At 38.2% G+C, this 68,986-nt stretch overlaps 5 protein-coding genes and 1 pseudogene across 6 annotated transcripts; 4 read left to right on the top strand and 2 right to left on the bottom strand.

Annotated features, from left to right (window-relative positions):
- The first annotated feature begins 1,642 nt into the window (after positions 1 to 1,642).
- LOC148566782 (uncharacterized) lies at positions 1,643 to 2,404 on the top strand. Its single transcript, XM_088484429.1, has one exon. The coding sequence runs from the start codon at positions 1,643 to 1,645 to the stop codon at positions 2,402 to 2,404; it is 762 nt and encodes a 253-aa protein (XP_088340555.1).
- A 5,893-nt stretch (positions 2,405 to 8,297) lies between these two features.
- LOC148566781 (uncharacterized) lies at positions 8,298 to 9,539 on the top strand. Of its 2 annotated transcripts, none has more exons than XM_088483533.1 (2): positions 8,298 to 8,672; positions 8,764 to 9,539. In XM_088483533.1, the coding sequence occupies exons 1-2, from the start codon at positions 8,354 to 8,356 to the stop codon at positions 9,252 to 9,254; spliced, it is 810 nt and encodes a 269-aa protein (XP_088339659.1). In that variant the 5' UTR covers positions 8,298 to 8,353; the 3' UTR covers positions 9,255 to 9,539. The 2 variants fall into 2 exon arrangements, with proteins under 2 accessions (XP_088339659.1, XP_088339658.1); XM_088483532.1 differs by having other exon boundaries at positions 8,301 to 8,672; positions 8,761 to 9,539.
- Positions 9,540 to 16,717: 7,178 nt separating this feature from the next.
- On the top strand, positions 16,718 to 17,576 carry LOC148566780 (uncharacterized). Its single transcript, XM_088484428.1, has 2 exons — positions 16,718 to 17,350; positions 17,508 to 17,576. Exons 1-2 carry the CDS (start codon positions 16,718 to 16,720, stop codon positions 17,574 to 17,576), a joined length of 702 nt encoding a protein of 233 aa, XP_088340554.1.
- A 923-nt stretch (positions 17,577 to 18,499) lies between these two features.
- LOC107639019 (pathogenesis-related protein STH-2-like) lies at positions 18,500 to 20,018 on the bottom strand. The gene is made up of 2 exons (XM_016342428.3): positions 19,723 to 20,018; positions 18,500 to 18,955 (listed from the first exon to the last, which is right to left on the bottom strand). Exons 1-2 carry the CDS (start codon positions 19,904 to 19,906, stop codon positions 18,657 to 18,659), a joined length of 483 nt encoding a protein of 160 aa, XP_016197914.1. The 5' UTR covers positions 19,907 to 20,018; the 3' UTR covers positions 18,500 to 18,656.
- A 9,010-nt stretch (positions 20,019 to 29,028) lies between these two features.
- Positions 29,029 to 31,158, top strand: LOC107636146 (uncharacterized; annotated as a pseudogene).
- A 10,756-nt stretch (positions 31,159 to 41,914) lies between these two features.
- Positions 41,915 to 43,186, bottom strand: LOC107637624 (major allergen Pru ar 1-like). Its single transcript, XM_016341020.3, has 2 exons — positions 42,930 to 43,186; positions 41,915 to 42,333 (listed from the first exon to the last, which is right to left on the bottom strand). The coding sequence occupies exons 1-2, from the start codon at positions 43,111 to 43,113 to the stop codon at positions 42,035 to 42,037; spliced, it is 483 nt and encodes a 160-aa protein (XP_016196506.1). The 5' UTR covers positions 43,114 to 43,186; the 3' UTR covers positions 41,915 to 42,034.
- Between the last annotated feature and the right edge of the window lie 25,800 nt (positions 43,187 to 68,986).

Genomic DNA, 68,986 nt, shown 5'->3' with positions numbered 1-68,986 from the left:
TCAACGATTTCTCTGCAGTCATCTTCACCAAATACCTCCTCATGAAATTTAGAACCGACGACGGCTCAGTCGCTACCATCCACGGGGACCGAGAGGTCGCAGCCGAATGCGACAACACCAGCCTAGCCCTAAGGAAAAAATCCCGAGACGCAGTCGGAGTATTCCTAGCCGACCTAGATGCGCGACAAGACGGCCAACCCAGGCCAGAACCAGAAGGAGACATGGAAAAGCTACAAATAGGGCCAACCAAGGAAGAATACACCTTCATTAATAGGAACCTCCCATACGATCTTAAAGAAGAACTCACCCAACTCCTGAAACAGAACAGAGACTTGTTCGCATTTACACCAGCCGATATGCCGGGAATAAACCCCGACCTAATGTCCCACCGTCTAGCCGTGGACCCCAAAGCTAAACCAGTAGCATAAAGGAGAAGAAAAATGTAATCAGACCGAGCCACCGAAGTCAAAAAACAAGTTAAAGCCCTACTTGAGGCCAACTTCATCCGGGAACTCCCCTACACGACCTGGCTAGCCAACGTCGTACTAGTGAAAAAATCTAACGGGAAATGGCGAATGTGCGTCGACTACACGGACCTCAACAAAGCTTGTCCGAAGGACGCCTTTCCCCTACCAAATCGACGGATTGGTAGACGCTGCATCCGGTCACCGATACCTCAGCTTCATGGACGCATATTCCGGATACAACCAGATTCTGATACACCGACCAAACGAAGAGAAAACATCGTTCATCACCCCGGACGGGACGTACTGCTACACAGTAATGCCCTTCGGCTTGAAAAATACTGGAGCAACCTATCAAAGACTTGTTAACAAGATATTTCGAGACCTGTCCGAAAACAAATTAGAAGTCTACATAGACGACATGCTCACCAAGACCGAATCCGGCGAACAACTAACCAACAACCTCAAGGTCATAATGAACACCCTACGAAAGCACCAAATGCGACTCAACCCGGCAAAATGTGCCTTCGGAATGGAGGCAGGGAAGTTCCTCGGCTTCATGATTACGCAACGCGGAGTTGAAGCAAACCCAGAGAAATGTCGCGCCGTCCTCGAGATGACAAGCCCCAAAAACCTTAAAGACATCCAAAAGCTTACCGGCCGACTGACGGCATTATCGCGCTTTCTCGGGGCATCGGCTCAAAAGGCGACCCCTTTCTTCAAACTAATGAAAAAGGAGCCCCTTTCAAATGGGAGACGGAATGTGAAGAAGCATTCCAACACTTCAAGAGGGTCCTAGCGGAACCACGAATCCTCGCCAAACCCCAAACAGTGGAAACACTCTACCTATACCTCTCCATAACGGAAGGGGCACTCGCAGCAGCACTCATCCGTGAAAACGAGAAAAAGGAGCAAAAACCCGTATACTTCATAAGCAAAGTCCTACAAGATGTGGAAGCTCGCTACTCACGCTTAGAAAAGCTAGCTTTCACACTCCTTACAGCCTCCCGGCGCCTACGACAATACTTCCAAGCTCATCCCATGACGATTCGAACCGACCAGGCGGTCAAGCAGATTTTGCAGAAACCCGACCTAGCGGGAAGAATGCTAGCGTGGTCCATCGAACTATCTCAATTCCAGATCAAATTCGAACCCGAAATGCGATCAAAGCACAAGCTATGGCCGACTTCATCGCCGAGATGACTCCGGGAAAGCTCACCCCCGAATCATGGAAACTACATGTCGACGGCTCATCAAACTCCACCTACGGAGGCGCCGGAGTCATACTCGAAAACCAAGACGGGATCACGATCGAACAGTCGGTACGATACGAATTTCCAGTATCAAACAACCAAGCAGAATACGAGGCCCTCTTGGCAGGCCTATCCTTAGCCCGGGAAGTCGGAGCAAATGTTCTAGAAGTAAATATCGATTCACAGGTAGTCAGTTCCCAAATTAACGGAGACTACCAGACACGAGATCCTCTACTCCAACAATACCTCGCCAAAGTAAACGAACTAAAGGAAGGATTCGAACACGTTACCATGCAGCACGTCCCTAGGGAACGAAATGCCAGAGCAGACCTACTCTCCAAGCTAGTTAGTACCAAACCCGGACACGGTAACAAATCGCTAATCCAGGAAGTCATTAAGACACCCTCCGTGTCAACAACAACCAACGCTCACCTGACAATCTCAAACCAGGAATCTTGGACCTACCATATCCTGCAATACCTCCTCGATGGAACACTGCCACCAGACCCCAAAGAGGAAAAACGAATAAAAAGGGAAGCCGCCAACTATACCATTATCGCAGGACAGCTACACAAACGCGGATTCTCGCAACCCCTGCTCAAATGCATCGACCCGAGAACACGGAGTACATACTCCATGAAATCCACGAAGGCTGCTGCGGTCACCACGTCGGAGGCAAAACATTAGCCCAAAAAGTCATCAGAGCAGGCTACTTCTGGCCCACGGTTATCCGGGATTCCATACAAATAGTTAAAAACTGCGACAAATGCCAAAGGCACGCCAATATCCACCAAGCCGCACCACACCAGCTCAACACCATATCGGCAGAACGGCCGTTCGGCACCTGGGGCATCGACCTCGTCGGACCCTTCCCTACGGCACCCAGCCAGCTTAGATACCTCATCGTCGCCATAGACTACTGCACTAAATGGATCGAAGCCGAACCCCTGTCCTCCATAACGGCAACCCAATGCCGAAAATTCCTCTGGCGTCAGATCATCACCCGATTCGGGATCTCCGAGATCGTTATCTCGGACAACGGAACCCAATTTACCGACAAAAAATTCAGAGAATTTTTAGAGGGGCTACGTGTATCTCACCGTTTCAGCTCGGTAGAACACCCTCAGACAAACAGACAGGTGGAATCCGCGAACAAAATAATCGTCAAAGGACTTAAAAAGCGGCTCGACGAAGCCAAAGGACTTTGGGCCGACGAACTCAGATCGGTCCTATGGTCATACCGAACCACACCTCAGACGAAAACGGGAGAAACACCTTTCCGACTAACATACGGCGTTGAGGCGGTCATCCCGGTAGAGATCGAAGACCCAAGCCCCAGAAAAACGGTCGGAGGTAACGACGAGGAAGCAGAACGAGACCTCATCGACGAAACAAGAAGCATAACCCATCTCAGGGAGCTAGCCCTAAAGCAAAGAATCAGCCTAAGATACAATCACGGAGTCATCCGGCGAGAATTCGCGGCCGACGACCTCGTCTTACGACGAAACGATATCGGTCCCCCGACCCCAGGAGAAGGGAAGCTCACCCCCAACTGGGAAGGACCATACAGAATCAAGGCTGTAATTGGAAAAGGAGCGTACAAACTCGAACGGCTCAACGGCGACGAAGTCCCGAGAACATGGAACGCCGCCAACTTACGACGATACTACGCCTAGACCAACCTAAAAAGGTCGCACCTTTGTCCTCATTTCTGTTTTTGTACTTCTCCTACCAGTTTACAAATTCTAAGGTTTTTTTTTCATCTAAGTTTTAAACTCGGGTACTCTTTCCCGCCATCAACGGAGGGTTTTACGAGGCCCAACCATCAATAAAAATTCCATTAAAACAGCTATTTCTATTTTCCTAAGTGTCCCAAATACGGAACAAAAACACGGCCGCAACTGGGGGACTGATCACCCCCCAGGCCCAAAAACGCGGATATCCACAAAAGAACCCGACCAAACGACGGTCCGAGGAAACAAACGAAATATACACGGAATAGCCTAAAACGGAATGTATGATAGGCCCGGACGGCCCAAAAACAATGTAACAACGGAACATACAAAAGGCCCGAACGGCCAATAAGCACTATTAAAACGAAAATAAAGTGTTCCGAAATCAAAATACACGGCCCTTGGCCATCCGAAAATATCCAAAACACAGTTCAAAGAAAAACCCAAAGAGATAAAAGCTACTCGAGGTCAACGATCTGGCCATCACGAACAGTCTTGAAGGCCCCCATCACGGACATATCCACGCCAGGAGCTAGCACTGAAGCTTGAGCCCTCATCGTTTCCCCGGTAGCCGCAATTGCATCCTTCGCATCAGCTAGCAACTCCGTCTTCTCCCTCTTCAAGGCAGCGACCTCGGCCTTCAGAGCCTCCGACTCGGCGAGAAGCACGGCAGCCTGAGAACCCACATCTGAAGCCTGCTGCCGCTTCTCTGCCAACTGAGAGAGAAGCGAAGTTTCAACCTCGGCAAGTCGGAGAATCTCTACCCCGGCATCCTCAGAAGACTTCACAGCCCTCTCCCTCGCAGCTTCGGTAGCATCAAGTTCCCCCTTCAACTTGGCTACCTCAGCATGAGAATGACGAAGCTTCTTATCCAGCAAACCAACCTGAGCCATCACAGGCTCAGCCTTCCGAACAACAACGGCAGACCGGAGGAGAGCATGATACACCGACTTGGCCTGGAACGAAACATCGCAGCCATCAAAAAACGGCTCCGTTCCAGGCATCAAGTGTTGATCAATAAACCCCGGGGCATCGAAGCGTCGATCTATCACGCTGGGCACAAGACCCTCATCCTCAAAAGTCTCACTGCTCGGGTCCTCAGGCCTCTTTCTCTTCCGAGAAGCCTCAGCAGCCGTCACCACGACGACTTTAGGAGAGTTCGCAGGACCAGGGGAAACTTGAGCATCGGCCCGCGCACCCGAGTAAATCACCTCCTGAGAAACCGGCTGAGAATCCACGGCAGGATTAGAAACAGGAGTAGCCGGGGACGACGACCCCTCCTCCTGGGCCATCGCCGCCTTCAAGCGCGCCAAGGATGTCAAGCCACCAGCCATCTCAACTGCAAGGAAACAAGAAACAAAAATCCCAAGTTACGAAAACGGGAAACAAAACATAAAAACCGAGAAAAGAACAGACACACACGACACACACCAACATACGACCGGCAAGCAACCGGATCACCCATCACGTCCCGAGGATTAAGAGGACGCTCCCCAAATAACTGCCACAAAACAAGGGCGATATCCCGCTCCTCCGGGGACAGAAACTCCTTCGAAACCCGAGTAAACACGGATGGACCAGCCTTAAAGTTCCAATAAGTGGGGAACCGACGTTCACCCTCCAACGTCAACCAAAAAGGATGATGCCCCCTCGCAGGACGGACTTTAAAATAACCGCTCTTAAAACCATGGAAGGAATCTTCATGCAAACCGAAAACCCGACGGTGGGGCTGAGCTCGGAAAGATACATACCCCTTCTTATGCTTCCCCTCCTTAGTCGGAAGAGTACACAAGAAAAGGAAAAGAAAAACATTCACTGAAGCAGGTAGCTCTAAAAAATCACAAACAAGTTCAAAAGATCGTATCGCCGCCCAGCTGTTCGGATGTAGCTGGGACGGCGCCACGGAACACCGACTCAATAACTGCTGGACAAACGGAGAAAAGGGAAGCCGAACACCGAGCCGGGTAAACATCGCCTCATACACCCACATCCAATCCGGCACTGTCGGGGAGTCGAGATTGGTATAGCAAACCCTCTCGTCAACCCCAGGGAGGGAAAGCTCGTAGTGGCGTTCGGCATCGCCACCCCCACAAATAGCCCCTCCATCACGGAGCCATTGGAGGTCCGCCTCCGTCATCCGTGACGGCGTCCCCCAAACATCACTGGTGACCCAGGAAAAAAGATCAGGGACACCCCCCGCCGGGGCCACCGGAGCCCTCACACCCTCCATCCGTCAGCGAGCCATACCTAAAATATCGACGAGCACCACCGTCAGCCAAACCTCACGGCAGAAAACGACGGCGGGTAAAAACCAAAAACAAATACCGCCACCGCATACCACCAATTATACGGTGGCACTCGCCCCAACCCTTTTTTAGAATCCCAACAGAACTATTTAACCACCATACAAACACCACAAAACTACTCTAAAACTACACTTAGCAAAAACAAAAACAAAACACAGCAGAAAACAGAGCAGAAGAAGCAAAAAGAAACAAGAGAAATGCTAACCTGATAAATTGAAGGAAGAAAACCCGAAGGAAAAATGCCGCAGAAGAAGACCAACCGAAACCACAGAAAGCGAAAATGGAGAATGGGAAATGCTCTGATTGGAAAAAGAAGCAATAGAGAAGTAAAAGCAAAACGAGGGAACTGAAGAAGGAAAACCAAAACGGTTTTTGAAAAAGGTAAAACGACGAAAATACCTTTAGAAAGAAAAGCAAACGCGAGGGCAAAAAAGAAAAAACGCAGCTTGCAATAAATACCCCCTCGAAAAAAGGTAACGCCTCGAAGAACGCAACAGACGCGACTGATACTGAAGAGTCACGTCAGGCCTAAACGGTCAGACAAATCTTCCACGATACGAAACCGAGGCACCGACCTCATCTCGAAGAAATCAGACGGGCACCCGAGAAAAAATCGAAGCCCATAACAGACGTCTCCCAGCGACAGACCGATCTCGCTCGCTCTCCCGCTGCGGGGGCAACTGTTACGGATCCGGCCCACGGATCCCGCGCACCCGGTCACCCGGGAACAACCCGTTTCAACCCGAAGGCCCAGAACCGGCCCTTCAAAGCTCCTAACCAACTTTCGAATTCAAATATCTCTCTTATCTTAATCAAGCAAGATAAGATAAGATAACAACCATCACCTATAAAAAGAGGACCCAAGTCCCTCCAGGTATTATTCATTCCTCACACCTTCTACCTCTTAGATCCATTCTGACTTGAGCGTCGGAGTGTCTTTGCAGGTACCACCCCCCATCACTCCAAGTCAAGCGATCCGGCTCCAGCCTGGCCCGCAGGTTCTCGATCCACCCTTCAAACCCGTAACGGAGACATCTCGTACACTTAGCAATGTCATCCATCTTATGAGTCAATTGTAGATATTAATAGTAACTCTAATTTCATTGATTTTTAAATTTTAAATTCAAAAAAAGTGTATAAAATTTTTAAAACGCAATAAAAAAGCGACTCAACAGATAAAATAGAGATTGACATTAAATTTTATACGCATTACAAAAAAAATTTAACGAAATTTATAAAACTATAGTAATTTACAATATCTGTAAATGCGTTATAGCCAAAAAATATTTATATTTTTTAAAGAGAAATTTTTACTTTCCTCCTCTAAGAGATATTAAAATGACATTCCCCTTGTATTTGTAAAATGTACATTCTTTTCTCTTATAAATCTTAAAAAAAATTTTCTTTAATCTATTTTAAATTGTTTGTGTTAACTAATATTAACTTTCTGATCTCCATTTTTCGATAAAAAATAAATTATTCATTACAAAAATATCCTTTAACAAGAATTATAATTTTTTGTTATTAAGTTTTGATTACCAAAATATCGTTTAATAAATTATCTAATTATTGATTAAATTATTTTTTTACTAAAATATTTTTTAAAAATCTAATAATTAAACTATTTTTTTCTAAATTACTCTTAAATAATTTTTATATTACTAAATTGTAATTTATCTAAAATTATTGTTAACAAATATTTTTAAAATATATTAAAATAATAATACCATTCGAGAACGAAATTATTTAAAATAATGACTAATTTTTCTTACATAAAGACAAAAATAAACGTAATACTTTTAATACATCATAAAATTAGTTTTGAGTTATTCACCTAACGTAGATAACTTCTAATAAAAAATTAGAGTATAATATTTTTTAAGTTATCTTCCATGCCCCAATTTTAAACAGAATAGACATTCACATTATATAATTATGTGTATTTGTTGTGTATTCAACTCTAACTTATTTAAAATTTAAAAGGCACAATAGCTGCTACAGCTATATCATAATAATGTCAAGGATACATGAATCATGTAATCCTTGGTTAATATTTATTTAACGATTTGACCATCCTAATGCATGCATACAATATGTATAATAATATTCTATTTTATCACGTATAATATTTTATGGAATTGTGACAAATCACACAATGCATACTACAATATGGATACGTCAAATATGATTTTTTATATACATATTCTTGGTTCCATTTCCTCAGCAAAAAGTTCATGATATTCACATTGCCGGCCCCACCACAGGCGTATTTTGTGGAATTGTGACAAATCACACAATGCATACTACAATATGGATACGTCAAATATGATTTTTTATATACATATTCTTGGTTCCATTTCCTCAGCAAAAAGTTCATGATATTCACATTGCCGGCCCCACCACAGGCAAGGGAATCCGATTCCGATTCCCTTGCGTTCACATCGTCAACAAAGACTCTTAAACCCTTAAATTACTAATAAAGGTTTGCACGCCTACAACAAGAAACAACTTTGATATAAACTGCCTATATAAACATTTTTACTAACACCGGCTATACACACATTCACATCAGTAAAAACACACCATGGTCACAACTAATGATAACCAACAATTTTTTTTGTGTATTTGTTGGATGGATACCTGGGATTTATACTTCATCTGAGGAGGTGGCAGAGCAACTACATGACTATGGAGACGGTGGGTGGATGGAGTTCCCAACTTTGGACAACGCGGAGGAAGCATGGGCTCTCTTCCAAGGGAATGGCAACGTCAAGAAAGGAAGAAAAATGATAGCCAAAGGCAAAGCCCCGGCAGGACTCCAACCACCGCAACGCCGCCAAATGGAGAGGATAGCGTTGAAAGCTTTACACTTACGTTTTGAAGAAGACCGTCGTCGCACTACACCGCATCCCCGCCGTAAGTTTTCTCCTTACCCATCTTCTTCCCTACTCAGATCAACACTGTAATGATAAATCCTTTTCTTTCATCTTACACCAACTTACAGCAGACCAACTTGTGCCACACAAACCTACTCGGAACCCGCTTATCATCGTCAGCATGACCAGATTGCTGTCCAAAACATGCAACAAGCTGGACATCCCCCCACCGGTTTACCGCATCATACAAGAAAACACATCAACCGGTGGCCGAAATTTCCGTCATCTTGTGTCCGTTGTCCTTCCTGGTGAATCAGAAGCTTTGGTTGTTACTAGCCGCGTTGCGTCAGAGCCGCACATTAGCTTAGAGGATTCCGCTCGCCTCTGCCTCCGCAACATGTGCCAAAATTTGAATGGTTACGTGGATGACTACAACCTTGACTTGGTTCTTGGATGGAAAGAGAGATACGTTGACCTGGCACGGGATATGGGAAAGCTACAGACCAGGCTCCAGGAGGTTACGAGATACAATGACTCGCTGCAAAAAATGGTTAACAGGGCAAACAAGACTCGCCAGGACGCCGATGAATCTGCTCATACCCCAACTCCAGCCACCGTGTAGCTTGAATGGTTTGTCTCTATGTGGAGCATTAGGCTTACGTTAACGATCCGATTGCCTTTTGCTAAACCATTTTAATTTATCAATTCATTATTGTACTCATCGTCTAGTGCATTTTAGCAACGAAAATGTGGCTTTCAACGTCCGCCTTTAGACTTAGGACCACTTCATGTGATGGTTCTTAGCCAAATATTTTTAATTAACTTTAATCAACTTTCGTCATCCATTTCGCATATTTAGGATTTTCATTTTGTAATATAATCTACCATTTTACCAAAACAACGTCTTTACCGTATTTGCCCTAATAGGGTTATGAATAAAAGAAATTAATTTTCATAAAATTTCCTGCTCAAAACTATAAGGAAAAGTATAGGGTACCAACATACTATCTGCCAACTTCTGCCAACTCTTATTTATAATTGTGTTTCATGGAAGTATGTTCGTGAATGTGTCTAATAATTAATATATTTTAAATACATATATAAAGAGACACATCTAGAAAATATATCTATAAAGACATTTCTATTAAACACAGCTATAAAAAAAAACATTTTTATTAGACACATCCACGAACACACTTTCATAAAACACAATTATAAATATGAGTTGGCAGAAGTTGGCAGATATGCTGTTGGTAACGTAGCGAAACCGAAACTATAAACCACATCATAGTTCGTATAACACTCATAATGCTCATTGAGTAGAGAGACACAACATTCATGTAATAGTATGCACAAAATTATGTTCAGCTTGAAACATAAATTCACAGTATCACTAATAAGAATTCCAAAAAATAATAATGTACATGAAAAATCATAACACTACAAAAAATAATATAAAAAATTATCATGTAAATATAATAATTATATAATAAAAAATAAAAATATGAATTACAGTATTATAAATAAAATAATGTCAAATAAAAAACAATATTCTATAAATTTTTTAATATTGTCAGTACTCTTCAACTTAGTATTATTTTAGACTATAATTTTTTATTATTAATAACTTTATTGTTACTTATGATTAATTTTTTATTTATTATGTCCTTTTAGATCGGATCATCATTTTTATTGTACAAAAATTTTTATAACAAACATAATATACAATAGTTATAATTATAACTTTTACAAGGTCGAATAAAAAATAAAAAATTTTTCATATAAAAGGAAAATAAAATGTAGTACAGAATAAAAAAAACTCATACAAATACGAAACAATAAAAATTTTATAAATCCAATAATATATATTATATAAACACAAATTATAATAAAAGGTAAAAAAATTTCATATAAATAAAACAAAATAAAAAATTAAAATATTTTATAAACAACATAGATATAGTACAGTACATGATGAAAAAAAAATTATATGGACAAAAAATAATAAAAATAATATAAAATTTAATAAAAATAAAAATTCATATTAATAACATTTGTAGTAGGAATAAGAAAATACAATAAAAATAAATAAAAAAAATCAAGTGAAAAAAAAACTAAATAAAAAAAAGACTTCATAAAAAATATACATATAAAAAATAGTTTAGTAAATAATAAAAAAAAAAGCGCATATAAACTAGAAAGTAGTATAAATTCTAAAAATACAACATCAGAACAATAAATAATAATATAAAAATTAGTTATCATATAAATACAAAAATAACATAAAAAAATATAAAAATCTAAAATATGAAAGAGAGTACTAAAAAATTAAAATATTTATCTTGACAATGATTTAAACAAATATGAGAATTTCAATGAAAAAAAAATTTGAAACTAAAAACTACAAAGAAATAATGTGAAAGTATATGCTTACTTGTATCCTTTTTGTAGAAGATAATGAAGGATATGGTTGATAGAAAATCATATAAATACAAAAATAACATAAAAAAACATAAAAATCTAAAATATGAAAGAGAGTACTAAAAAAACTAAAATATTTATCTTGACAATGATTTAAACAAATATGAGAATCTTGATGAAAAAAAAAATTTTGAAACGAAAAACTATAAAGAACTAATGTGAAAGTATATGCTTACTTGTATCCTTTTTGTAGAAGATAACGAAGGAAAATAAGAATTGAAAATAAATAAATTTATCATCTAATTTTTTAATAATAATCAGTCATCATCAACGTGAATGCAAAAGTTACAATTTTTAGCTTCACGTAAACGTGAATTCAGAGATCAAACCACTTATGTGTTGAGAGGTTCCAAAAGTTGCCACACACAAAAATAAAGCGTCCAAGACAATTCAACTACACACTATTTTCTTCTCCTATGTAAATCCTAAACACACCCTTTAATAAATTTACTTCAAAGTACACAAGAATTCCACTTATACCTCATACTTTTTTAACATAAGTAAATTAAGACATCAAACATTAAAATTAATTCAATTAACTAATTTGATCACAACATTCAATTCTCAATATTAAACCCTAACGAAACTAACAACTTTACCTATGATGCAACTTCATCGTTCTTAAACATATAAATCTTTAAACAAGTTATAGAATAAAACAACTCTTCATGTTAAACTCCACCTCCAAAATAAATAATTAATCACACATAAAAAAAATTAACTGCACAATATATCACCATACATTTCATTCCATTTTTTTATAACCCGTTTCATTCCATTTATTGACAGCTTTTTAATTCACATCACCATTAGTACACCCATCATAACTAAAAAAAAATTTCATGTATTCAAATATAACAGCTCATGTTCTTATAATGGACTACTTTTCACTCATTAGCCCAAAATAAATAATGGCTCAGCTCGTTTTGTAGAACGGCTAACAAAAATCCTAATAAGGAGCCAGTTTATTCAGGACTAGAACAATAATAATAAACTATAAATTGAACACTAGACAAATGGATACACTGGTCACTTGCACTGCGTACACTTGTTTCATTAATAGTACACCACAAAACTATTCCATCAAATCAACACCATTAACATAATTTAGATTAAATCTGTACGCTGCAGAAGATTGGAACACAAAATTTTCATGTTCGTGCAGTGATACATGTGATAACCTTCCAAAATGTACCTCTATTACTATATGAGAACTGTTAGTACTATTGTTAGTTAATAATTGATATTTTTTTTTTTGGTGTATCTAATGTAGCTGTATATAGCAACCACAAATAGAGCATAGCATCAATGCACATACACATAAAATCTTCCTCATCTATGGGCCTGCGGCCAGCCAATTATTCATAGCATCCAACGTTTACAATTAGTCACATATTATGATATTAGGGTAAATTACCACTATACGACTGAATTATTTTTACATTGATAAAAATATTTTTAAATTTTGTTATCAATAAATTGTCTTCAAATAATTTTAAAATATGTCAAAAATATTCAAGCGTATCAAAGATCAATCTCATTAATAAAAAAGTGTAATATAATTTACTTGCTAATATCAAAATCTCACTCTTTATATAAGAAGTTCTATTTATTATATACTCACATTACTCTTTTCTGTTAACATAAAATGTTTCTGTTTACGTGTGTATATTTTTGTTACGTTTTTAAATAATTTAAAAATATTTTTATCGATAATAAAATTTAAAAATATTTTTATTAATAATAAAATAATTTAAGTGTATTTTTAGTAGTCTATAATATTATGATTAATGGATGTGCCCTTGCCATAAAGTAGCGCGAAAAGGTTAACTTATTTTAGTGATCAATTCATTTCTTCACGTGTCACAACTCATAATACAAACAATTAGCAGAATTAATATTCTATTAGTTGCCACTTCAAAACTTTCTGGTCCTTTTGTACAAAATTCTAGGTGGTTTCTTCAAAGTTTGGTAGGAATAGTTACCCTCTTTTATTATATATACTTGAAAAAAAAAAAAAAAAAAAAAAAGAGGTCCAATGAGACGGCGGGTCGGAGGCCTAGGCGTGCTCCAGGTTACGATCCAACAGCCAAGGAAGCTGCTGCACCTGCGGATCTCGGGAACCTAGGGGTTGCGGCATCTAGTGCAGTGGTTGCACGAACATACCTGGTTGAGAGGAGAAATGGGTCGGCGGACTCAGAACTCGCGCGGCATACAGATCCGGGAGATGACCGTTGCGAGAACCGGGCTGGAGATCATCGGGGAGAAGGAGGCCGAGTTGGTCAGGGAAGTGTCGCGAGTCCGATGGCCCTTGCGTGCCAGCCGGTTGACAAACCGAGCGCCAGTTGTGGTGGACAGAACACAGCCCGATTACGGTTAAGCACGGTAGGGGAAGGAGGAGGCCGAATAGGGTATCATGGAAGAGGAGATGTTGGGCTTCCGAAAGCCAATACCAAAACATGTAACGGAAAGGAAGACGACCACAATGGTGAACCTGATGTAGGGGTAGGAAAGCCTGGCCCGGATACGAAAGCTCTTGTGGATAGGGAATCACCAGTGCCTTACGAAGAAGAGGGATATGGCGAAGAGGAGCGGGATTTGGAGGAGGACGCTCAGGTCAACTATCTGGAAGGCAGTGACAATCAGGTCAACTATGTGGAAGCCAGTGACAATGAGGGTCTAACTTTGGAGGAGCAACTGGTAGAAAACAAAATAACTTAGGACTTAGCAACAGAATCAGGAGCAGCTCTGTATGACGAAGAAGATGACATTATGGCGATCCTTCAGCAACAGAACGAAGAAATTGCTCGGAAAAAAAGGTTGGCGAAACAAAAGGCTAAGGCGAGGAGGAGCAGACCCAAAATTTCTAAAAAGGTGTGTAATAACTTATTGAAATGATTTTTGGCTCTTGGAATATTAGGGGATTGAGGGGGGATGGGAAGTTGAGGATGATAAAGGACTTGAAAAGAAACTTTAGATTAAACATGTTAGGCCTAGTGGAGACAAAAAGACAGCTAGTGACTAAATTTGATGTACAAAAAATTTGGGGTATTAGTTGTGCGGGATGGGATTTTGTTGAATCTAATGGTGCATCTGGTGGGTTGCTGCTAATATGGGACGATGATTTTTTTAAAATAAGAAATAGCCACAAAGGGGAGAGATGGATGTGTGTTGAAGGGGAATTGTTGAAATATAATTTTTATTGTGCTTTTATTCTGGTGTATGGGGCACATACCAGGCATGAGAAGCTTGTTATATAGGAGGAGTTAAGCTACATAGCTGGTTTATGCCAGGTCCCCTGCTGTTTCATGGGGGACTTTAATGAGATTGTACAGGTGGAAGAAAGACGTGGCACAAATAGCTTACCCCTGTCAGCCGATGATTTTAAGACTTGGATACATGACATGGGTGTGGTGGACTTGCCGATTACAGACCGGAAGTTTACATGGTTCAGAGGTCGATCATGTAGCTGTATTGATAGAGTTTTGGTTAGCCTGGAATGGCTTGAGAAATTTCCAGAGATGCGGATACGAGGGGGCCCTAGGGGTTTGTCTGACCATTGCTCTATTATAGTGGAAGACAGGGGGCAGAGAGATGGGCCGCGACCTTTCCGAAGCCTTGATTCGTGGTTTACGCATGAGGGGTTCCTGAGGATGGTAAAGGAGGAATGGAGAGGCTTAGGTGAGGCACAGTTTACAGATAAATTGAAGGCTATGACAGCTCCTCTGGGAAGATGGCATAAAGAGAACTTCGGGGAGATGGACAAGAAAATCATGAAGTTTGAGGAAGAGATAAAGAAGATTGATGATATGGTGGGTGATGGTGCCTATGATGGAACAATGGAGGCAAGAAGAAAGGCCCTAGTGACTTGCTGTGAGAAATGGTACGTTAGAAAGGAGATGCATTGGAAACAGATGTCGCGTTCTAGACATGCGAAGGACATTGATAAGAATACAAGATACTTCCACAATCTAGCCTCCGCAAGAAGGAGAAACAACAGGATTGACACTTTGCTCATTAATGGAAGAGTAGTAAGGAATCAAGCTCGGATTAAGATTGCGATCAGAGACTTCTACAAGAATTTGTATCATCAGGAGGCGTATCCTTTGGTGGGATTTAGGGACGGCTTGGTGGAAATGATTGTCGAGGATGATGCTGTGGCCCTAGAGGTACAACCGACACCTGAGGAGATTAAAGAAGCAGTATGGGATTGTGAATCATGCAAGGCGCCAGGAAGTGATGGATACAATATGAACTTTATAAAGAGGTGTTGGGCTGAAATTGGCTCTGATTTTACTGCGGCGGTGATGAATTTCTTCTTGACGTCCAAGCTACCGGCGGATGCGAATCTCACTTGGGTGGTGTTGGCCCCTAAGTTCACTGGCGCGAAGGAAATTAAAGACCTGAGACCGATCAGTATGGTAGGTTGTGTGTATAAAGTCATCTCGAAAATGCTGGTTAGAAGGATGCGAACAATTATGCCACGGCTGGTAGGCGAGACGCAGAGTGCTTTTGTCAAAGGACGGAAGATTCATGATGGGGCTCTTGTCGCTTGCGAAACTGTTCATTGGATGAAAATGACGAAGAAGGAAGGGGTAATAATAAAGCTAGACTTTCAGAAAGCATATGATAGAGTCAGGTGGAGTTTTGTAGACCTGGTGTTGCAAAAGATGGGATTCGGACAAAAATGGAGGAGTTGGATTATGGAGTGTCTAAGTACGGCTTATATGTCAGTGTTGATAAACAGATCGCCATCTAAGCCATTTAAGATGGAAAGAGGCTTGCGACAGGGAGATCCCTTATCTCCATTCCTATTTGTTCTGGTTGCTGACGTTCTACATTGGATGTTCGGGGAGGCGGTAAGAAATGGGCGTATCTCGCTGTTATTGGTGGGTAGAGATCATGTCGAGCTGTCTCATCTTCAATTTGCAGATGATACTGTCCTGTTCTGTCCCCCGGAGGAAGAAACTATAAAGAACTATAAGAGGCTACTGCGTTGCTTTGAGATTATGTCAGGGCTGTCTATAAATTTTGATAAGTCTAGCTTGATCCCTATTAATTGTGATGGTCAGTGGGTACATCGTATGTCTAGAGTGCTGGGCTGCCAGATAGCCTCCCTCCTGGTGAAATACTTGGGGATTCAACTAGGAGCGAACCCGAGGTTGGTGAAGACTTGGAAGCCCATTGTAGACAAAGTGGAGCATAAGCTGAGTATGTGGAAGGCTAAGGTTCTCAATAAAGCTGGTAAGCTGGTGCTAATTAAATCCGTCTTGAACAGTTTGCCAGTCTATTATTTGAGTTTGTATAAAATGCCGAAGGCAGTTGCAGAGAAATTGATTTCCCTACAAAGAAGGTTCCTATAGAGTAAGGAGGATGGTAGGCTTGGTATGGCAATGGTTAGGTGGGAGGTGGTACAGGCTCCCAAAAAGTTAGGGGGTTTAGGTGTTGGGGATGCTGTGGTGCGTAACTCAGCCCTTCTCTTTAAGTGGTGGTGGCGCTTCTCCAAGGAGGATTGTCCCTTATGGAAGAAGGTGGTATGCTCGTATAATAACCTCAACCCCAATGTGATGTTATCTACTCAGGTGTTGCCTACTCGGGGGGGCCATGGAAGGATATTTCCAACTGCAGTTTAAGGATCAACAAGTAAGACAGAAGATGATTAATGGGCTGTCTATGGAGATTGGCGATGGGAGAGGAACTCGATTTTGGGAGGATGTATGGCTGCGTGGTGGGTCCCTCAAAGATCTTTTTCCGCGACTCTTCTCAGTTTCAAACCAAAGAGGATCCGTTATAGGGGATTGTGGGTTCTGGGACGGGATAGAGTGGAGATGGAACTTCCAATGGAGGCGACAGCTTTTCCAATGGGAGTTGGACTTACTGAACCAGTTGCATGAAACATTGAGATTGGTTAATCTTGTATATGACAAAGAGGATAAGGTTGTATGGAAATTTGATAAACATGGTGTATTTTCTACTAACTCCTTCGTGCAAGTGATGCAGGTGGAAACGCTTTCGGAGGATATAGCGAGCTACAGCTTTACTAGGACGGTGTGGAAGGGTCTAGTCCCACCTAGAGTTGAATTGTTCATCTGGTTCGCTTTGACTGGAAGGATCAATACGAAGGAGAGGCTAAGTCGGCTGAGAGTGGTTAACCAGGATGATGTTGCCTGTGTCTTGTGTAATGAAGGTGTTGAATCTGGGTACCACTTATTTCTTGGTTGTGGATTTTCATGGCAGGTCTGGTGCGCATGGTTGTCCTTTGTTGGAAGGCACTGGGCGTGCCCAGGAACTCTAAAGGAACATTTTTAAAGTTGGACAGAGTTATTAACCAGTAAGGAGGAACGTAAGAGGTGGATGGTATTCTTCTGTACAATTATCTGGAACATCTGGTTAGAAAGGAATCGGCGAATTTTTCAGAATAAGGGAACAGGGGTTGATGATATCATCTACTAGTCCTCCGTGAACTATAAGGAGTGGATAGGAGTGGATCCCTTCTGTTGTTGATGGCAATGCCAAAGATGACAGGGGGTTTCAAAATTTAATTTCGTATAGTTTCTTTGTCTAGTTCTGTTTGTACCTTTTGCTCCACTTGTTGTGTTGAACTTGTCATTTCAAAAAAAAATTATATATACTTGATTAGATTTTGTCTCTACATGCTATGGCATTTGGTGATTAGTTCAGGTGCTAATTTAACCTCTTTATTATGATTTATGCTCTCTAATAATTCTCACATAAATTCAAATATATCTTTGCCTTCACCATAATGAATTATATATAGCATATATAGAAAATTATGGTGAAGCATTCACAATGTCACACGGTTCTAAGGGTGGACCAAGAGACAACCTCGGACATTACAAAAATGTTTGGTAACCAAAGAAAATCAGCTAAAAATAGTCATAACTTACTTTATTTAGCATTCATTAATTGTTGCGATAATTAATGAATACTAAATAAGACAAGTTCTGACTGTTTTTTTTTTGTCTACCTAGCATTACCCTGAGATTATCATGCTTTTGTCTTATTATTCTTGCAAGGTGTTTAATGTCTAAAATTACTTCCCCACAAAAAAATGGATTTAATTCAATATTTATTATTAAATGTATGAGTAAAAAAACTTTATATATATATAAATATATTTTCTAGTAAAAAACATTTGACTCAACCATCCTCTAACAGTAAATGTTGTAGTAAAGGAAAACAAACGTCTTATATCCAAAACAATGTTGAATTACCTAATAGTCTGAATTATAGTAATTAACCATGATTGAACATTGTTCTAAACCTTGGTTCTTTGGTATACGTTTTGGATCATAGCATAAGCTTTATGAGTTGCACAAGAATTCGGCAGATTTAGCTAGAGAGTTATGTATGTGATGCTGTTGGTTTATAAAATATAATCTTCATCAACTCATTGTCACTAATAAAAAAATACAAATATTTTGCCAAACCCACATGAGAAGCGAGGACTTATTAAGAATTAAATTCTATAAAAGAAAAATGGAATACATCATCTCTTATATATAATAATTAAATAAAATAATTAAGCATAAATTTGTGGATTCTCCAATAGGTAGGCTTCCACAACCCTACAAATTCCAATGGAGCTTTCTCTCCCTTCCTTTACTTCTTCCTCCTTAATTTCAGCATCACCTATGGCATTGTATTTGCTAGTCATTTTACATATGCAACCTCCATCACTAGTGGCCTCAAAATTCACCTCATAAGCTATAGACTCAAGCTTTTCTCCCAATGGATCCCCTTCAATCATAGTGTATTTGCACACCAGGTTTTCCTTATCAACCACATCAATCCTGTGTTTTAGATATTTGAAGGGGATAGCTGCATAAGAGAAACATTAACCAGGAGTTATAATATAATCAAGCACATATGGAATAAATTAAATAAATAAAATATGAATACTATACATAATGTCTTTTTTTTTTATGATTATTAAGCGATATTATGTAAGATATTTTCTAATTAATTTGTAAATTTATACACTAATTTTTCCTAAATTTTAGCTAGATATGTCACACTCAACGCTGTTCTATTTTAAAAAATGTGATACTATAATTTGATTTATTTTTAGTATTTTGTGAAAGTGAAAAAAATTTAAAAAGCATGATTTTTTTATTTTAAAATTTTTGAAGGAAAAAAAAGTAATAAGGAAAAGCTAATCAAACCTAACCCTAAGCATAAGAAAGGCTAGTATTGGCATAACAAATTAAATAGTAATATAGTAGTGTTACATGTAATAATATTAACTAATCAAATTATTGTATATATAGTGATAGTTTGGATTGACTTTTTTGGTGAAAAAAGTTTTTTTTTTTTAAAATAAAATATTTTTATTCAGTTTAAAAACTATTTAGATACGTCTTTAAAAAATATATTTTTATTAAAAAAAAGTAAATTATTTGTTTTTTCTAAAAATTAGTAATATCTTTTTTTTTTTTAATATTTTTAATACTTAAATTTTTTTTTAAAAGTCCATTCAAGTATGAAATAATTTTTGTCTGTTAAAAAAAATTTTTAAAAAATAAAAATATAAGTATTTTTTTTAAAAAATAAATCCAAATTGATCCATATGATGTCTTTTTGCTAACCTTGTGCAAAGTTAACTTGTTCAATGGTTCCAGCTTCTCCATCTCCTTGGATAATGGTGACATCTTTAATCAACTGTGGTAATAGCTTTGGAAGCAAAGTACTTGAGTCTGTGATCAAGCCCTTGAAAAGGCGTGGCGGAGCAACAGAGGAACAATACTCATGTGTGAATGTTGTGACACCCATTATTATTGAAGAAATCACATATAAGATCAATATTCAAGGGTGTGATGAGTTTTGGATTCTGATGAGAACGAAGACTACTTTATTGTTTTAATTTATAGCCTAAGATTAAGGTCTAGTAGTAGTAGTAGTTCTACCGTTTGAAGCTAAGTAGGTATACAAACTGAAAAAAAAAATTATTGGTGATTAAAGTTGACCTTTCTGGATGAAGTAGTAGTAGGTTGATCAATTTTGTGGAAACTGAAAAAAGAAAAATAATTAGTGCTTAGCTATTATTTAGAAAACGGTGTTCAATATTAGTGGCTGATAAGTTTTTCTTCTTTTGAAAAAAAAAAAAAAAATATATATATATATATATATATATATATATATATATATATATAAATTACCCATATTTTCCTATAAGATGTATTAAACAAACTTATGCAACACATATGGGCTGCTATAATTGGCAGAACAAGTCATTTGCCAACAATTTAGACTTGGCTTTTGTTCAAGAATAGTGCATTACCTACCTTGATAATGTGAGGATAGTTTTTTCATCCAACTAAAGAATCAAGATTGGTTGGATTATCTTCATAGGTTATATTTCAATTTTCATTATTATTATTATTATTATTATTATTATTATTATTATTATTATTATTTTGCATTGATATCTAAACTCTATGATAGTGTTTGTTTTGAGATATTAGGACGAAAATTGAGAGATTGACACTCAATATTATGTTTGTTAGTCTAAAGATTGGTATTAAAATTTCAGTCTTTGTCTTAAAAATTTCAGTATTTTAATACTTCTAAAAAATGGAGACACATAGGACTAAAATTCTTAAAGACGGAAACTGAAATTTTAATAACATTTTTTACCTAAAATACTCTGATTTCAATTAATTAATTTCAACGTTACTGTTTGTGCAAATTAAATTAGAGCGTCATTCTTATTTCAATTTATATTTTTCACTTTACATCAAACACAATATTAAAAGGAAAAGCTTAGGGGCCAGCAACTTTGTTAAATTCTGACCAGCATGTAACCAACAAAGAAAAGTGAGTCATTGGATGAAATTTCACACCATTAAAACCATCATTAATGACTATTTGATGGCTATAAATCACAAAATTGTTGGTCCCTAACATTCCTCATATTAAAATTCAATCTTTATTTCTCGGTCTCTCTTTCAAACGTTACCTATGATAATTCAGTTTGAGAAATTAAAATATTCTTTTTCAGTTAACTTTTTTTTTCTTTACTATAGTTGAAATCATAAATTTATGAATCACTCATATCCAACCTAGTATAATTTGAATCACAATAAGATTTGAACCAATTTGAAACAAGGAATAATATAGTGAAAGAAAGGAATATAATGAAAAAGAGCCAAACATAACTTCATTCTTTATCCCTTAACACAGCATTATTATTTAGCCTAATCATGTTAACAGAAATAAAATACAGTAGAAATTAATTTGCATGAGATCAGAGTAATGATTGTGACAGTGACACAACCAATGGAATATGGAATCACACCAAAGACTTTGCCATATGCATGTTGTTGGATACATAAGACACATAAATCTTAATGTTACATATGCTTTTTAATAATTAGCACGTCTATGTGGAAACTTTGTCTCACTAGGGAAGAAGGAATTATTCAAAGGAAAGTTTTGCTGTCATTGTGTTTCATCCTTATCCACTTTGGGTACCTTTTATTTTCTTCTTCTTTTTTGTCCCAAGATAACATATGAATTCCATTGATGAAAATTCATTACAATAGATCTCATTGGCTTTATTTGCAGTATCTAAAGGTGTTTCGTCGATAAACGCTCTCTATTAATTAAAGAGGGTTATAGTTTTCGTTAATTAAATAAATTTTTATTTTTTATTTATTATATTTTATAATAATTCAACTTTAAAATTAGAATTTATTATAATTTAAAATTTATGATAGTTTTTATTTTTAATTATAATTTAATTTTAGAAAAACATTACCATTAACATAAAATAGTAATTTACTTGTTTCAGATTAGCATTGACTCTAGAAATCTAGGCCCTGTATAAACTTGTTACGTGGTAGCCATAAGCTCCAAATTACAATTACTATGTAATTAGAAAATTTAAGAATAGAGAAAAACGTTTATTGTATATTTGAATATAATAAATTGAAACGCAGCCGTTGAGAGTTCAGAGCAAATAGTTGTTGGTCATAAAGTTGGAATCTTAGAGATTTAAAACTCGGGCTAAAAATAGTCAAGAGAAGTGTAGCCATTGGAGGGATTAGTTCGGGTTAACTGTTTGAAAGTGACCCGCTTCCGTCTTGTTTCAGGTTGGATCGGGTCTATGGCCCTACACACGACCAAAAAACCATATCACAATGTTCCAACAAAAAATCAATCAGTAAGGACATAAGGTTGGGGCTTTATCGTCAAATAAAAAGAAAATAAAAACACAACAAAAAAAAAAGGTTTTTTTATTGAAATAAATAAGAAAAATTCATTATTTTTCTAAATACACACCAATGAAAATTATTATCTAAATGCGTAGTACCATTTCTCAGCCATCACCCATAAAATGGGTTTAGCCTCCAACTCAAGCAAGGCGCCCACGAATTGGACCAGGGTACCATTATGAGCCAGGCGCCCAAGAAATGGGCATTTAAGGCAGCGCACCTACGAATTGGGCCATTTTTTAGGAGGTACAAACGAAATGGCAATAAGTAGTATACTATTTACTCCACATTATTGTATCATATATCCTTTTGAAATTACAATAATGTGCACTACAAATAATTTATGTACACTACTTATCTATCATTGACACTAATTTTCCGTAGTAAAAAGAATAGAATAGCTATGCACATGCATAATCTTAGTTATACGGTGCATATGTTTGAGATGATGTCACAAAATCAAATTAATTGACTTTTCTACCTTGGTCCAATTCGTGCCCATTTCTTGGGCGCCTGACGCATAATGGCACCCTAGCCCAATTCGTGAGTGCCTTGCTTGAGTTGGAGGCTAAATCCATTTCGTGGGTGGTGACCAAGAAATGGTGCTGCGCATTTAGATAATAATTTCCATTAGTGCGTATTTAGGGAAATAATGAATTTTCTTTATTTATTTCAATAAAAAGGCCCAAAATAAAATATCGATATCTGAGATGAAAAGAAAGGTAGTTGTAATTTTGGTTTACTCCTCGGTTATTTGGTTATGATTAAATTATAATTCTTGAATTTTTTTTTTTTGGTTGCCCACGGTATCTTCCATCCTGACAGGTCAAGGACTAATTCGTCACGGATCTAAGCTCCATTTAAGGGTGTGCCGCTGGCCAATGGGTTGCTGCATGCATAAGGCGGGATTCGAACCCCCGGCCCCGACACTTACTTAAGCGGACGAGTGAGCTGACCACTTGACCAACCCAAGTTGATTTTTTTTTCTTGAATATTTTTTAAAAAAAAAGAAACAAAGCTATATTAAGTAGAGAGGCCCAAAATGTCATGTTGGACCTGGTTACAAATCTGAGATTGTGTTTCCTCCAACCACACAACATTTGGTCTGATAAGAATTATGTTAGCTAGTGTATATGCAACTAAGTTTTCATCTCTTTTCACATGTGAGATTTATAAGTTCTAAAGCTATACAAAAGGGCTTTACTATTAGAAACAATCGGCCTAAAAGGATTATCCTTTATATATGTATCTAGTAAAGTAGTATTTGTATGTTATCAGAATACTAAAAAAAAAACTTGTATGTTATCAGATTTTAAAGTAAGGTCCAAAAAATAGTCTTGTCTAACAAAATCTAGGCCCAAAAAGACAGCAGTAGCCTCTGCTTACCTATCAGAGAGAACGGTTGGGAGAAGAAACATGGCTGCAGCGACAACCTCTCCGTGGTGGTTGCAGACAATGACGCCTCCCCGTGAAAAAGGTTGGTGGTGGTGCAGTCCAAAACGCGAGGCTATGGCTTCCTGAAGGCGGAGATCTTAGCGTTGCCAGAGAAGAAATTGTGGAGGTTATAGCAGCGGTGAACTTGGAGAACTGTTGCTGCGTATCCAATGCTGCATGTTCAAGTAATTTGGTCTCATTCTTGAAAAGAAAATGATTCCTCTCAAACCAAATTTGATGAAGGCAATAAAAGAATAAACCTATGTGTTCCTTTCCAATTTTGTAGAACATATGGGTTACCCAATATTGTAAAGAAAATGTTATGTGAATTGGCTGATCGAAGCGTAAATGGGGAACTGAACCAGAAACACTTAGGGTGTGTGTGGTTGGAGGGAATATAAGTGCATTCTCAAGAATTTTGAGATGGGAATATCTTATTTTCATGTTTGGTTCAAAGTTTAAAAAATTATTTTTGGTATGTTTTATTGCAAGAAATTTAATTACCACCAATTTAATTCTTATCTTCTCCATGGTTATCTTCAATTCCAATGGAATGGAATGTGTATAACAATATAAAAAGACTAAAATGCCCTTTAACTCTAATCCTCTTTTTTTAGATTTTTCACTCATTTCACAAAAAATCAAATCCTAGCAGAGCAACTCCTCCATGGAAACAAAACCCTAGCCAATTTTTTTCCCGAATTTATAGAGGCTCCACTGACGTCGGTGCCGCCTCGTCGCTGATCTGGATTCGCACAACCACCGAGCTTCTTATTCTAGAAGGAAGATTCACTATCAACCGTTCGCGTTCGTGTTCATCATCACATCTCACCTCCGTTCGTGTTCGCGTTCGTGTTTGTGCTCGTGCTTGCATCTGGCCTCTCTCCTTCGTCTGAGCTCGGTTGCTCGCGCATCTCTCGCCTTCGTCTCTGTTCAAGTTGTGCTTCCTGTTCGTGTCGTCTCCCTCGCCCCTCTCCCTCCTCGCATCTTCCTGTTCCTGTTGATCTTTTTCAAGCACAGGTTTGTTCTAGGTTTAAAATATTGGAATTAGAATGTACTTGGAATTGGAATTGGAATGTGTTTTATTGTTTGAATGAAATTGGAATTGAAATAATTTTCTAGATCCATTTCAATTTGTCTAAACAATTGTTCTAGGTTTTTTCAACCTTATGTATGTACTTGGAATTGGAATGTGATTTCAGTTTTTAATTTGTTTGGAATTGGATTGTGATTTGAGTTTTAGTTCTGACCTCATTGATTATTGTATCCTTAATTCTTTTGTTACACATTTCATATAAAATACCAGTGATGAATTGGATTGAAACTTGATATATGCTTTATCTCCATTTTTAATTATAATTTCTTTCAATAAATTTTATGCAGGAAATTTATCCTGACATTGGAGATTACTCGCTAGAATTTTATTATTATTTGTGGTTTTATTATTATTATAAAGTTATGTGCTTGTTGTTTGGCTGCATTATCTAGGGAATATTTTGTATGATTGCATTATCTAATGAATATTTTTTAGGGGTATTTTAGTAAATTTAAAAAAAATTAAAATTAATAATAATTTAATTAAAGATATTTGTTATTAGGGGTATTTTAATAAATTTAAAAAAATATTCCTTAGATAATGCAGCCATACAAAATATTCCTTAGATAATGCAGCCAAACAACAGGCACAGAACTTTATAATAATAATAAAACCACAAATAATAATAAAATTCTAGCGAGTAATCTCCAATGCCAAGATAAATTTTCTGCATAAAATTTATTGCAAGAAATTATAATTAAAAATGGAGATAAAGCATATATCAAGTTTCAATCAAATTCATCACTGATATTTTATCTATCAACAATTCATCACTGGTATTTTATATGAAATGTGTAACAAAAGAATTAAGGATACTAGAATCAATGAGGTCAAAACTGAAATCACATTCCAATTCCAAGTACATACATAAGGTTGAAAAAACCTAGAACAATTGTTTAGATGAATTAAAATGGATCTAGAAAATTGTTTCAATTTCAATTTCGTTGAAACAATAAAACACATTCCAATTCCAAGTACATCCCAATTCCAATATTTCAAACTTAGAATATACCTGTGCTTGAAAAAGATCAACAGGAACAGGAAGATGCGAGGAGGGAGAAGGGCGAGGGAGACGACATGAACAAGAAGCACAACTCGAGCACAACCGAGCTCAGACGAAGGAGAGAGGCCAGACGCAAGCACGAACATGAACGGAGGTGAGATGTGATGATGAACACGAACACGAACGGTTGATAGTGAATCTTCCTTCTAGAGTAAGGAGCTCGGTGGTTGTGCGAATCCAGATCAGCGACGAGGCGGCGCTGACGTCGGTGGAACCTCCATGAATTTGGAGAAAAAATTGGCTAGGGTTTGGTTTTCATGGAGGAGGTGCTCTGCTAGGGTTTGGTTTTTTGTGAAAAATCTGAAGGAAGAGGGTTAGAGTAAAAGGGCACTTTAGTCCTTTTACTTTGTTATACACATTACAGTAAAAGGGCACTTTAGTCCTTTTACTTTGTTATACACATTCCATTTCCATTAGAATTAAAGATAACCATGGAGAAGATGGGAATTAAATTGGTGGTAATTGAATTTCTTGGAATAAAACATACCTAGGAATAATTTTTTAAATCTTGAACCAAATATGGGAATAAGATATTCCCACCTCAAAATTCCTGGGAATATACTTGTATTCCCTCCAACCACGCACACCCTTAGCCTAATCGCAATGTAAGAAAAGGTGAATGGTTGATTCTTCATATTCCCAGCACTGTTGGCATAAAGCTAAGCAATTAATCCTTCACCGCTGCAGGGTAAGCTTTGTGGGAAGAGAATTATGAAGGAGTTTCTACATAAAATTCAGCTTTCTTGGTGGGGTTTTAGTCTGCCAAAATTGTTTCCAGTTAATGATAGCTGCTAGGTTGTTTCCCCCACTATGTCTGAGCTTGCTATCGGACCAACTGGTATACACTTTTAACCTGAAACTCTCCATTGTTATATTTCCAATAAAATGTGTCTTGTTGCCCCTGTATGTCGATTGGAATGGCTAGAATTTTGTCTGTCTCAAAGGAAAGAAAACTATTCTGAGTAACGTTATGGTTCCATGATTTGTCTATTGAGTTAGTAAGATTATCCACTACAGCTTGTGAATCCATATCTGACAGATTACTCCATGCTTTAAAACCATTCTGATTAGGCAGCCATGGATCACCCCATATTCTAATCGTTTTCCCTGTGCCAACCCTCCAGAGACCTTCTAGCTTTACGACACCCACTTAGAGCCATATATACTCTGCCAGGTATAGCTAGGGTTGTGTCATATATCTGAATCAGTGAAGAGTTGACATGGATAATATTTGGCTTTCAAGGTCATTGCAGCTAGAGAATTTGGCGATTTAATAAGCCTCCAGTCTTGTTTAGCAAGTAATGCATGATTGAAGGCTTTGAAACTCCTGAACCCTAAACCTCCATCTGCTTTAGCTATACATAGTTTATTCCATGCAACTCAATGAACCTTTCGGTGACCTTTGTCGGTTACCCTAGTAGAACCTACTAACCATATCCTCCAAGTGATTACATAAACTCGTGAGAAGTTTGAAGCAACTCATGATGTAAGAGGGAATGGACTGTACGACCGATTTAATCAAAACTTCTTTGCCCACCTTTGATAGAGCATTCTCTTTCCAACCTTTTAGCTTCTTCCAGACTCATTCTTGGATAAAATCAAATACTTGTTTCTTAGAGCGACCTACTACTGTAGGAAGCCCCAGGTATTTAGAGTAATGTTCGACAACCTTAATGTTCAACCAATCTTGGATAAGCATTTGTCTGGGAGGAGGTATATTTTGGCTAAACAAAATCTCTGATTTCTCCAAGTTGACCCTCTGACCTAAAGCCAATTAGTAGGACGTGAGAATTTTCATCATGGTAGCAATGTTGTGATCAGTGGATTGTAAGAAAAGTATGTTGTCATCTGTAGAGAACAGATGTGTGATCTCTGGCACAATCTGGCTATTTGATCCCGCAAATTGTGTTTCTCTCTTGGGCTCATCGTAGAAGTCCTAAAAATACTTCTGCACAACAGTGTTTTTAAATGGCGGTTATGGCAGCGCCATAACGGTATGGCGTGGTGGGTTTTGATCCTGCCACCATTTACTGGGCGCCACGATGGGGTTATAACGGGGGCGCCATGGCGGCCGCAATTGCGGTGGTGCCATGGTGGGATGCAATCAATATGGCGGAAATAGCGGGGTGTTTCAGATTTTCCAAAAAAAATTGAGGGTATTTTGGGTAATTTAATAAACCTAAGTCAGATCCCACTAACCCTAATTTTCAGCCCCTCATTCATAACTCCCTCATCTTCCTCTTGTTAAAAAAAAACCCTTTCTTCGTCTCTGTTCTCTCATCTCTGCAACCCAGATTTCTTCACCACGCTGCCATTCATCGCCGCCGCTCATCTAGCCACCCGTCGCGCCGCCCAACGCGCCGCCCGTCTCTGTTCTCTCAACACTGCTGCTCATCACCTATTCACACTGCTGGTTCGTGCCCCTTCTTCTCTGCTCCTATCTTTTTCTTTCCTCTCTTTTCTGCTGCCCATTCTTTCTCAATAATCAGTGACATTCTTTCTCAATAATAATCAGTGACAGTGTTAAACTTCTCCTCCTCCATTTTTTTCCATTCAGTATACAATGTCCACTTTTAGACAAGCCCTTGATTCTAATGCTCCTACCCCTGCTTCTGCTGGTCCTACTGTTGGTGCTACCCCTGTTGGTCCCGCTCCCCCTGCTCCTGTCCGTTCCAATAGAGTTGACCCAGACTGGAAATATATTAGTACGGTAGAAGAAGGAAATACCAATGACAGCGTATATACTTTTTGTGAAAAAATTATGAAAGGAGGCATCACACGGGCAAAAGAGCACTTAATGATCAAGTTTGGAAATGTTGCTGGATGTAAAATGGTTCCAAAAGATGTTATTGCTGAATTATGGGAGTATTACCATCAGAAAAAAAATCGAGGAAGACAAAGTGCCACCCCGGAAAACACCGAAGAACAGAGTGTCAATGCTAGGGAACTTGACTTAGAGAGTTTGGGGTTCATATTTTCGGAGGAAGATGCTTAAGGGATTGATGAACCTCATAATCCAGCTCCAATGGCAGCAATTAGAGGGCATGCAAGTAGTGCTAGAGGGGGTGCAACTAGCATGAGAGGTCCAATGGACTTGTTTGTTAGAAAACCTGAAACTGCCATTGCAAGAAATAAAAAGAGAGAAATTGAGGCAACAGAACATTAAGGAAGCATGTAATAAGGAAGCAGTTCGTAGAGTTCATCGATACATAGTACGGTGGTTCTACCAAGCTGGGATTCCATTGAACCCAGTAAAGTTGAAGAGTTTTCAAGAAATGTTGTGGGCTGTTGGAAGCTTTGGTCCCAATTTATCTGCTCCCAGTTATCATGCTCTAAGGGTTTCGCTGCTTAATGAGGAGTTGGATTACACCAAAGAATTGTTGAAGGGTCATAAAGAACAATGAGAAAAGTATGGTTGCTCTATTATGTCAGATGCTTGGACGGATAAAAGGCAAAGGAGCATTATTAATTTTCTTGTAAACTCTCCAGCTAGGACAATATTTTTGAAGTCTATTGATGCTTCTAATTATGTGAAGACTGGTGAGAAATTATTTGAGCTTCTTGATGATGTTGTCCAGGAAATTGGTGAGCACAACGTTATTCAAGTTGTAACTGATAATGGGAGTAATTATGTTCTTGCCGATAAGTTACTGATGGAGAAAAGGCCAAATTTGTTTTTGGACTCCTTGTGCTGTCCACTAGTTGGATTTGATGCTTGAGGACATTGGGAAGTTACCATTAATTCAAAAAACCATAAAAAGGGCCATTTCGTTGGTTAGCTTCACTTATAGTCACTCTAGCACGTTAGCTATGTTGAGACACTTCACAAATGGCAAGGAGTTGGTAAGGCATGCAGTCACCCGATTTGCCACTTTATTTCTCTCTTTGGAAAGGCTTTATGAGGAGAAAGGAAATTTGAGAAGAATATTCACCTCGGATGAATGGGCAAAGAATAAATTGTCAAAGGAGGCAAAGGGGAGGGAGGCAACAAAGATTGTTATCATGCCCTCTTTTTGGAATCATGTCAAGTACACCCTTAAGATTATGGGCCTCTTATTCGGGTGCTTAGACTTGTTGATGGAGAGAAGAAGCCACCAATGGGATATATTTATGAAGCAATGGAGAAGGCAAAGGAATGCATCATGAAAACATTTCTTAATGATGAGAGCAAGTACAATGATGTTTTTAAAATCATTGACAATAGATGGAATTGCCAACTTCATCGTCCGTTGCATGCAGCCGGTCATTTTCTAAATCCCGAGTTGTTTTATGATAACCCTCGGATTGAGCTGGATTTAGAAGTTACAAAGGGGTGGTTTGAGTGCATCACTAGATTGGTGCCAAGTCAAGTTGTGCAACAGAAGAGATTGGAGGAGCAAGCATTATACAAGGCCGGCTATGGACTTTTTGGATTAGATTTTACAAAATCTCAAAGGAAAAAGATTTCACTTGGTAAGATTGTTATAAATTTTACAAAGCTTTATAAATTTAGTTCGATTAAAGGCTTAGAAAAATTTACTTTAATTTTATAGCATTTTGGTGACGGACATATGGGCATGAAGCTCCAAACATGCGAGACCTTGCTATCAAGATCTTGAGCTTGACTTGTAGTACTTCTGGATGTGAGCGCAATTGGAGTATATTTGAGCACATTCATACTAAGAAAAGAAATAGGCTTGATCGTGAAAGGATGGAGAGTTTAGTCTTCATAAAGTATAACCAACAACTCATCAAGAGGTACAACCTTAAAGATGAAGTTGACCCTATTGCACTCAATGATATTAATGTGTGTAATGAGTGGTTAGTGGGAGAAATTAGGACTGCCACCTTTCGAGATGATAGTGTGGATGATGATGCTGATTTGGTTCATCAAGATGACAACACTTTGAGTTGGAACCTTATTTTTGAAGCAATGGGAGGACATGAGCCTACAACAAATACTAGAAGACAACAAAATAGAAAAAGAAAAGAACCTACAACTGCAAGAGGTGGTGCAAAGGGTGGACCAAGTGGGTCTAAGGCTTCAAAAAAAGGAAAAGGAAAGGCAGTAATTATGGAAGAGGAAGAACCAGAATTTGAAAATGAAGAGGATTCTGAAAATGAAGAAGAACAAGAAGAGGAGATTCAATTCAATGATACCGAATCAGAGGATGATGAGGGGACAGAGGGACATGATAATAATTGTGTTAATTTGGATGAATTTAATGAGAGCTAGAATCTAGATGGTCTATAGTTTTTATGTTTTGTGTCTTTTATTTTATGGCTTGCTTATGACTTTTGAGTTATGATTTGAACTTGATGTTATGTTTATTTGCTAAATTTGTTACTATATTTGCTATATTAATTGGATGTTTTATGACTAGAAAGTTGCTTATATAGATAGATTTTATAGTTTATTATATTTGCAATTTTTCTGCATGTTTTTTTGTACATATATGTGTATTTTTTAGGTAATCCGTCATTTCCGCCATTTTCCGCAATGCCATCCGCTATAACTTTATGGCGGATTTTTGGCTCACCGCCATGAGCCGCCATCCGCAATCAAGAACTATGATGCACAAAGAATAAAGAGATATGGGAAGAGAGGAACGCCTTGTCGAATACCTCGGGTTGGCTTGAACTCCTTAGAAGGCATTCCATTAATAAGAATCTAAAACGACACTGTACCAATACACGCCCCTATTAAATCAATCTAGCATTGAGAAAAGCCCATTTTTCGCAAGACTAATAGGAGGAAAGGCCATTCGGTTCGGTTATACGCCTTTGCCATGTCAAGTTTGAGTGTCATATAGCCTTTATTTCCATACTTCTTCTTCCTAATCTAATGAAAAGCCTCAAAAGGCACTAAATCATTATCTGTAATTAGCCTGCCTGGGACAAAAACACTTTAAAGTTCCCCTACTATCTCAAAAAGAATTGTCTTTGTAACAATCTTAAACAAAACATTACATAGCATAATAAGTCTAAACTGCTTAGTGTGGTTAGGCTCTTTTACCTTTGAGATAAGACAAATAAAAGTCTTGTTTGCGACAGAGGGGTCCTTTTGTTGTTCAAGATATCTAACACCCAATTAGTTGTGTTGGCACCCACAATATAAAAGAGGGTCGGCATTCCATCCAAACTTGGGGCTTTTGTCGGGTGCTTTTGAACCAATGCTATGTTAACTTCTTCACGGGTGAGGTTGAAGTATTGCCAGTCTATCATCCGTTATACAGTCATGCACCATCTCTGTGACCTGGTCAATACTTTGAATTGCCTCCCGTCGAAAAAGATCCTGAAAAAAATTGACTATGACTCCCTCAACTTTTCGTTCTTCTTTATGAACGATCCCAGCTTTATCTGTTATCTGAGTAATTTGATTCCTATCCCTCCTTTGAGAGACCTTGTGGTGAAAAAATCTTGTATTACGATCCGTGGCCTTGAGCCAAGTTGCTCTAAAGCGTTATGCCCACCAAACCTCTTCCTGTTTCAAGAGTTCATCTAACTCCAATTGGGTCTGCCGTATAGCCTCCAACACTTGTTCATTTTGTATAGAGGTTTGTGAGTGCTCCAACTTTTGTTGTTTATCTTTTATAGCTCTAGGTAGGATTCCAAATTCTGTTAGCCCCCACTCATCAAGACATTTGCCACAATTCTACAAGTGTTGTATAACATTTTTCCTACCTGGTATCCATGTCATGTGACCACTTCTTCACATTCAGCCTTGCTAAGCCATGCTTTCTCAAAATGAAAGAGGTGAGGTCACTTCTTTTGATGTCGTTTACCTTCTATCAAGTAAAATTGGACAATGATCAGACACGTAGCATTGTAGGTGTTGTATGCCTACATCAAGAAAAGCATCCTTCTAGTCAATATTAGCTATAGCCCGGTCGAGTTGCTCTTGGATGTTGAGGTCACCCACTTGATTATTTGACCAAGTAAATGCATGGCCAACAAACCCCAGATCCAGCATGTTATTTTATTGGATGGACTCGTAGAACCCTATAGTCTGAATATATGTCACTGGTAGGCCCGTTTTTGTCACGTTGCTCCAAAACCTGATTGAAATTACCAAAAATCATCCAAGGCATGTGATTAGAATGACCGAGTGATTTGAGTAGCTCCCAAGACCTTTGCTTATTCGTCGCTTCGGGACAACCATAAACCCGGTAGCCCACCAAGGATGGTTATTGCTTTTTGCCCGGATAATCAGATCAATATGATTGGAAGATATAGATTGGATTTTCACGATGATCGTACTGTCCCAAAGAACCGCTAAACCCCCAAATCAGCCTCTAACCTCTCCAAAACAATCTACTCCTACTACATTATTTAACTGTCCTCGCCATCATAAACAATTGATCACATTAGCTTTCCTTCGAGTTTCTATAAGGAAGACGAGGATGGGAGCTTGTTGACTAATGAGCTTGTTTAAAGCTCTAACTGTCCATGGGTTCCCAAGTCCATGTCAGTTCCAACTTAGTAGTTTCATGGCTCTAGGCATGGCTGTCCTGTAGCCTCTGCTTCTGAGTTGTGTGATCCTGAATGTTGTCCCTTTACTCGGGCAGCCCCATCTGCTAACTCCATAAATGGTCATCCTTATTCTTTCTCTTTCCATGTGATTCCAGCTGACCCCTAACTGCCCTTCCTTAGTGTACATCTCTCTAGCCAATCGCTTCCATTTTAGGGGAGTATTTTCTAGCGTCATTGGTGACACCCTATGTGGGACCATCACTGCAGCTCTGTCATTAACAATATGTGCTTGATCATTAACAATATGTGCTGGCCACAGCTATTCCTGGGTTGGATGTAATATTGGGATTTATTTGGGGTCTGAGGAAGCAGTTGCCCATACTTTCTATTGTGTCTGAGGTGATGTCGAATTTGGTGTTGTAGTAGAATTGCTCATTGATTGATTGGCTAGTTTAGCAAGGAGATTCTCATGTCTCTTTGCTGCTTCATCCCTTCGCTTAAAGTTTTCCTTACATGAACTGTTCTCGCAATCCTGTGTAGTATCCTCCGCGCGAATTCTCTTTTCCATAATATTAGCACGAAGCCATATACTCCACTCACATGATTGCATAGAATTCCATTCGTCTGTTTTGGTAGAACCATCACAATTGATGTCATCATGTCCAATACGGCCGTAAAAGTAACAAAAGGCTGGCAATCTTTTCACATAATTCTGTTTTGATGGCTACCGATATGTGTGCCCACCAAGAATGATTTATCAATTCGCATCCTCACCTTGGCCTTAATGAAAGTTTCAAATTTGCTACCTTCATCATAGAGGTAGCAATCAAGAACATCTCCGAGTAAAGTCGCCAGTTTTAGGCCCAATTTGACAGTCTTAAGTGTTTCGGCAAGCTCCACATTTGCACATAAACATCAACAGTAGAGAAATCCATGTGTCGCGGGTTAAGGTTCTTCCCCACTTTCCAACGAGTAGCCATGAATTTCTGAAAATCCAAAGACTTCCTTTAAGGATACGACGATACGTACTATATCTGATTCTTTGTCTAAGAAAAATTGGTAGAGTTTGGAATGAATTTCCTTCATGCGGAATCCTTTGGGTTTCCTCCAAATTTAGTCATAGCACTTTGTATCCAGCTAGGATTAATTGATTTGTCGGTGAGAAATTTTTTCACAAGACCATACTTGCACTTGTTAATACCCTCAGCTATTTGGCTTCATCATATATAACCAGTGGGTCTTCATGAGTCTCGGTTTTCTCAGGGGCTGAAGAGTTGGATGCATATTGTACTAAATTATGCTGTAAATTTACAGGTGTAAAAAGATTGCTCTGAATTATCTGGTTATGGTTTAGTCGAGTCATGATGTCTGGTTGGATGAAGGTTGATGTAGATGTGGATTGCTCCATGACAGGGACGATGGTGTACCGCACAGTAGCGAAAAAGAGCTGCTTTAGTACGATTGATGATGAGACAATGAACATGACACTACTCACTTGGCGATGTTGCTATTAAGTTGATGACAAAACAGAAGAAAACCAAAAGATAGGACTTTGAGGCAATCACAATAAAAACAATTATAATTCTTGAATATAATTGAGTGACATTAAAGGATCTGAGCAAAACTTAGTATTATAACATTGAGATGAGAGTGCGAGAGAGGGTTCGAAAGCGTGTGAGGCAGGGAAACACATGGAGAGGGACAAATACACAGGGTAATCATGGTAAAGATCCTAGGGTTTGGAACAAAGAAGAGTATCAACGTTTGGAGCTTGATTCTTTCTCTATTTTTGTCGACAATTTACCGGAGGATATATCAAAAAGAGAACTGTTTAATATGTTCAAGTGGACAGGTAGAATCATCGACATATATCTGTCGCGAAAGAATAAAAATGGCCAGATATATTTGTTTGCTTTTGTACGATACACTACAAAGGGAGGAGCTTTGAAGGCTGTTACAGATATGAACGGTGTGATGCTGAGAGGTAAAAGATTGTTCGTCGGAGAAGCCAAATATAGAAGAGGAGCTGTGAAGCAAACTACGAAGGGTCAAGGAGTAAAGGTGTTAACCAGGCACGATGCTGGAGAAAGACAGCCACAGACAAACAGTGTGAGAGCAGCGGAAGGGAAAGTAGTGAGGCAACCGCCAGATGTACCTGTCAAAGATCCAAATAGTAAGGGATGGACTAAGAAGTTAGAGGTACCGATAGCAAGTGAGAATGTCGTCTGGCTACAGAGAAGCATTGTCGGAGGTACGAAATCAGCAATTGATCTTCGATCACTGCAGCAAAAGATCCATAGGAACTGGCCATGTGTAACACAGGTAAGGGAGCTGGGGGCATACAAAGCACTGATTACGTTCGACACGGTGCTTAGTGCTGAAGAAGCTTACACTTTTAGAATGAACAATTTATTAAAATTATTTTATAAGGTATGGAGATGAGATGAAACTAAAAAAAGTGAGTCTAGAAGAGTTTGGTTGGAGTGTTATGGAGTTCCATTGCATGCATGGTCAAAAAATACTTTCCGCAGAATAGGAGAGCTATGGGGCGAAGTGGTGGGATGCGATAAAATGACAGAATCGTGTAACTCATTCAGTGTGGGTAAAGTTCTAATTGATACGTGTGAGTTCAATATGATAAACGAATGGATCCACGTTACAATAGGGACAAGTGGGTTTGACGTTCTTGTAAGAGAAGTGGGTGGAGAGGTGTATCGGAAGGAATGTACTCGAAAGAGTAATAATGAGGAGACAGGAAACATGCATATGATAAGTATAGAAGAGACGCAGCATGGAGGTCCTAGTATCATATTGAATCATGGAGCTGAACGGGAGGTGCTAGATTGGGATCAGGCGGCAGAGCTGATAACGGTAGTTCACAGAAACGACGAACATGATAAGGACAGGATGGTAATTTTAAGTCTTGATTTGAATGAATGGAATCACAAAAATTTAAATTTGTCTAATGAAAAATGGCAATTATGCGACTTTAATGGATAAGGAAGATTCTCAGGGATCATATGAAATAAATAAAGATATTGATTCAGAGGAAACAGTTTCTAATATTTATGAAGAAGAATTTGGTTGCCAAATATATGATGGAGCAAGGCATGACATTGGGCTAGGAAGCAAAAGGCCCAACAAGGTTATTATGGAAAAAAGGCTGGTCGGATGAGGGATAGGGCCTGCTGGGCTACCGCTGGTCTCCCAAGCCGGATTGGGTCTGACCCGGATCCATCTCTGACCCGGCAGGATCTGAAGCTTCTGAATCAGGGTTCGGTGAATGCGGCGCATCCGAGGCTGGGCCATGAAGTTGACGGGACGCGGCACGGGAGGGAGCAGAAACCTGGATGCCCAGCGTCGGAGGCAAGGGAGACGTCCACCGTGCTAACCCGACATGGTAGGAGGCAAGCAACTGTTGAGCCTGGACCCTTGAACCATGCAGGGAGCGAGCTGTGAAACGGGGCTGAGGATAGCTGTGGACACCGACTCAAGACGGAGAGGAGTACACCGGACGAAGTGGCTGGCGAGCTTGAGAAAGGATTGATATCCACCGTGGCCGAGAGTGAAGGAAGGCAACTGAGGAAGGAGACGGCCTTGAACATCGAACATGAACATGTTCAACGGACCTCCTGTAACTTAGATGAATTGAGGAGAACGTGGAATGCAGGAAATTCGGGCCAGGGTAAAGTTGATGGCGCAATCAGAAAATGCAATGCACCAGTAGCGGATCGGCAAATTCGAGGCAAGCCTGGGCTGGGACTGGAGGAGGGGGAGGTCTTGGTGGATGTACTGGCTCAGAGTGGTAATGGACACGAGGAAGGAAGCGAGAATGGTGCAGAACCAGATTCAGAGATGGATGATGGTAGGAAACTAGAACCTAAGGAACAAAGGCCGAGTTGGGAAGAAGAGATGGCTGAGAACAAAGAAGCTTGGAAACTAGCTATAGAGTCAAGTGCTCAATGCAATGATGAGGAGGATATTATGGCAATTTTGTAAGAACAGAATGAAGCTATTGCTATGAAACAATGACAAGCTAAGCAAAAAGAAAAAGCCCGGAGAAGCCGGCCAAAAAACCGTAAACAGGTGTGTAATAATTTGGCTAAATGATCTTCAGTTCATGGAATATACGGGGGTTAGGAGGTGCTGCAAAAGTTAATATGCTAAAGACTTTCAAAATTAAGTTTAGGTTAGATATGTTGGGTCTGATAGAAACAAAAAAGGAATTAATAAATAAATTTGATGTGATGCGTATCTGGGGGAGTGATAGAACATGTTGGGAGTTTGTGAGCTCTATTGGGACTTCTGGAGGGTTATTGCTAATATGGGATGAAACGGCTTTTAATCTGTATAATGGCTATAAAGGGGATAGATGGATATGTATAGAAGGATTTATGGTAAAAGATAACTTTTATTGTGCTATTTGCTTAGTATATGGACCGCATGAGAGAGCTGAGAAGATCTCCATGTGGGAAGAATTGAGCTATATTGCAGGATTGTGTCAGGTGCCATTCTGTTTTTTAGGAGATTTTAATGAAATTCTGCATTTGGAGGAAAGGAAAGGAGGGTCTACATTATCAGCGTCTGCGGCAGATTTTAGGACATGGATAGATGATATGGAGTTGATTGATTTGGCACTGAATGATCGGAAGTATACATGGTTTAGAGGACAGTCGTGCAGTCGTATCGATAGGAGCCTAGTCACCTTGGGGTGGCTTGATGTGTACCCGGAGACGCGTCTAAGGAGTGGCCCGATAGGATTATCGGATCACTGCCCTTTGGTTATGGATGACAGCAGAAAGTTTGAGGGTCCAATACCATTCCGTAGCTTGGACTCGTGGTTCACGCATGAAGGGTTCTTGAGAATGGTGAAGGAAGAATGGAGGGAACTAGGCGACGTACAATTCTTACAGAAGATGAAAGCGCTGTCGGAACCACTACGTAGATGGCATAAGCAGCATTTTAGGGATATGGCTGAGCGGATTAAGAAGTTTGAGGAAGAAATCAGGAAGGTGGATGATATGGTTAGTAGCGGACAGTATGACGGTACCATAGAGGCGAGAAGAAGGGCATTAGTGAGGTGCTGCGAAAAGTGGTATCTAAGGCAGGATGCGCATTGGAAACAGATGTCAAGATCTTGGCATGCCAAGGAGATGGATCGGAACACAAGGTACTTCCATAATATAGCCTCGACGAGAAGAAGGAATAACCGGATTGAATCATTGGTGCTTAATGGAAGACTTGTGAGGAATCAAGCAAGAATAAAGGTTGCGATTCGGGACTTTTACAAATGCCTGTACCACCAGGAACCGTCCTCAAGGGTGAGCTTTCGGGACGGATTAGTTAATCGTTTAGATCGGGAGGAAGCGGACACCTTAGAGGCGCTACCATCAGTGGAGGAAGTGAAGGAGGCAGTTTGGGATTGTGAATCTTCTAAGGCTCTGGGGAGTGACGGATACAACATGAATTTTATTAAAAAGTGCTGGAATGAGATAGGAACAGAATTCACTGCAGCTGTGATGGGTTTCTTTGAAACAGCAAGGCTACCAGCAGATGCAAATGTCACATGGGTAGCATTGGCTCCGAAATTTGTTGGGACGAAGGAGATAAAAGACCTCAGACCTATTAGTATGGTTGGGTGTGTTTATAAGGTTATCTCTAAAGTGTTGACACGAAGAATGAGGAGAGTTATGCCAGGCTTAGTTGGAGAATCACAGAGTGCATTTGTGAAGGGGAGGAAGATACACGATGGAGCTTTAATTGCATGTGAAATTGTGCAATGGTTGAAACTGAAGAAGAAGGCAGCAGCGATTATTAAGTTGGACTTTCAAAAGGCCTATGATAGAGTCAAATGGTGCTTTGTTGATACTATACCGGAGAAGATGGGCTTCGGAAGAAGATGGAGGGCGTGGGTTAGGGAGTGTGTTACATCGGCTTCTATTTCTATACTGGTTAATGGAACACCATCGAAACCTTTCAAAATGGAGAGGGGGCTTCGTCAAGGCGACCCATTATCGTCATTTTTGTTTGTTCTGGTGGTGGATGTGCTTAACAGGATGATCGGGGAGGCAGTTAGAAATGGTCGGATATCTCCACTCCTAGTCGGTAAGGATAATATAGAGTTATCACACTTGCAATTTGCAGATGACACTATATTATTCTATCCACTGGAGGAGTTGACACTGAGAAACTACAAGAGGCTTCTGAGGTGCTTTGAAGTGATGTCCGGTTTGAGCATTAACTTTGAAAAGTCTAGCTTGATACCAGTGCACTGCAGTCAGGAATGGGTTAACAGGATGTGCCAGCTACTAGGTTGTCAAGAGGCAGCTCTACCGGTGAAGTACCTTGGCATTAGCCTAGGAGCAAATCCGCGGTTGGTAAAAACTTGGAAGCCGATTATAGATAAGGTGGAAAAGAAGCTTAGCTTGTGGAAAGCAAAGATCCTTAGTAAGGCTGGTAAGCTGGTACTTATAAAGTCAGTTATTAACAGCCTACCTATTTATTATCTGAGCTTGTACAAGATGCCTAATGCGGTTGCATGAAGAATTATCTCCTTGCAGAGGAGGTTCTTTTGGGGAAAGGATGATGGTCGACCTGGTATGGCTCTTGTGAAGTGGGAGCTGATCCAAGCACTAAAGAAGCTAGGAGGATTGGGGGTGGGTGATGTGGTGATTCGTAACACGACTTTGCTATTTAAATGGTGGTGGCGGTTCTCTAAGGAGGATTGTCCTCTATGGAAGAAGATTGTATGCTCCTGTAATAGCTTGGACCCAAATCACTTGTTGTCAACTCAGACTTTACCAAAGAGAGGTGGTCCATGGAGAGACATATGCCAAGTACAAATAAGGGAGCAACATGTAAGGCAAAAGATGATTGATGGCCTGGCTTTGGAAGTAGGTGATGGAAGATCCACCAGATTTTGGGAGGATACATGGCTGCAAGTGGAAAAGTTGAAAGACTCCTTTTCGAGACTCTTCTTGATTTCAAACCAAAAAGGATCAGTGATTGGGGATTGCGGCTTCTGGGATGGGATTGAGTGGGTTTGGCACTTTCAATGGAGAAGAGAATTACGACAATGGGAGACAGATACATTGAACCAACTATTTCATGTCTTGCAATCTGTTAGACTGATAGCAGATGTGCAAGATAGAGTGGTGTGGAAATTTGATAAGGAAGGTGTTTATTCTACTAATTTATTTGGCAGGTTTTGCAGGAAGAGACATTGGATGAGGAGATCCTGAGATACAGGTTCACAAAGGAGATCTGGAAAGGCCTAGTTCCACCTCGAGTGGAGTTATTCGCTTGGTTTCTACTAGTAGGCCGGGTCAATACAAAGGACCGGCTAAGTAGACTGGGAATCCTACAACAGAATGATGTGCTGTGCGTGCTGTGTAAGAAAGATGTTGAAAATATACAACATTTATTTATTACTTGTGAGTACTCTTGGTAGGTGTGGTGTGCTTGGATCTCGGCGTTTGGACAGACGTTGATTGTTCCTGGTACTTTGAAAGAGCATTTTGAGAGTTAGAGATCCGTGCCGATGAGAAAGGAGAGGCGCAATTATTGGCTAGTTGGATTCTTCTCAGTTATATGGAGTATTTGGTTACGCCGAAATGATGTCATATTTCACAGCAGGACAACAGGAATTAGCGACTGCGTGGAGCAATCATTTTCATGTGCTACGGAGTGGTGTTGTAAATAACGCAACTCATGTTGTTGATGGCTATGCCGGAGATGACATAGGAGTTGTTATGCTTGTATTGTTCTTAGCTTTGTCTTACAATGCTCCACTTGAGTATTGAGCTCTTACTTTTAAAAAAAAAAATTCTTGAATATAATTGTCTATTAAATTGCATTTTTATTGATTAATTTAAAGGAATTTTTTTTTACTGAAAATTAAAGTAGAGATATGAGTGAGAGAGAAAAAAGTGAAAAAAAAAATTAATTGTTTTATGTTTTTTAATTTTATTATTTCTTGACATGTGTAATAGTGGATTGAATGAATTAATTATTTTAAAATTGTCAATTTTATTAATGAATATAATAAATAAAAGTTAAACACCAAGAAAGCAGTTACAAAAGATAATCCTCTTTATAATAGATATAGATGGTTAACTTTTTAAAATTATGTAGCACTATTATTATGAATAATTCTAATATGATTCTGTTATCGCAAATACAGTGATTATAATATTTTAAAAAATATTACTAAAAATTGAAAGTAACATCTTTTATTGTTAAATAATATTTTTTTAAAAATATGACTTTAAAAAAATATTATTAAAATATAAAAAATATAAATTTAATTTTAATAACATTTGCATAATCATTATAGCATAATGATACTAAAATCTACTTATTGTTATTTGATTATTTGATTGAAACATCCCAGCACCCTCAGAAATAGAACACCGTTAATCTAGATTCTGGAACCTAGATTATTCCCTTTTTTATTGTCAAGCATCAAAAGCTTGTTGATATCCTTTGATTTGATATTTATGACTTATGTGAATTGCAAGCATATTTCAGACTCTCTTACATTTACTATGAAACAGACCTAAGAGACTTATAGGGTCATTATTATTAATAATAATTAACTAGAAACTACACCTTATAATAATAATCTCTATAAATTAAAATCAAGCATAAACATGAGGATTTTGAAGAAGATATGCTTCCACAACTTTGTAAATGGCCAACACCCTCTCCTTCCCAATCTTAATTTCGTCTTGAGTGATCTCAACATCACCTTTAGTATAATACTTTGTTGTCATCTTATTAATGCTGCCACCATTTGGTGCTGCCTCAAACTTAGCCTCATAAGCAATTGATGCAAACTTGTCCTTCAATGCATCACCTTCTATTGCAGTGTAACTGTAAGTTAACGTCTCCTCGTTTATCTCATCAACCCTGTTCTTAACACTTTTCACTTCCCCACCTACGACAACAAAGTAATAAAATAAATAAGTGAGTAGATAAATAAATAAAGCAATGCATTTTTTTTTTGTTTTTACTAATATTGATAGAAATATAACTATTTATATATTTTTATTAAATTTTAAAAAAATTATTTATAATATTTTATAACAGTAAAAAATTTAAAAGTTTATCTATAATTCAACTGAATATAATAAAATAATATATTTATGTATGAAATATATAAATTTTTACATAATTTTTTATTTTATTATTTTAAATGAATTAATTATTAAAAACTTGAACCAATTTGACCGTTTTATTAGTTGTTTTGAAAGCTCGCTCACAGTCAATTTTTATTCTAAACTGAATTAATTTGATTGTCGATTTTCGATTAACCAAATTGAATCCTCGATTTAATCTTATTTTTAAAATCATGGACTGAACTATGACTGAAAGAAATCTTATGAGAATTCTTTTTAGAGACATATTAAATATAAAAGTATTTATATATTTACATAATAGCATAAACTTTTGGAAAGATTGATTAGTAAGAAATGCTAATTAAATAGAAATTTAACCACTAATATGTGATAAAGAGTAGTTATGTATATATACCTTCAAGAAAGTTAATCTGCCTTATGCTTCCAGTGCCGCCGTCGCCGTGAATGAGCTGGATCCCGGCGACAGCCTGTGGCAGGAGTTTTGGAATGAGGTTGTGAGAATCAACCACCAAGGCCTTGAACAACCTCGTTGGAGAGATTGGAGATGTGTACTCATCATTGTCAGTATATACAACCATGTTATTTTAGTATAGAAATTAATTAAGAAGTGATAATATTATTAGGATACAAATGTGCTTTAAGAAGTGCTTGTTGGTGAATGAACTTGGGAACTTTAAGAAGCTTAGGGACAGTTATTTATAATGTCCAACAAGTTGATATAATAATTATCATACACTTACCCTCCCTTCTTGTAATCTTGTTTGTTTTTTTAATGTGCTAAATTGCTTAGGATGAAAAAGAAAGCTAGGAGGAGTACGATGATTTCAAGATATGATTTTATTTTAATAATTTAAGATAAAAAATACATTAAAATTGTAATTTTGTAGGGTCGGCAGAAAAGTGTGAAGCACTTTCTTGGTGCTTAGTGAATTTCAACCTTCTCTTTACCAACACGAAACTAGAGACTAAACTAAACAAAATAACATGCACATAGTTGTTCAATAATTATTTTTTCATGGTGAAAATTTGAGAAAAAGATAGGTTGGGTGCTTGACGGGGTTACAATAATATTTTTATTTTTTATTATGTCGTATAATATTATTTTTTAATCAAAAATATTATTTTTTTAATTAAAAATATTATCCGTATACTAAAATTAGTTACCAATATATTTGTGTATAAATATATATGTAGTTTAATTTATTTTAATTTTAATGTATATCTATATGCTAACATATATTTTATAATGATAATTGACTTTGGTGATTGATTTTAATTAGTATACACGTAATATAATCGGTTTCTAATTGGTTTTTACTTTGATGTCCATCCATGTGAGAGACTAAAAATGGAGACAAACACCGAAATACAAGTCTTTGTGAATTTTAATTATATTTAATAAAAAAAATAGTTTTAGGATGCCGTCTTTGGTGGTCATATATATTCAGAGGTGACAACATGCATCCTACTTGTGGATATTCAATCCGCAGCGGATAGAGTAGAGTGTGGGTAGAATTTTCGTGCAAGTCGGATAGGGTGCGGGTTGAACTTCAATTATATTCGATCAATCCACGCCCTGTATATGTATATGTTATGTACTTATATAAAAATATGTTTCAAGTGGATATTGAACCAAAGACTTCTCACTAGATGCAAAAGATCCTTAGCATTAATAATTTAATATTTTTTTTTTACATAAAAACCAATTCGATTTTAAATTATCATCAAGTTATATAATAATATTGCATCTTTTTTGTAACCTATCCGCGGGTTAAGAACGGGTAGAATTAGGGTTAGGGTTAGAATATTCTCAATTAGGGTTGAATTTATATAAAAATCTCAATTCGCGGGTAGGATTAGAGTTGGCTCCAAAACCTACCCTATCCTACTCATTACCACTCCTAAATATAATATGGCTACAATGGGTATATTATTTTCACCAATTAGTGCAGTATATGTAAATAGGAGAAAGTTATTTGACTTTAACTTTTATATTGTTAATGACAGTAAAATTCTTAACCAGACACGATAAATAGACACGATAAATATGTTGGTGTGATTAGATTTGAAATTATGAATAAATAATTGATGAGAAAAAATCAATTAAGGTTTTATGGTGGTCTTGGACGGCCTATTGGAGTAGAGGTGGCTCATTTGGGGCAGAGCATCGATAACCGAATAAAGGATGAGGAGGCTATGAGATTCTGTGGTGGAAATCGTGGGCAGTACAGATGGTGGTAATTTTCGGTGGCAATTCGTGTACGATCATATATCTAGTTTTTATCATTTTATTTTGTCACATTTTGACAACAAAAAGCGTACAAAGGTATGCCCCATATGTAAGCCGAACTTGATTTGAATTGCTTCATGCTGGTAATTTTCGGTGGCAATTCGTGTACGATCATATATCTAGTTTTTATCATTTTATTTTGTCACATTTTGACAACAAAAAGCGTACAAAGGTATGCCCCATATGTAAGCCGAGTTTGATTTGAATTGCTTCATGCTTTAACGATTGTGTTCATACTTCTAACTCTTACAACTTCACAATGAAGAACCTCATCATTATTTTTGCTTTTTCTTTATTTTTTTTTGAAGAACACTTTTTGTTCAACATTTAATTATTTAGGATTTGTAGGTCCAACGGTATTAACAACAAAATACCTCACCAACTAAAAATAACCAAAAGCTCAATCCTATTTTGACAAAAGAAATTACTTCCTTTGTAGCAACAAACACTCATAAAAAATATTAAAAACTACAAAAATATGAATCATTCTTCTTTAAAATCAAGATTTTTTTAAAATTAAAAAAAATAAAAATATGAATAGAGAATTGATGAGGAAAAATCGATAAGAGTTTTATGATGGTTTTGGGCAGCCTATTGGAGTAGAGGCGGCTCATTTAGAGCAAAGCATCGATAACCGAACGAAGAATGAGGAGATTATGAGATTCTGCAGTGGAAACCGTGGGCAGCACAGGTGGTAGTAACTGTTGGTGACAGTTCATGTACGACTCATATGTCTAGGTTTTATCATTGTTAGAAACTTAGATACAGCTAACTTCATGTAAAGTTGATAGCTAAGAGCAGTTAAATGATAATAATTTAGTCAAATCTGTCAAATCATTCAACGATTATTGGCTATCAATTTCACATGAAGTTAACTACATCTGAGTTTCTACCTTTATCATTTTATTTTCTCGCATTTTGACAACAAAGAGTGTACGAGGATGTACTCCATGTATTAGTCGAGTCTGATTTGAATTGCTTCATGCTTCAACGGCTTTGTTCATGCTTCTAATGTTTCTAACTCTCACAACTTTTTTTGGTGACTAAACAAGGAAAGAAACAAAGCAAAAACTATTCTAAATCCGAGCGGATGATTCGTTGGAGATCAACACTAGGCTCAGACCAAATAACATGATTAGAGTTACTCTTGGCACCATATTTAGTCATCCAATCCGCAGCTCTATTTGCTTCTCGGGACACCCATTCAACGTGAACAAACCAAGGACGAGATAAAAGCTCATGAATCTTGTGAACCAAATCTGTTACTTCAGATGGATACCCACTTATAAGCTCATGCATGATAGGCAGAATGTCAAGGCAATCTGTTTCACATATAATATCCCTCACAACTTTATAATGAAGAATCTCACCATTATTTTTGCATTTTCTTTCAATTTTTTCAGAGGAACACCTTTATTTTCAGCATTTAATTGTTTAGGATTTGTGGATTCAACCATATTAACAATAAAATACCTAACCAACCAAAAATAACCACAGACCCAATCCTATTTTGACAAAAAAATATACTCCCTTTGCGACAACAAACACTCATCAGAAATATTTAAAAAAAAAATATCATAAAAAAAAATATTAAAAAAAAAATATGAACTATTCTTCTTCAATCTCTCCCTACCACACCCTCAAACCTCCATCTATCTATAGTCACCTGCAACACTTAGCTCCTTCTGTTTTAGATTCTCAAACAAACCGGAATAACTCCAATATTCGAGTCCTATAATGCACAACGCATGCATCCCCCTTTACACATGCACAAATGTCACCATCTTCCTCTACTTCACCAATAACCAATAACCAACCTATTGACCTCACAAAGTCACAATTGGCTTCCACCTTCGGCCATATTTACCGAAAATAAGCTGACAACAATCGACGCATAACCAACCCACTTCGAGCAGATTTTCTCCAACAACATCGTCACCGTTTATCCCTTTCTAGCATCGACCAGCAACCTTTTTCGGTGGATGAAATGAAAACTATCCTACGGCTTCACATTCTTAACCTTGGAACATCACCTATTGCTATTTGCATTTAAGTTTCTACTGTAAAAGAACAAAAATTAACCGTGCTTAAATGTCTTAAGGAGAGGTCAATGCCACTAATGAGGAAGCTACTTGTGAACATCTCATTGGATAGTCAGTCCATAGTCACCGTTAGCCACCACAGACGTAGCCATTAGAGATGCAACCTAATTTTAGGATTTTTTATTTTTATAAATAAAATAAATATAATATTTACTAAAATAAATATTTTTTAGAGAAATTACCGAATTAAATTCTCCTGTCATATTTCGTTTACAGTGTAACGAGATGGCATTACACGTATCTTGTTTACACTATAAACGAGATATGACACGTCAGTGTGACACGTTTATATCTCGTTTACAGTGTAAACGAGATATGGCCCATACACCCTATATATAGAAGTCGTTTACAGCTGACTTCTGGGCCTAGTTTCACTTTCTCGACATCTTTCTCCCCTCTTTTAACCCTTTCTGACTATACCTTTGACCCGAGCGGTGATAGCGCGCCAAGTGGGGAATGACGGGGACATAAACAGGCTGAATGAGACAACACATTACACCGGGACGGCTGACTTCGAGATTAGTTTCATTATGGTTGTTAAATTTAATGATGTTGGCATTGTTAGGGTAGTCATGTAGATCTGGAACGTTGGTATATGAGTTAAGAGTTAGGTCTGTAGGCTTAATTTAGAACTCTATCCGCTTGTGCTAGGTTCGTATGACATAAATATTATCAGTTTGGAACTCTGTTATTCCCGTACTATGTTGTTAGTGTTTATAAATTTAATGCCATTATAGTATAACACTGTTTATATTAATAAATTTTGCTATTTTTATTTTATTAGAATTTAGGACTTTATTTTGTTGTATTATGTTATTTAATTTGTAATAAAAGTAATAATAAAAATAATTAATCTTGAGACTTTTGAGAGATAAATATTATCAAAAGTAAAATTAAATTTTTAAAATGTTAAAAAAAAGTTATAAGTTATAATTGATTTTATATAATTTAAATATTATTTTTGTTTGTCATTAATCAGAGGTCTCGCCTCCTACTGCCCCAGCGAGTGAGCCATACTTTACCTCCACTGGACGCTGATGAGCGGATAATTTATACCTTTTTTGGCATTATTTTTACATAGTTTTTAGTATATTTAAATTACTTTTTATTATATTTTTATTAGTTTTTATTCAAAAATCACTTTTATGGACTTTACTATGAGTTTGTGTATTTTTCTGTAATTTCAGGTATTTTCTGGCTGAAATTGAGGGACCTGAGCAAAAATCTGATTTAGAGGCTGAAAAAGGACTGCAGATGCTGTTAGATTCTGACTCTGCTGCATTCGAAATGGATTTTCTGGAGTTACAAAAACTCAATTGGCGCGATCTCAATTGCGTTGGAAAGTAGACATCCTGGGCTTTTCAGCAATATTTAATAGTCCATACTTTACCCGATATTCGATGGCCCAAACTGGCGTTCAAAGTCAGCCTAAAACATTTTGGCGTAAAACGCCCAAACTGGCACCAGAATTGGAGTAAAACGCCCAAACTGGTACCAAAGCTGGCGTTTAACTCCAGAAATAGCCTATGCACAAAAAAGCTTCAATTCTCAATCCAAGCATACACCAAGTGGGCCCCGAAAGTGGATTTCTGCACTATCTGCACTTAGTTATTCATTTTCTGTAACCCTAGGTTACTAGTTTAGTATAAAAACTACTTTTAGAGATTTATTTTAAGTCTTTTTGACCATCTTTGGAATACTTTTATCATTGTTGTTCACGTTTAGAGGCTGGCCTCACGGCCATGCCTAGACCTTTTTCACTTATATATTTTCTACGGTGGAGTTTCTACACCCCATAGATTAAGGTGTGGAGCTCTGCTGTTCTTCATAAATTAATACAAGTACTATTATTTTTCTATTCAATTCACGCCTACTTCTTCTCCAAGATATACTCTCGTACTTAATTCAGTTAAGTCAAAATGAAGGGGTGACCCGTGACAATCACTCAATCTTCGTTACTCGCTTAGCCAAGATTCACGTGCCTGACAACCACAAAGCGGTCTACATGATGTTCAACGTAGTCATTGGACGATAACTGGAGTATATTCTCTTGGATATCTAATACACGGACCGAGTCTGTGAGATTAGTATCTTCGTGGTATAGGCTAGAATAATTGGCAGCCATTCCTTGGATCCGGAAAGTCTAAACCTTGTTTGTGGTATTCCGAGTAGGATCCGTGAAGGGATGACTGTGACGAGCTTCAAACCTGCGAATGTTGGGCGCAAGTGACAGTGTGCAAAAGGATCAATGGATTCTATTCTGACGCTAGCGAGATCCGACAGATGATTAGCCGTGCGGTAGCTGTACCTGGTATTTTTTATCTGAGACGAGAAATCCGACAGTTGATTAGCAACTGGTCTGAAGTTATAATAGACCGGGCTATTATGATCCATAGCATCATGAATGGAGAGGAAGTAGCATTTCATGAGATCCTATCCCTAGAACTCTAGAAGGTGGCGGATAAGCCCTCCACTTTGGCAAGGTTAGCCTTCCCTCATCTCATTTGTACCCTATGCAATTCAGCTGGAATTGTTATAGAGGAAGACATCCTTATTGAAGGAGACAAGCCCATCACTAAGAAGAAGATGGAGTAAACAAGAGAGCCCACTCATGGACCTCAACAAGAGCATGAGGAAATTCCTCATCTAGAAATCCTTGAGATTCCTTAAGGGATGCATTTTCCTCCATAAAACTATTGGGAGCAAATCAATACCTCCTTAGGAGAATTAAGTTCCAACATGGGACAACTAAGGATGGAGCACCAAGAGCATTCCATCATCCTCCATGAAATTAGAGAGGACCAAAGAGCCATGAGAGAGAAGCAACAAAGGCAAGGAAGAGACATAGAGGAGCTCAAGCACTCTATAAGATCTTCAAGAGGAAGAACTAGCCGTCATCACTAAGGTGGACCCGTTCTTTAATTTTCTTGTTTTTATTTTTCTATTTTTTTTGAAAATTATTCTTTATGTTTTATCTATGTTTGTGTCTTTATCACATGATCATTAGTGTCTAGTGTCTATGTCTTAAAGTTATAAATGTCCTATGAATCCTTCACATTTCTTAAATGAAAAATGTTTTTAATTGCAAAAGAACAAGAAGTGCATGATTTAGAATTCTATCTTAAAATTAGTTTAATTATTTTGATGTGGTGGCAATATTTTTTGTTTTCTGAATGAATAATTGAACAGTGCATATTTTTGAATTTGTTGTTTATGAATGTTAAAATTGTTGGCTCTTGAAAGAATAATGAAAAAGGAGAAATATTATTGATAATCTGAAAAATCATAAAATTGAATCTTGAAGCAAGAAAAAGCAGTGAAAAAAAAAAGAAAAATGGCGAAAAAAAGAAAAAAAGAAAAAGAAAAAGCAAGTAGAAAAAGCCAATAGCCATTTAAACCAAAAGGCAAGGGTAAAAAGGATCCAAGGCTTTGAGCATTAATGGATAGGAGGGCCCAAAGGAATAAAATCCTGGCCTAAGCGGCTAAATCAAGCTGTCCCTAACCATGTGCTTGTGGCGTGAAGGTGTCAAGTGAAAAACTTGAGACTGGGCGGTTAAAGTCATGATCCAAAGCAAAAAGAGTGTGCTTAAGAGCTCTGGGCACCTCTAACTGAGGACTCTAGCAAAGCTGAGTCACAATCTGAAAAAGGTTCACCCAGTTATGTGTCTGTGGCATTTATGTATCCGGTGGTAATACTGGAAAACAAAATGCTTAGGGTCACAGCCAAGACTCATAAAGTAGCTGTGTTCAAGAATCAACATACTGAAATAGGAGAATCAATAACACTATCTGAATTCTAAGTTCCTATGGATGCCAATCATTCTGAACTTCAAAGGATAAAGTGAGATGCCAAAACTGTTCAGAAGCAAAAAGGCTACAAGTCCCGCTCATCTAATTGGAACTAAGTTCATTGATGAGTTTGGAATTCATTGTATATTCTCTTCTTTTTATCCTATTTTATTTTTAGTTGCTTAGGGACAAGCAACAATTTAAGTTTGGTGTTGTGATGAGCGGATAATTTATACCCTTTTTGGCATTGTTTTTACATAGTTTTAGTATGTTTTAATTACTTTTTGTTATATTTTTATTAGTTTTTATTCAAAAATCACTTTTCTGGACTTTACTATGAGTTTGTGGGTTTTTCTGTGATTTCAGGTATTTCCTGGCTGAAATTGAGGGACCTGAGCAAAAATCTTATTCAAAGGCTGAAAAAGAACTGTAGATGCTGTTGGATTCTGACCCTGCTGCATTCGAAATGGATTTTCTGGAGCTACAGAAGCCCAATTGGCGCGCTCTTAATTGCGTTGGATAGTAGACATCATGGGCTTTCTAGAAATATATAATAGTTTATACTTTGTCTGAGATTTGATGGCCTAAACTGGCGTTCAAAGTCAGCCTAAAACATCTTGGCGTAAAACGCCCAAACTGGCACCAGAATTGGAGTAAAACGCCCAAACTGGTACCAAAGCTGGCGTTTAACTCCAAGAACAGCCTATGCACGAAAAAACTTCAATGCTCAGTCCAAGCACATACCAAGTGGGCCCCAGAAGTGGATTTCTGCACTATCTGCACTTAGTTATTCATTTTCTGTAACCCTAGGTTACTAGTTTAGTATAAAAACTACTTTTAGAGATTTATTTTAAGTCTTTTTGACCATCTTTGGAATACTTTTATCATTGTTGTTCACATTTGGAGTCTGGCCTCACGGCCATGCCTAGACCTTTTTCACTTATGTATTATCTACGGTGGAGTTTCTACACCTATAGATTAAAGTGTGGAGCTCTGCTGTTCTTCATGAATTAATACAAGTACTATTGTTTTTCTATTCAATTCACGCCTACTTCTTCTCCAAGATATACTCTCGTACTTAATTCAGTTAAGTCAGAATGAAGGGGTGACCCCTGACAATCACCCAATCTTCGTTACTCGCTTAGCCAAGATCTGCGTGCCTGACAACCACAAAGCGGTCTACATGATGTTCAACGTAGTCATTGGACGACAGCTGGAGTATATTCTCTTGGATATCTAATACACAGACCGAGTCCGTGAGATTAGTATCTTCGTAGTATAGGCTAGAATAATTGGCAGCCATTCCTGGGATCCGGAAAGTCACACCTTGTCTGTGGTATTCCGAGTAGGATCCGGGAAGGGATGACTGTGACGAGCTTCAAACCTGCGAATGTTGGGCGCAAGTGACAGTGTGAAAAAGGATCAATGGATTCTATTCCGACGCTAGCGAAAACCGACAGATGATTAGCCATGCGGTAGCTGTACCTGGTATTTTTTATCTGAGACGAGAAATCCGACAGTTGATTAGCCGTGCAGAAACCATAGAAGACCATTTTCACTGAGAGGATCCTACAGCTTGCCATGGAAGGAAGTAACGCATGGTTGGAAGAAGGCAATAAGAAAGCAGAGGTTCAGAAGCAACAAAGCATCTCCATACGCTTATCTGAAATTTCCACCAATGAATTACATAAGTAACTTTATTTTATTTTCTGTTTTAATTATCTTTTAACTATCTAAACCTCATGACCATTTGAATCTGCCTGACTGAGATTTACAAGGATGACCATAGCTTGCTTCAAACCGACAATCTCCGTGGGATCGACCCTTACTCACGTAAGGTTTATTACTTGGACGTCCCAATGCACTTGCTGGTTAGCTGCGCGGAGTTGTGAGAAAAGTATGAGATCACGATTCCGTGTACCAAGTTTTTGACGCTGTTGCCGGGGATTGTTCGAGTTTGGACAACTGACGGTTCATCTTGTTGCTTAGATTAGGTAATTTTATTTTATGTTTATGCTTTTTTTTTTGTTTTCGAAAAAAAATATACTAAAAAATTTTATTATAATTTTTGAAAAATTTCAAAAAAAAAATTGTTCTTCAGAGTTTTTAAGAACGAATTCTAGAGTTTCATGAGATATGTTGAAGCATGGCTGGCTGTTAAGCCATGTCTAATCTTTTGGACTGAGGCTTCCACTTATCATGGCAAGAGCCCTTGGATTCCCATCTATTTGGCTGTTGTATGTCTGTATTTGTATGCTGAAGCTTGGCTGGCCATTTGGCCATGTCTAATCTTTTGGACCGGAGCTTTAGACTAACATTGCATGATTCCTGACATTCTTATTAAAAAATTTGAATTTCTTTATTTTCTTTTTTCAAAATAATTTTCAAAAAATACAAAAAATTAATAAAATCATAAAAACTAAAAATATTTTGTGTTTCTTGTTTGAGTCTTGTGTCAAATTTAAGTTTGGTGTCAATTGCATGTTTGAACTTTTCTTAAAAATTTTCGAAAAATACATGCATTGAGTTCTTCATGATTTTCAAATTGTTCTTGAAGATTTTCCTTGTTTGATCTTTAATTTTTTTTGTATTGTGTCTTTTCTTGTTCTTCATATGCATTTTAGAATTATTAGTGTCTAAAGTTTAAAAATTCTTAAGTTTGGTGTCTTGCCTGTCTTTCTTTCCTTAAAAAATTTTCAAAAACATGTTCTTGATGTTCATTATGATCTTCAAAGTGTTCTTGGTGTTCATCTTGACATTCAAAGTGTTCTTGCATGCATTTATTGTTTTGATCTTGAATTTTTATGTTTTGTTTCATTTTTGTGTTTCTCTCTCTCCTCATTAAAAATTTAAAAATAAAAAAAAGATCTTTCCCTTATTTTACTCATAATTTTCGAAATTTTGAATTGATTTAATCAAAAGTTTTAAAATTTAGTTGTTTCTTATTAGTCAAATCAATATTTTAATTTAAAAATTTTATCTTTTCAAATATTTTTCAAAAATTAAATCTTTTTCATTTTCCTTCTTAACATGTTCGAAAATTTTAAAATTAATTTTTAAAATCTTTTTCTTATTTTTTCAAAATTATCACTAACAATTAATGTTCTGATTCAAAAATTTTCAAGTTGTTACTTGCCTATTAAGAAAGGTTCAATCTTTAAATTCTAGAAATCATATCTTTTAGTTTCTTGTTAGTCAAGTAATCAACTTTAATTTCAAAAATCAAATCTTTTTAATTTCCAATTCAAATTTTTTTCAAAATGAATTTCAATCATATCTATTTCAAAATTGAATTTCAAAATCCTTTTCTAACTTCCTATCTTTTCAAAGTTGATTTTCAAATCTTTTCAATTAACCACTTGACTTTTTGTTTATTTTACTATTTCTTATCTTTTTCAAAACCACCTAACTACTTTTCTCTCTCCAATTTTTGAAAATAACTAACCCCTTTTTCAAAATTCTTTTTAATTAACTAATTGTTTTAAATTCTAATTTTATTCTATTTCTCTTTTTAATTTTCGAATTCTAACTAATAATTAAAATAGAAACAAAAATATTTTTCTTTTCTTTTAATTTAAAATTCGAATTTCTCTCTCCCTCGTCTCTTTCTATTTATTTATTTATTTATTTACTAACACTTCTCTTCTTCTTATAATTCGAACCCTCTCTCCCTCTCTGTGTTCGAATTCTTCATCTTCTCTCTTCTTCATTCTACTCTTCTATTCTTCTACTCACATAAAGGAATCTCTATATTGTGACATAGAGGATTCCTATTCTTTTCTGTTCTCTTCTTTTTCATATGAGCAGGAGCAAGGATAAGAACATTCTTGTTGAAGCTGATTCAGAATCTGAAAGGACTTTGAAGAGGAAGCTAAGAGAAGCTAAAGCACAGCACTCTGGAGAGGACCTAACAGAAATTTTCAAAAAAGAAGAAGACATGGCCGAACCCAATAACAATGGTGGAGATGCAAGAAAGATGCTTGGTGACTTTATTGCACCTTCTTCTGACTTATGTGGAAGGAGCCTCTCAATTCCTGCAATTGGAGCAAACAACTTTGAGCTTAAGCCTCAATTAGTTTCTCTAATGCAGCAGAATTGCAAGTTTCATGGACTTCCATTGGAAGATCCTCATCAGTTCTTAGCTGAATTCTTGCAAATCTGTGACACTGTTAAGACCAATGGGGTTAATCCCAAGGTCTACAGACTTATGCTTTTCCCCTTTGCTGTAAGAGACAGAGCTAGGATATGGTTGGACTCACAACCTAAAGATAGCCTGAACTCTTGGGAAAAGTTGGCCAATGCTTTCTTGGCCAAATTCTTTCCACCTCAAAAGTTGAGCAAGCTTGGAAAAGATACAAGCAATTGATCAGAAGGTGTCCTTCTGACATGTTTTCAGAATGGAGCATCATATGTATATTCTATGGTGGTCTGTCTGAATTGTCCAAGATGTCATTGGACCACTCTGCTGGAGGATCTCTTCATATGTAGAAGACGCCTGCAGAAGCCCAGGAACTCATTAAAATGGTTGCAAATAACCAGTTCATGTACACTTCTGAAAGAAATCCTGTGAATAATGGGACAACTCAGAAAAAAGGAGTTCTTGAGGTTGATACTCTGAATGCCATATTGGCTCAGAACAAAATATTGACTCAGCAAGTCAATATGATTTCTCAGAGCATGACTGGAATGCAAGCTGCATCTGGCAGTACTAAAGAAGCTTCCTCTGAAGGAGAAGATTATGACCCTGAGAATCCTGCAATGGAAGAGGTGAATTACATGGGAGAATCCTATGGAAACACCTATAATCCTTCATGGAAAAATCATCCAAATCTCTCATGGAAGGATCAACAGAAGCCGAATCAAGGCTTCAATAATAATAATAATGGTGTGAGAAATAGGTTTGGCAATAGCAAACCTTTTCCATCATCTTCTGAGCAACAGACAAAGAATTCTAAGCAGAGCATCTCTGACTTAGCAACCATAGTCTCTGATCTAACTAAGACCACTCAAAGTTTTATGACTGAAACAAGGTCCTCCATTAGAAATTTGGAGGCACAAGTGGGTCAACTGAGTAAAAGAGTTACTGAAATCCCTCCTAGTACTCTCCCAAACAATACAGAAGAGAATCCAAAAAGAGAGCGCAAGGCCATCAATATACCCAACATGGCCGAATGCACAGAGGGGAGAAAGGTAGTGATTTCCACTGAGGAAGACCTCAATGGACGTCCACTGACCACTAAGGAGTTCCCTATTGAGAAACCAAAGGAATCTGAGGCTCATATAGAGACCATAGAGATTCCACTGAACTTACTATTGCCATTCATGAGCTCTGATGAGTATTCTTCCTCTAAAAAGGATGAAGATATTGTTAAAGAGCAAGTTGCTCAGTATATAGGAGCAATCATGAAGCTGAATCCCAAGTTATTTGGTAACGAGACTTGGGAGGATGAACCTCCATTGCTCATTAATGAACTGAATAATTTGGGGCAACTGAAATTACCTCAGAAAAAACCGAATCCTGAAAAATTCTTGATACCCTGTATCATAGGCACATGACCTTTAAGAAGGCTCTGTGTGACCTTGGGTCAATATAAACCTCATGGCACTCTCTGTAATGGAGAAACTAGGGATCTTTGAGGTACAAGCTGCTAAAATCTCACTAGAGATGGCAGACAATTCAAGAAAACAGGCTTATGGACTTGTAGAGGATGTCTTAGTGAAGGTTGAAGACCTGTACATCCCTGCTGACTTCATAATCCTAGACATTGGGAAGGATAAAGATAAATCCATCATCCTTGGAAGACCCTTCCTAGCCACAGCAAAAGCTGTGATTGATGTAGACAGAGGAGAGTTAGTCCTTCAATTGAATGAGGACTACCTTATGTTTAAGGCTCAAGGATTTTCTTCTGTAACCATGGAGAGGAAGCATGAAAAGCTTCTCTCAATACAGAGTCAAACAGAGCCCCCACACTCAACTTCTAAGTTTGGTATTGGGAGGCCAACATCAAGCTCCGAGTCTCTGTGAAGCTCTCTAAGAGCTCACTGTCAAGCTATTGACATTAAAGAAGCACTTGTTGGGAGGCAACCTAATGCTATTTAATTATATTCATTTATTTTCCATTGTTATTTTATGTTTTCCTTAGGTTGATGATCATGTGAAGTCATAAAAATAACCGCAAACTTAAAGCAAAAGGAAAAACAGCATGAAAAATAGCACACCCTGTAGGACAAGCTTACTCGCGTTTAAATGCCAGTAAGGATAGCAGAATGGGCATTTAATGCCCAGCCAGACAACATTCTGGGTGTTAAACGCCAGAATGGGCAGCACGCTGGGTGTTTAACGGCAGAAAGGGTTGTCTGGCGTCTGGCTGGCGTTAAACGCCAGAAATAGGCAGCAGATTGGCGTTTAACGCCAAGAAAAGTAGCAGAGCTGGCATTTAACGCCAGGAAAGGTAGCAGAGCTGGCGTTAAATGCCAGAATTGGCACACAATGGGCGTTTGAACGCCAGAATGGTGCAGGGAGCAGAATTCCTTGACACCTTAGGATCTGTGGACCCCACAGGATCCCCACCTATCCCACCTCTTCTTCTCTCCTCTTCACACATTTTCATAACACTCTTCCCCAAATATCCTTGACCAATCACATCAATAACTCTTCCCCAAATACCCTTCACCTATCAAATCCTACCCTCTTCCTCATATTCTCTTCACCACTCACATCCATCCATCATAAAACCCACCTACCTCAGCATTCAAATTCAAACCATTTCCCTCCCAAACCCACCCCTTCATAACCGAATTTCCTCTCTCTCTTACACTATAAATACCCCTCCTTACCACCTTCAATTTCACACATCATACACAATACACACCCATTGGCCGAACCCTCTCCTCACCTCCATCTCCTTCATTTCTTCTTCTTCTACTCCTTTCTTTCTTCTTTTGCTTGAGGATGAGCAACCATTCTAAGTTTGGTGTGAGAAAAGCTAAAACTTTTTGTTTTTCCATAACCATTAATGGCACCTAAGACCGGAGAAACCTCTAGAAAGAGGAAAGGGAAGGCAATTGCTTCTACCTCCGAGTCATGGAAGATGGAGAAATTCATCTCAAAGGTCCATCAAGACCACTTCTATGAAGTTGTGGCCAAGAAAAAGGTGATCCCTGAGGTCCCCTTCAAGCTCAAAAAGAGTGAATATCCGGAGATCCGACATGAGATTCAAAGAAGAGGTTGGAAAACTCTCACCAACCCCATTCAACAAGTCAGAATCTTAATGGTTCAAGAGTTCTATGCTAATGCATGGATCACTAAGAATCATGATCAAAGTGTGAACCCGAACCCAAAGAATTGGCTCACAATGGTTCGGGGGAATTACTTGGATTTCAGTCCGGAAAATGTGAGGTTGGCATTCAACTTGCCAATGATGAAAGGAGATCCTCACCCTTTCACTAGAAGGGTCAACTTTGACCAAAGGTTGGACCAAGTCCTTAGGGACATTTGTGTGGAAGGAGCTCAATGGAAGAGAGACTCAAGAGGCAAGCCGGTTCAACTAAGAAGGGTTGACCTCAAACTCGTGGCTAGAGGATGGTTGGAGTTTATCTAACGGTCTATCATTCCTACTAGCAACCGGTCTGAAGTTACAATAGACCGGTCTATTATGATCCATAGCATCATGAATGGAGAGGAAGTAGCAGTTCATGAGATCATATCCCTAGAACTCTACAAGGTGGCAGACAAGCCCTCCACTTTGGCAAGGTTAGCCTTCCCTCATCTCATTTGTACCCTATGCAATTCAGCTGGAATTTAGAGGAAGACATCCTCATTGAAGGAGACAAGCCCATCACTAAGAAGAAGATTGAGCAAACAAGAGAGCCCACTCATGGACCTCAACAAGAGCATGAGGAAATTCCTCATCTAGAAATCCCTGAGATTCCTCAAGGGATGCATTTTCCTCCACAAAACTATTGGGAGCAAATCAACACCTCCTTAGGAGAATTAAGTTCCAACATGGGACAACTAAGGATGGAGCACCAAGAGCATTCCATCATCCTCCATGAAATTAGAGAGGACCAAAGAGCCATGAGAGAGGAGCAACAAAGGCAAGAAAGAGACATAGAGGAGCTCAGGCACTCCATAAGATCTTCAAGAGGAAGAACTAGCCGCCATCACTAAGGTGGACCCGTTCTTTAATTTCCTTGTTCTTATTTTTCTGTTTTTTTCGAAAATTATGCTTTATGTTTTACCTATGTTTGTGTCTTTATTACATGATCATTAGTGTCTAGTGTCTATGTCTTAAAGCTATGAATGTCCTATGAATCCTTCACCTTTCTTAAATGAAAAATATTTTTAATTGCAAAAGAATAAGAAGTGCATGATTTTGAATTCTATCTTGAAATTAGTTTAATTATTTTGATGTGGTGGCAATACTTTTTGTTTTCTGAATTAATGCTTGAACAATGCATATTTTTGAATTTGTTGTTTATGAATGTTAAAATTGTTGACTCTTGAAAGAATAATAAAAAAGGATAAATGTTATTGATAATCTGAAAAATCATAAAATTGATTCTTGAAGCAAGAAAAAGCAGTGAAAAAAAAAAAGAAAAAAATTAAAAAAAATTAAAAAAAAGAAAAAGAAAAAGCAAGTAGAAAAAGCCAATAGCCCTTTAAACCAAAAGGCAAGGGTAAAAAGGATCCAAGGCTTTGAGCATTAATGGATAGGAGGGCCCAAAGGAATAAAATCCTGGCCTAAGCGGCTAAATCAAGCTGTCCCTAACCATGTGCTTGTGGCGTGAAGGTGTCAAGTGAAAAACTTGAGACTGAGCGGTTAAAGTCGTGGTCCAAAGCAAAAAAAGTGTGCTTAAGAGCTCCGGGCACCTCTAACTGGGGACTCTAGCAAAGCTGAGTCACAATCTGAAAAAGGTTCACCCAGTTATGTGTCTGTGGCATTTATGTATCCGGTGGTAATACTGGAAAACAAAATGCTTAGGGTCAAGGCCAAGACTCATAAAGTAGCTGTGTTCAAGAATCAACATACTGAAATAGGAGAATCAATAACACTATCTGAATTCTAAGTTCCCATGGATGCCAATCATTCTGAACTTTAAAAGGTAAACTGAGATGCCAAAACTGTTCAGAAGCAAAAAAGCTACAAGTCCCGCTCATCTAATTGGAACTAAGTTCATTGATGAGTTTTGGAATTCATTGTATATTCTCTTATTTTTATCCTATTTTATTTTTAGTTGCTTAGGGACAAGCAACAATTTAAGTTTGGTGTTGTGATGAGCGGATAATTTATACCCTTTTTGGCATTATTTTTACATAGTTTTTAGTATGTTTTAATTACTTTTTATTATAAATTTATTAGTTTTTATTCAAAAATAACTTTTTTGGATTTTACTATGAGTTTGTGTATTTTTCTGTGATTTCAGATATTTTCTGGCTGAAATTGAGGGACCTGAGCAAAAATCTGATTCAGAGGCTGAAAAAGGACTGCAGATGCTGTTGGATTCTGACCCTACTGCATTCGAAATAGATTTTCTGGAGCTACAGAAGCTCAATCAGCGCGCTCTCAATTGCGTTAGAAACTAGACATCCTGGGCTTTTCATCAATATTTAATAGTCCATACTTTGTCCGAGATTTGATAGCCCAAACTGGTGTTCAAAGTCAGCCTAAAACATCTTAGCGTAAAACGCCCAAACTGGCACCAGAATTGGAGTAAAATGCCCAAACTGGCACCAAAGCTGGTGTTTAACTCCAGGAACAGCCTATGTATGAAAAAGCTTCAATGCACAGCCCAAGCACACACCAAGTGGGCCCCGGTAGTGGATTTCTGCACTATCTGCACTTAGTTATTCATTTTCTGTAACCCTAGGTTACTAGTTTAGTATAAAAACTACTTTTAGAGATTTATTTTAAGTCTTTTTGACCATCTTTGGAATACTTTTATCATTGTTGTTCACGTTTGGAGGCTGGCCTCACGGCCATGCCTAGACCTTTTTCACTTATGTATTTTCTACGGTGGAGTTTCTACACCCATAGATTAAAGTGTGGAGCTCTGCTGTTCTTCATAAATTAATACAAGTACTATTATTTTTCTATTCAATTCATGCCTACTTCTTCTCCAAGATATACTCTTGTACTTAATTCAGTTAAGTCAGAATGAAGGGGTGACCCGTGACAATCACCCAATCTTCGTTACTCGCTAAGCCAAGATCCGCGTGCCTGACAACCACAAAGCGGTCTACATGATGTTCAATGTAGTCATTGGACAACAGCTGGAGTATATTCTCTTGGATATCTAATACACGGACCGAGTCCGTGAGATTAGTATCTTCGTGGTATAGGCTAGAATAATTGTCAGCCATTTCTGGGATCCGGAAAGTCTAAACATTGTCTGTGGTATTCCGGAATCTGGGAAGGGATGACTGTGACGAGCTTCAAACCTGCGAATGTTGGGCGCAAGTGACAGTGTGCAAAAGGATCAATGGATTCTATTCCGACGCTAGCGGGAACCGACAGATGATTAGCCATGCGGTAGCTGTACCTGGTATTTTCATCTGAGATGAGAAATCCGAAAATTGATTAGCCGTGTAGAAACCGTAGAGGACCATTTTCACTGAGAAGATCCTACAGCTTGCCATGGAAGGAAGTAACGCATGGTTGGAAGAAGGCAATAGGAAAGCAGAGGTTCAGAAGCAACAAAGCATCTCCATACGCTTATCTAAAATTCCCACCAATGAATTACATAAGTAACTTTATTTTATTTTCTGTTTTAATTATCTTTTAACTATCTAAATCTCATGACCATTTGAATCCGCCTGACTGAGATTTACAAGGATGATCGTAGCTTGCTTTAAGCCGACAATCTCCGTGGGATCGACCCTTACTCACGTAAGGTTTATTACTTGGATGACCCAGTGCACTTGCTGGTTAGCTGCGCGGAGTTGTGAGAAAAGTGTGAGATCACGATTCCGTGTACCAGACGCCATCATCCCATATCTGGCCGAGGCCGGATTCAGCGACACCGTGCCACTCAGAGATTTTACTTTTGACAATTCCCTGATTTCGGCACTGGTGGAGCGATGGCGTCCAGAGACGCACACGTTTCATCTTCCGTAGGGTGAGGTCACTATCACTCTGCACGACATGGTGTACCACCTAGGCCTACGCACACACGGTAACCCCGTCGGGGATGCTTCCGTGACTTTGGTAGGTGATACCATACGGATGTGGGCGTTGGTGGAGCAGCTCCTCGGTGCCAGGCCTCCCGTGGCAGCACAGCAGGTGGCTCAGAGGAAGGAGTCATTCACGCTGAAGCTTGTGTGGCTACGGGATCGTGTCTGCCAGATGCCCCAGACAGACGATCCCGAAACCCTCCGACAGTACGTCAGGTGTTATATCATGTTACTTATCGGAGGGTATCTGATGACCGACAAGTCCAACAATCTGGTGCACCTTTGTTGGCTATCGCTGTTCCGGGACTTTACGGAGTGTAAAGCGTTTTCGTGGGGCTCGGGTGTGCTAGCATGGACGTATCAGTCCCTATTTTTGGCGGCTCAGTGGGGCGTCACGGATATCGCTGGCTGCACTCCGTTGTTGATGTCCTGGATCTATCAAAGATTCCCCCAGTGGTGTCCACCAGATAGAAGCGTCTACCAGTATCCGCTGGTTGCAAGGTGAGAAATTTCTTTTTATGTATTTGAGTTAAATAATTTTGTCAAATCTTTTGGTATGTTACTTAACAAACCGTATATGATCTCCTTCGATGTGTTAGGTTGGTTGGATTGCCACAGCAGAGCAGGGATGAGATTGCTATCTAACTGACGATGGTCTTGAGACATGGTGGGTGCCAGACAGCTGTGTGGTCCACCAAACCTCCGAACCTCCCTAATCATAACAAAAAATGTATTCGTACACATCTATAACCAAAATAAAATATCATACAAAACTACACAAATTCACATTTAAACTTGAACTTACCAGTATCCGAGATTCTGGCGAAGGGCCACACGAAGGCTCCATTGACACCCACTGTCGGCTTGACGGCACTGCACATGGTACTTTAACTAGTCGGACTCAATCACTCGGTACTCAGCACTCCTGCGAATACTGTAGTTCTTCACACCTTGAAGCACCGCCTCTCAGCTTCTGAACCTATGTCCGACCCGAAACTCCACATCGCCGTCTAGGTTGTAATCCACTCCACAGGTGTCAGAAACCAGGATCCTCTCATGCATGGCGCGGCACAGCCCCTGCAGGTGTCTCCGGTACAAACTCATCCTCATCGCCGCCATCGGAAGACTTACTGTCTCCACTGTCCGCCATGTAGTCCTTGTCCGACTCCTCCTTACCCTCCTCTGCCTCATGCTCCGGAATCGCGACATGAATGAGCGGTGGTGTGAGAGGTCGGTCATCCTGCACATACGTGTCCTATGCGGAACTCCCACTACCACCGTGACCCACCTTGGCGGACAGCTCCATTACCTGTTCATACATGATCCTCCCATGAATGTCGAACATCAGTCGCACATGCTCATCCCCGTGAAGTCGGAATAGCCGAAATCGGAAGACTCCATTTTTCATGGGTGCCAGCAACCTATACGCCACCCTTCCGATTTTCCTTGCTTGTGTCCCCCCAAGCTTGCTCAATATCAAACTCTTCAAATCCGACAAAGTCTCCCACATGTTGAGTGCAAAATAATATCAAATCCTGACACTCAAATGTCACCCCGTTGTCGCCATTTCTCATACGACAATTCGGATAAAGAAGCACAACTATGAATGGATTGTTACTAGTCATTCAGCTTTGTTTTTTAGAGAAAGAGGAGATAGAGAATGGATATAAAATGTGTGTGAAGAATACCAAGGATTACACATCTTTTTATAAATGCTAAATAAAGTCTTATATATATATATATATATATATATATATATATATATATATATATATATATATATATATATAACGAGATGATGTTTTCACGTTTCTCGTTTACAGTGTAAACGAAATATGGTAGAGTTATTTAAATCGGTAGATACTCGTAAAAATATTTATTTTGGTAAATATTATATTTATTTTATTTATTAAAATAAAAAATCCCCTAATTTTAGTTATATTTACAAGTTTTATGTACCTTGTCTATTTTAATTAAATATAAGATAAATATATTTTTAAAAACAACAGAAGTGAAGTAGGAGAGAGAGAGAGAAAATAACACCCAGATATATCCTGGTTCAGCTGCTAAGTGCAGTGCAGCCTACATCCAGTCTCCATCACAACAATGATGGAATTTCACTATAATCCTCCAGATTACAACTTGTAAAGTGCTAACCCAACTTACAAGGGGATTCCCACAGAATCATGAAACACAACACAGATGTACAAAGGAACTCTAAGACATCTATGGCTTTTTCTTTTAATTTTGCACTCTCTGCCTTTTTCCGCTCTATGGCTTTTTCTTACAAACCTCACTGTTTGCCTTTTTCCATGAGACTCAAGACATGACAAAATTAAACAGAAAAATATTAAACAGAAGACATTGAAGGAGAAGAGAACTGCTAGCTTAGGTAGCTCTGAGAACTCTGTGCCTTGCACTCTCAAATCTTACTCCTTGAATCAAACCATGACTGTTCACCTCTTTTATAGAGAAGTGAAGCCTTTACAGTTGAAACACAAACCCGAACTCAGCTTCCTTTCCTTCAACAAAAACCGGTTCGGCCATACAGAGAGAATAGGTAACACATGTAAAAACCAACATGCAAATACCTCTAGTTCTTCCTTGGTCATCACTCTTCATCAATCCAAGCGCTCCATCCTTGGCTTCCTCTTCAAGATGGACTTCTGGCCCTTGATGCTTTATGATGATGATGACTTCATCTGCTTCAATCTCTGCCTTCAACCATCACTTCGCCACTCTAGCTACTCCCTGTGGTGGTTGATCAGAAACGAAGACAAGTCATGCCTCCAAGATCTTTCTGCTGGCCAAATCTTCTTCTTTCTTTTTGGGTATGGAGGATCCGAGATTAACTCACCAAATCTAACCATATTTGGTAATTATCTCAGCCACTACATACTTTTTTTTTTTGTTGTTGCCATCATTTTGATGGACTTGTAGCTTGTCCTCCCTTCCTTTCGGTAGCTTGCATTTGCTTCCATGGCTACCAATATTTCCTGTGTAATAACCGAAGAGAGAAGAAGAAAGAGATGAGAGAGAACAGAGAAAGTAAAGAAAAGCAATTCAAAACAAATTAAATGAAGATAGCTTGCTTTTACTTCCCTGGGTGGCGTGCAACACTAATCATAATGATTTCCATCAAATCAAAGTCAAGTTCTCTCTCATAGTTCCAAAGCTAGCATATTAAATTTGAAATCCATTTTTAGCAAGCAATGGAATCCGTTGGAAGCTTCATGGATTCGGTTAATGCATGGAAGCATTAATAATTTGGGCTTGGTTGCAATAAGGATTACTCTTGGCCCAAATAAAAGCATTTGCTTTCCTGATGTATATTGGATTTAGATCAAACATGGGAAGCTTACTTTTGGGCTTGTAACAATGTTAATCTAGCCCAATAAATCATTACAACAATTCAGCCATATATCATTGAATGTTTTTGAATCAATGCTGATTTGGAAAGCAAATTCACACTTGGGCTGCAGCATTTTATTTTATTTTCGGCCCAATTCAGTTCCTGCATTACAAAATTATTAATTAGCATATAATCAAATAACATTGTATTAATAATTTTGTAATTAGATATTTTAACAATGTTTGTTCATCACAAAAATTAATTTGGAGTTTTCCAAACTCATCAATCTCCCCCTTGATGACAAACATTATTAAAATTGAAATGGAAAGAAATTAAAGATTAGAGTACAAGTACTCCCTTTGAGGATTGAATTTCTTCCCTTTCAAAGTGTCACATGGCTCCCCCTTAATATGTGCTACCATACCAAGGGAAGCATAAAACCTGTAACATTTTGATCAAGCTCCAAAATAACAATGTTATTCAACATATTTATTTGAAAATGTTGAATGCTTGATCTATGAGCAGAGTTTGGTGATAATCAAAACTTATTTGTTATCATAATTGATTTTCTGCTCAAACATTAAAAATTACAAAATTCAACAAAAATCCAAACATTTTCCTGTTCAACATATCAGAGCAAAATAACATGAAGAAAAATATTTGTAGAGCAAAATAAGGCAGTTTTTGATATTTTAAACAATTTTACAGGAACTGCCAAAAATACATTTTCAAATCAATAAGCCTATTAATAATTAATCAACAGCCAGTCATCAAGCATAATTATAAACCAGATGCCAAATCAGAATTAACTAAACATGATAAACCAAATGCAGTTGGAACAATGCAAATATTATCAGCAACTAATAGGCATCTTTCGAACAAGAGAGATCACGAATTTTCAATTTTGAAAATTTCATCTCTGTTCCTATTCTTCTTATCCCCTGTTTTTCTTTGTTTCCAATTTCAAATTTTGGAAACTTATTTTCCTTATTTTCCTCCCCCTTTTGTCATCATGGGGGGCACCTGCACAAGATAACACATGAAGAATACCACAGGATAAACATAATAACAAGTCAACAAAATAACATGAGTGTTTCAAAGTATCACAGAGCAGGGAGTTTGTAGTTACACTCATACAAAAAAGGATTGAGCCTACTTGAGCCAATATCAAGTAAAATAAAGATTAATCATCAGACAAATTATAATCAGAATCTGCGGCATCTTCATCACTGCCAGCGCCCAGATCTTTTTCCAAATTTTCCAGCATCATACCCACTCGCTCTTTGCATCTGCCCCAGGCACGTTCATTTTCATATGCTAGCTTTCGAGCAGCTCTATGGAATTGAATCATGAGAGTAGACATATTGGAGAATTCGGTGAGGATTTCCCTTGTGGACTCAGTGGCTTTAGAGGATTCAAACTGGCTTTCAATATCACTGTCCATTGGCATTGGTTTCTTGCTCTTTGTTCCTTTTACCGCACCACCACCTTTGATCATGGAAGTTTTGTTTTTCATAGATTCATTTGTTAAATCTACCTTATAGTACTCAAAAATACACATGAGAAACATTCCATAAGGCAAATTTGCCTTTTTGGTACTTCTCACACAGTCCCACATATGTCTGATCATAAGATAAGCAAATGAAATAGGAGTAGAAGTAACAAGGGCAAAAATGATTAAAGAATCAGATACAGTTACCCTATTGTGAGAACCAGTCTGTGGAGTTAAAATGTGGGTAATGATGCGATGCAGCAATGAGTTTGTTGGTCCAAGAGCTTTATGAGTAGGGACCGTGCCATCTAATCCAGACATGTTTGCATAAATATGGCTGAGAACCTGCTTGTAAGTTATCCCAACATGATCATCCCATTTGTCATTCATGTATACCTTTGGTCCCTCGTCCGTGTACCCGAGGGCAACACCCAGGGTTTCAGAGTTCAGAACCATATGCACACGTTTCACATAAGAATGGAGAGCACCATCAATCATTCTGAGGTTCGCATAAAATTGCCGAACCAGTTTTGGGTATACCATTTTGTGAATGTGTAGCAGAGGGGACCACTTGAGGTTATCAAACATAGGTTGCAAGATAATTCCCTTTGTTGACAGATAATCAAGGTTCACAAGGTAGGAAAGACAGATATGCCTCTTTTCCAGAATTTCTTGATGAAATTCATAAAATGCACATGTCAGAAATCTGGATGGATCAAAATGAGAATGAGGCTTGTGAAACCTGTTCTTGAACTCCAGTGACTCAAGGTTCGCTGGTTCCCTGGTTTCATGCAACACGAAACCTTTGGGCTTCTGAGATCTTTTTCCTGATGTGTGTGGTGTGGCCTTCTTTGGTGATCGCGGCGGTGGAGAAGGAACGGGTGAGGTCTGAGACGACTCTTCATCAACACTGGGCTCCTTGTTTTTGCCACGGCCAGAACTCTTGTGAGCAATCTTCTTTCTCATGGTGGGAGTTTGCTTGACGGATTGAGAGGGAGAGGATGAAGATGTAGAGTGAATGTGAATATGAGTATGTGTTTGTGGAGTGAATGGTTTTTGAGAGAGATTGATTCTTCCACTTTTTCTTGAGGCGGTTTTCTTTTTCATTATGGAGAGAGATAATGGGGGTGGAAGAAGAAGGGTTGGCCGAAGTTGAGAATTGGAGGGAGGTTAAGGGAGCATTAAATGTTGATTGGAGAGAGAGATGATGGGAGTGGTTAATGGTCATTATGTGCGGTTATTAACCAAGGCGGTTTCCCAAGAATTTGTAAAGAAGATTCCTTGAATCAAGGGATTATTTGGAGAGAGAAGGATTTGATTTGATGTTAACTACTTCCAATGAGATATGAAATGACACTCAAAAGATTTGATCATCATAAAGTGAGGAATCATTAAAAAATTCAATGAGGGTTCAAACTTGATTATGTGGGCCTATTAGAAGCTAAGTCTGCGTAGCCTCCCCCTGAATCAAAGCTCCTCCATCACGCCTTGTTTTTATCTCGTCCATTCCTACGAGATAAAACTGGACAGTATCAAAAATTCACAAATTCTCAACATTATTTAAATCAATCATTCTCAAACTTTTTCTTAACAAACAGAATCTATCTTCACAGAGGGGTTTTGTAAAAATATCAGCAAGTTGTTCTTCAGATTTTACAAATTGAATATCAATAGTACCCTTTTGCACATGTTCTCTAATGAAATGATATTTAATTTCAATGTGCTTTGTTCTTGAGTGCAAAACAGGATTTTTTGAAATATTTATTGCACTCATGTTATCACAAAATAAGGGTATGCTATTGATCTTTAATTTGTAATCCTCCAATTGAGTTTTTAACCAAATTAATTGCGAACAACAAGCAGATGCGGATATATATTCAGCTTCAGCTGTGGATAGAGCCACTGTGGCTTGTTTCTTGCTTGACCACATGTTGAGCGAGCTTCCAAGGAAGCAACACATGCCCGAAGTACTCCTTCTATCCACTCGATCTCCCGCATAATCTGCATCACAAAACCTACTGCACAAAAGTCATCAGATTTTGGATACCATAAACCATAATCACATGTTCCCTTAATGTACCTAATGATGCGTTTAACAGCCGTTAAATGGGATTCTTTTGGGTGAGATTGAAATCTTGAGCATACACCCACACTTTGAACAATATCCGGTCTAGAGGATGTAAGATACATTAGTGAACCAATCATTCCTCTATACCGTGTCTCATCCACATCTAGGCCATCATCATCTTTATC

Source organism: Arachis ipaensis, chromosome B4 (assembly GCF_059453495.1).
Source record: "Arachis ipaensis isolate K30076 ecotype BB chromosome B4, ASM5945349v1, whole genome shotgun sequence".
NCBI lineage: Eukaryota > Viridiplantae > Streptophyta > Magnoliopsida > Fabales > Fabaceae > Arachis > Arachis ipaensis.
This window is presented reverse-complemented; position numbering and strand designations above follow the sequence as displayed.

What these genes read in the sequence shown, in the direction of transcription:
- LOC107639019 (XM_016342428.3), bottom strand. Translation starts at nt 19,906, where the DNA reads ATGGGTGTCACAACATTCACACATGAGTATTGTTCCTCTGTTGCTCCG. An exon ending in ACAAGTTAACTTTGCACAAG is followed by an intron (nt 18,956 to 19,722) that starts GTTAGCAAAAAG and finishes TCTCTTATGCAG; the next exon opens with CTATCCCCTTCAAATATCTA.
- LOC107637624 (XM_016341020.3), bottom strand. Translation starts at nt 43,113, where the DNA reads ATGGTTGTATATACTGACAATGATGAGTACACATCTCCAATCTCTCCA. An exon ending in GCAGATTAACTTTCTTGAAG is followed by an intron (nt 42,334 to 42,929) that starts GTATATATACAT and finishes TTGTTGTCGTAG; the next exon opens with GTGGGGAAGTGAAAAGTGTT.
- LOC148566781 (XM_088483532.1), top strand. Translation starts at nt 8,354, where the DNA reads ATGATAACCAACAATTTTTTTTGTGTATTTGTTGGATGGATACCTGGG. An exon ending in CACTACACCGCATCCCCGCC is followed by an intron (nt 8,673 to 8,760) that starts GTAAGTTTTCTC and finishes ACCAACTTACAG; the next exon opens with CAGACCAACTTGTGCCACAC.
- LOC148566782 (XM_088484429.1), top strand. Translation starts at nt 1,643, where the DNA reads ATGGCCGACTTCATCGCCGAGATGACTCCGGGAAAGCTCACCCCCGAA.
- LOC148566780 (XM_088484428.1), top strand. Translation starts at nt 16,718, where the DNA reads ATGGAAGGATATTTCCAACTGCAGTTTAAGGATCAACAAGTAAGACAG. An exon ending in GTTGTGGATTTTCATGGCAG is followed by an intron (nt 17,351 to 17,507) that starts GTCTGGTGCGCA and finishes ACATCTGGTTAG; the next exon opens with AAAGGAATCGGCGAATTTTT.